The sequence below is a fragment of the Colobus angolensis genome, unplaced genomic scaffold (genome assembly GCF_000951035.1).
Source record: "Colobus angolensis palliatus isolate OR3802 unplaced genomic scaffold, Cang.pa_1.0 Scaffold124, whole genome shotgun sequence".
NCBI lineage: Eukaryota > Metazoa > Chordata > Mammalia > Primates > Cercopithecidae > Colobus > Colobus angolensis.
The window spans coordinates 4,324,276-4,392,999 of record NW_012113586.1 but is presented as its reverse complement, the minus strand read 5'-3'; the positions used below and the strand labels follow the sequence as shown (position 1 = coordinate 4,392,999).

The 68,724-nt window shown below is 43.3% G+C and overlaps 1 protein-coding gene across 1 annotated transcript; it reads left to right on the top strand.

Annotated features, from left to right (window-relative positions):
• Positions 1-11,175: 11,175 nt before the first annotated feature.
• Positions 11,176-34,313, top strand: MAB21L3 (mab-21-like 3 (C. elegans)). Its single transcript, XM_011933090.1, has 7 exons — positions 11,176-11,231; positions 11,791-12,050; positions 20,504-20,644; positions 23,663-23,954; positions 27,077-27,255; positions 27,751-27,945; positions 32,434-34,313. The coding sequence occupies exons 2-7, from the start codon at positions 12,003-12,005 to the stop codon at positions 32,665-32,667; spliced, it is 1,089 nt and encodes a 362-aa protein (XP_011788480.1). The 5' UTR covers positions 11,176-11,231; positions 11,791-12,002; the 3' UTR covers positions 32,668-34,313.
• The last annotated feature ends 34,411 nt before the right edge of the window (positions 34,314-68,724 follow it).

Here is a 68,724-nt window from a genome sequence, read left to right as displayed (position 1 = left end):
GCTTTGGACATTCTTCCAAGTTATCTGCCACATATATAACTCAATGACTTCTGTCCTAACTGACCCTTAAACACTGATTTAATTGGTTTGGGGTGGGGCCTAAGTACCTGTGGTTTTCAAAAGCTCCCCAGATGATTCTATGTGTAGCCAAAGTTGAGAACCACTAATCCAAATCATTCTTTTAAATAGTTGCACAATAGTTGCACAATATCACATTTTATTCAACTATTCCACCATTGATAGGCAACCCCTTTGTCTCTATTATTAAAAATGCTATAATAAATGTTGTATATGTATGTCCTTGTACATATATTTTAGAGCTTATTTGTATAATGGAAAAAATAATAGTACTTATCTCACTGGGTTGTCATGTAGATAAAATGAGTTAATAATTGTAAAATATTTGAAACAGTACCTGGCATATCAAATGTGCCTAATATATTTTAGCTATTATATGGCAAGTTTCATCATCATTACTTATATCTGATCATTTATTTCTTTGGGTAGGATTCCCAAGGGTAGGATTACTGAGAGAGAGAGAGAGAGAGAGATAATCTCAGTAATCCATAGTGTGAGGCAGGGATTTTATCTGACTTTCCTTCAAGAGTAAACACATATAATTTTGCTAAATATTGCCAGATTATTTTTGAACAAGGTAATAATGATTCACATTTATACCAGCTGTGTTTCAAAAGTACCATTTCCCCTACATCCTTACCAGCAGCAGAATTTTCTACTGTTGAATATTTGTCTGTCAGATAGGTGAGAAGTGATATTACTTCTTTAATTTGCATTTCCCATACCATAAGTGAAAATGAGCTGAACATTTTTCTTATTTTATTGGCCATTTTGAGGGGTGTGTATGTGTGTGTGTGAGAGAGAGAGATTCTCCTTTTTTTTTTTTCTTTTTTTAATCTTTGATGATTCTTTTTTAATATGCCTAGCAGGAAAGTCTCATAAATATGCAGTCATTGTTCATGACATTGACTAGTCCTTGTTTTCTCCTCATCCCCTACAATGTCAAATATACATATAAGCAGTCCAAAGCTGCTAATCTCCCTTGTTAGGGGCTTGTAATTTGGTACAGGTTTAATTCTATTAAGTCATTGATTGAAGGTAGGTACTCATCTCTCTTAGCAATCCCTAGGTTGATTAAAAAATATATATATATATATATATAGTTATAGTTATAGTTATACTTTAAGTTCTGGGTTACATGTGCAGAATGTGCGGGTTTATTACATAGGTATACACGTGTCATGGTGGTTTGCTGCACCCATCAACCCGTCACCTACATTAGGTATTTCTCCTAATGCTATCCCTCCCGTAGGCCCCCACCCCCTGCAGGCCCTGGTGTGTGATGTTCCCCTCCCTGTGTCCATGTGTTCTCATTGTTCGACTCCCCCTTATGAGTGAGAACATGCGGTGTTTGGTTTTCTGATCTTGTAATAGCTTGATGAAGCTGGAGATTCTCCTCTTATGATCTTTTGCCTATATTTTCTATGGGAGATTTACCCCTTTTTTCTCATTTGTGAGAACTCTTGATTGGTACATATAGTGACCCTTTTTCTTTATTTACATTACAAATATTTTATCCCAAAATATTAGTTATCTTTTGGTATCTCTTATTCACATAATTCATTGTAATGTTTATATTTTCAAACATATCTAACTTTTCTTGCATAGCCTCTGAATTTCTTGATTAAGAAGTTCATCCTAATCCCTAGATTATACATAAATTATCTTACAATTTATTTCAAGATTTAAAATTTTCAAATGTGTTTCACGTTAAAACTATATATAGTGTGAGGTAGATTTTAACTAACTTTGCGTCAAGATACAGGGCCAGTTTTTATAGCACTATCCTGTCTAGCTTGATGCTTTTGGAGAAATAATTTTTTAAAAAAGGTCATTAGGGCTAAAACTTTAGAGGTGTGGGAAAAATAATAGTGGGAGATGAGAGTTGAAAAGCAGGCAGGAATCAAGTCATGCAGGGTGATGGGAGCATAGAAAAGGACTTTGGAGCTTAACAATATAACTACATTTAAGAGACTTTCAGCAGGAGAATAACATGATCCAATATACATTTTAAGACCACTCTGATTCCAGTGTGAAAATGCTGCATAGACAGAAGTGAAGAAGTAGAGGGATACGTAGAAGGCATTACAATAGTCCAGAAAAGATATGATGATGACATTGCTTTTGAGACACAATGGCAGTGGTGGTCAAGAGGAATGGATAGATAGACCTAAGAGCTATTTTAGAGGTGGACAGGACTGAATGGAAGATTGAATGTGGGAAGTGAGACCTGAGAAGGACACAGAGATGACTTTAATTGGGGGAGGATGATGGTTTCTTGATCTTCATAAAACTTTAATTTGGGGAGAACGATGGTTTCTTGATCTTCATAAAACTGGAGGTAAAAGCAGACTTAGGGGAAAGAGGAAGAGTTTAGTATAAAAGAGATAAAAAGAATCATAAAGGAACATTGTGTAAAAGTCTATCGCAGTAAATTCGAAAGTTTATAGGAAATGGATAATTTCTGAGTCAAATATAAACTGACAACATTGATCCTAGAAGATATAGAAAACTTAAACATATCATTAGCCATGAGGATGTTCCAAAATAGTTGAGAGTTTTGATTTAAAAAAAAATAAAAAAAAACAAGCCAAAGTGCTTTAGCAGCTGAGTTGTATCTAATCTGTAAAGAAAAGACATTTGTTACATTATTTAAGCTATTCTGGATGATTGAAAAGCATAGAGTAATGGCAGCATTGTTTGTTTCCAGGCAGAAACCAAGAGGCAAAGAGCATGCTGGTCAGAAGCAGAGTTAAGTTATGGCACATTCATACTATAGACTATTATATACCTATTTGAAGAATGAATTCTATCTATAGCTGTAGACATGGCTGGCTGAAGGAGTGGGAATTTCCATGCTATATTTTTAGGACGTGAGAACAGAGAGAGTATATATATATAATCCTATTTTTATAAAACGAAACAACAAAATTGAAACCTAAATGAAATGTGGTGGTGTTGAATTTTGAATTTTCAACTTATCTTTTTATATGTTTGAGGATTAAAAACAAAAAACAAAAAAAACAGAGTCTCACTCTGTTGCCCAGGCTGGAGTGTAGTGGTGCCATCTCACTGCAACCTCCACCTCCCAGGTTCAAGTGATTCTCTTGCCTCAGCCTCCCGAGTAGCTGGGATTATAGGCGCCTGCCGCCACACCTGGATAATTTTTGCATTTTTTAGTAGAGACAGGGTTTCACCATGTTGGCCAGGCTAGTCTTGAACTCCTGACCTCAGCTGATCTGCCCACTTCAGCCTCCCAAAGTTCTGGGATTACAGGCGTGAGCCACCGTGCTGGGCCACTGTGAGTGGTTTTACTTGTTACTATAAGAGGTTTTTTTTTTTTTTTTATGATAAGAATAAAAAGCAATCCATGAGGCTTTAGCTATGTTGATTTTGAGAAATCTTCAAGATATTTAAATAGAAATCCTGAGTGGTGAAGATGCTGTAAGATCTGATGTTCAGAAAAGATGTGTGAACTAGAGTCATCCAAAGGAGTCACACCACCCAGGGCGTTTGAAGTCGTGGGAGTGGATGGCACCACGAGGTGGGATGTGTAGGTGAGTGAAGTTAAACTCAGGACCAAACCAGGAACTCCAGCAGAGAGATGTTCAGTGGAGGAGGAAGAGCCAATGAAAGAGACAGAGATGGAGCAACCAGATATGCCACGGGAAAATCAAGGTTTCTGGGACAATAGATGTTAAGTGGTAAAGGGCTAAAATGAACCTCACCTTGCTAGAAGTGGTCTCCATGGATGTCTCAGAAGGCTGTAAGAGAAATAAACACCCTCTGCCTTCATTCCTTTCCACCACCAGAGAAAATTAGCACTTTTCATAGCTTGTTTTTCAGACAGCATGAGGGCAGTTATTTATATGTACTATTAGCTCTCAGGCTTAAACATCATCAACTGGGAGTGGAAGAAACTGGAGAAACTGGAGCCAATCTATGGAGAAGCCAATGCCTTTGGATAAGACTTTCAGAAGAATTTTCTAGTAGAGACATTATTGAGGAACTGAATGGAGCAATTTGTTAGAGAGGCCTGTGTTTATTATAGATAGTACCCAGCATCCTTTACGGCAGTGATTCCTGTTAAAATGCAAGGAGAATGTACATGTCTCTTAGACATCTGTCTTGCTTTTCTCCCCTCGTTTCCCACTGCCATTAGCCTAGTTCAGTGCCTAATCTGCTCACCTCTAAACCAGTCCCCTCCCTGTGGTTCCTTAGGGTCTCAACCTAATGTTATGCAGGTTGAATACTGCACAAGGATGTCTGAGTGAGGGGCAAGTGGGGCTGAAATCTAACATGCTCTGCCTGCCAACCCATGGATGCTTGTGTAGGCCTGCTGCTTCCTGGAGAATTTTTCTAACAGGGGCGTGGCAAGCTCATGGAGCCTTGACCTTGCATGGCTAGGTTCGCCCAGAGGGGTTGCTTTCACTATTGGCACAGTGATGTTGAAGTGACTGATAGCAGCCCTGAGTCCCATGGCAACAATGAACTAGACACAATCTCTGCCCTCAAGATAGACAGGTTAGTAGAGATGGCTAATTCCATAGACGACTAGCTGCAAAGCAAATACTTTAAAGAATGATTGCTATCATATCAGTCTTTTTCAAAATGCTTCAAAGGCTCTCTGTTGCCTTCCTTAGCCTTGAATTCAGAACTTTGTATAATCTCTCCAAGCTAATGTGGCATCCTCTACTTTGACCCCTGTCCCTGAGCAAGACTCTATGTCTGTGCCCAGCTGTTATTTCTGGCTTAGGACACCCCTCCCACCCACTTCTCTGGGCAGTCACCTCCCCAGTGTGCCCTCAGCCTTCCTGCCCATGCCTTCCTGAAGCAATTATGGCTTGGGCCAGTTGGGACTCGACCCATCATTACAAGGCTGAGGACACCCAATCTTTATGCTTTGTCCTTGATTCTCTAATTTTACCTAAAGTAGGAACCTACGGAATCAATAGTATCATTGCATTTTTGGCACCCAGCACAGGACTTATACCAAGCAGGAGTGCAATGAATTTGTTTTTCTGGTCTGAAGATTCTATTAACATTTTCCAATGTACTTTCAAATATTTCTGTTAAATGCTTGCCCTTGAAATTGTGTAGCTACCTTGAAAAAATAGATGTGTAATGCAAAATGATTTATGAGTGTTCTATTACTGCCTCTGACCTACATATATTTTGGTTTCTTTTTTATTCATGTATTTTCTTCCTCAGCATGATACATCTTAATAAAGAAAGCCAAACACAGAAATACATACTTTACAGTCGTACTGATAATACTTTTTTGCTCTCAGACATTTATACATTGAGACTGGGTCTGTTTTCTAATTATGCAGATGAATGTTGACAAAACTGAAAAGCAAATAAAAAAGAAGCATCAAGAAACGAGTTCATTTTATTTTATTTTTAATGGCATTTGTAGCATTTATACGTTTTTCTGGTTATAAACATATAGCATATGCTCTTTGTAGAACATGTATTGAAACAAATTCACACACACACATAGCCATAATCCACCATTCAAAGGTAACAATTATTGATTTCTTTGTATTCCTCTCTGTATAAAGGATTTTCCTCTGAAACCTTTTATCGTTTTATGTTATTCATTTAGATCAATGGACCATTTTGAGTTAATCTTTATTAACTTCATATAATTCTGAGGTGTGAACTCTATATTAAGGTTTATTTCTTTTCCTGTGAATGACCAATTGTTCCAACACCACCAGCTGGAAAGGATAAGTTTCCTCCATTGAACTGTGTTTACACGTTGTCAAAGATCAATGGCTGTATTTGTATGAGTCTATTATTGTACTTTCTCTTCTGTTCCATTGATCTCTGGGTCTGTATCTTCGCTATGGGTCTTTTTAAATTAAAACACAGACATATTTGTCATGTGTCATAAGCAATAGAGGCCAGGAGGAGAAAACGGTCCCATATGTGCCCATGAACTGGCAACAATTGCTTCCTCCAACTAGCTAGTCCCTGCCACCTCCTAACTCAGACAACACAGAAACTGAGGTGAACAGCTCAATAAAGTTACCACTTAGATCCATCACATAACAAATTAATAAAACCAAATGTCTGCTTTTTTTTCTTTTTTTTCTTTTTTAAGAAGGAGTCTCCCTCTGTCACCCAGGCTGGAGTGCAGTGGCACGATCTCGGCTCATTGCAACCTCTGCCTCCTGGGTTCAAGCAATTCTCCCTGCCTCAGCCTCCCGAGTAGCTGGGATTACAGGTGCCCCCAACCATGCCCGGCTAATTTTTGTATTTTTAGTAGATACAGGATTTTTACCATGTTGGCCAGGCTGGTGTTGAACTCCTAATCTCAGATGATCTGCCTGCCTTGGCCTCCCGAAGTGCTGGGATTACAGGGATAAACCACTGCACCCAGTTTTGTCTTCTTTCTTAAAAGCTTTTCTCATTGTCAGTGTTTTTCTGGTGGTGTCAACTGAAAAATATGCCAGCCTCACATGGCTCAGGTCTGAGGGAAAGGAGTTGCACATAGACTTAAGGAAAAGTTTCAGATAAAAATACAAGTCTTTTTTTTTTTTTTTTTTTAAACCAGGAAGGAAAATGTGAAAATGGAAACACCTTTTACTATTTGATTTGAAAATAAAGTGTCATCCAAGCCATAGCAGAAGCTTCATTATATTGACAACTGGTCTCTGTTAAGACTAAGTTTCTGGGTTGCCCTCCAGCTTGTACCATTTGAATGAGGAAGAGCCAGAACGACATTCTAGTGTATAAAAATATAGATGGGTGGACATACGGAGAGATAGAAACAGATACAGTCTCCCTTCCCCCAGCCCAAACCGGGATTTTTTATTTATTTATTTTTTATTTTTTATTTTTTTAAATAGGGTCTCGCTCTGTCACCCAGGCTGAAGTGCAGTGGCATAATCTCAGCTCACTGCAACCTCTACCTCCTGGGTTCAAGCAATTCTCCTACCTCAGCCTCCTGAGTAGCTGGGATTACAGGCACATGCCACCGCACCCAGGGAATTTTTGCATTTTTAGTAGAAATGAGATTTCACCATGTTGGTCAGGCTGGCATTGAACTCCTGGCTTCGTGATCCACCCATCTTGGCCTCCCAAAGTGCTGGGATTACAGGCGTGAGCCACTGCACCCAGCCCAAACCAAGATCTTTTATGATGTACGCTTTTGTAACTGGAACAGGTCATCTTTGCTGCATAGAGAGCTGGAGTTGACAGCACTGGTTACTTCTCATTCTTTCTTGTTGACCACAAGGCTCTACAGTGGTAGAATTGTTGGTGTTAAATAAACTTTTATTTTCTTCCTTCAGTCTAATGTTGGGGAACTAGTCCTTTCTGTATGTATTGTGATAATAATTGCAGCTAAGAAATAATGTACTTTTAATGGAAATGGCCAGGTGGAGCCACCATGACTTTTACAAAGACCTGGTTTTTGCTTCTAAGTTCTACATGGCATGTTCTAATTATGGGGCAGTTTTTCAGCATTCCTGACACCTTTTGGCTGTGAATAGTGGCTTCCTTCAGGTACACAACATCTTATCCTGTTTTGCACTTTCCGAGTTGAAATCCGTCTTTCCAAGGAAAATTTCCGTATCCCTTTTCTACTTTTGTTGTGTTACCAAATGAACTAATGGGAGCTTACTCATTATTTAACTTTACTTTTCTCACTTTATCTTATGCCTGCAGATGGGAGATCGAATGGGATTAGACTGTAGAATAAGAAAATAGTTCACTGTCATTTAGTCATTAATTCATGCATGCATTCATTCATTTATTAAGCAGCTGCTATATGTCCAATACTGTTTCCAACAAGGTAAATCTTTTCCTTCAAGGAGCTTTTGGTACCACAGGAGCTAGATACAAGCAAAGTAGCAAAATGCAGTATGATAAGAGCTAAAGTAGGAGTTTAGTACTGGGAGGCCTAGGAGCATCATATAGAGTCCCCCACTCAGTCTTGAGAATCAGAGAAGGCCCTGGAGCAGGTGGCAGCTAAGACAAATCTTGGAGAAAAAATAGAAGTCCAGTGAAGGGGTGGAAGGTAAGAGGAGAGTCCAAGCCATGAGCATTGTTGGTGCAAGAGTTCAGAGAAGATGGTGAGGGAGGAGTCTTTCAGGGAACTGTTACTATTTTAGTATTGCAGGAGTGCAGAGTGCAGGGGGGAATCTTGTGCATAGTACAGTGTTGCTTTAAAAAGACAAACAAATTAAACAAATAACCCAAACAAGTTAGAATACCCCAGATAAGTTATGTACTCCTGCATCTACCACAGACCCCCATCCCTTTCCATTGTTCTACTCTATCCTGATTAATTTTATTACCCACCTGGCCTATATGGTCATTTGTGTTTGGGTTCCCTACCTCTGAACCCAGACCAAAGATCAAATTCAAACTATCTCAGTTACCATGTCAGATGTGAAAGGAAAGATCAGCTTTTTGATGGAGCTGTGAAGACCAACCCAGTGAACAATCCTACCCACCAGGTAAGATAAGGAGAATTACTCACATACATTGAAAGAAGGATCTTTCATATGGAACCAACCTAATTGTCCATCGACCAATGAATGGATAAAGAAAATGTGGTACATATACACCATGGAATACTACTCAGTCATGAAAATAATAAAATTATGTCTTTTGCAGCAATTTGGATGGAGCTGGAGGCCACTATTTTAAGTGAAGTTACTCAGGAATGGAAAAACCAAATTCCTTATATTCTCACTTACAGCTGAGAGCTAAGCTATGGGTATGCAAAGGGATACAAAGTGGTATCGTGGACTTTGGAGACTCAGAAGGGGGACCTGGGAGGGGAGGAAGAAATAAAAAACTACATATTGGGTACAATGTACACTACTTGGGTGATGAATGCACCAAAATCTCAGACTTTAGTACTATACAATTCATCTGCGTAACCAGAAACCACTTGTATGCGAAAAGCTATTAAAATAAAAATTTAAAAACAAACAACTGAACCAAACAACCCTAAAAAAAAGTATCTTTTTCCTCAGGGAGTGAAATGAAATATAAACACAAATATTTATTGAGGTCTTATCATGTGCCAAGTACTATGCTAAATTTTTTTATATCGGGCCTTTCTATTAAAGAAGATAATTTAAGCAGTCACAGATGCTTGTATATAATTAAATTTATAATCTGTAAGGTGATTCTACACACCTTAAAATATTATATTTTATTTACTGACATTCTAATAATGCCATTTTGCATAATGTTTAATGCAAACAGATAAACATTCAGTAACGCTTATTGAGGGTCAGTTGTGTGTTAGGTCCTGAGGCTTCTCTGGAGATACAGAACGGACTGGCCTTGCCTCAGGTTGTCCACTACTGTGGACTTCATCACATCGCAGATGGTTATCTCTGCCTGGTATTCTGCGTTGTCAGATTTAATCTGAGTCATCCCGGGATTACAGGAAATCTTTTAAAAAGTCAGAGTTTGTAACCCTGGCTACTTTAACAAATGTGCATGTGTAAGGTTGATTTGGATCAAGCTAACCTTCCTCCTTCTTGCAATTAAAATCTCAGACACTAAGTAAATCAGTAACCAACACTTATGCTGGTAAACCAGGGCTAGCATTATCTCCCCGGGACTTCTCAGATTGACAGCCTAGGGTTTTGAATACCTTGTTAACCTAACTTGTAATAAGTTCTTAGTCTTCACAATGGAAACTGAGCCAAAGCAGATTTACATTTCCGTACTTGCATTTGGTGTGAGTCATGAGAAAGGAGAATATTTATTTCCTGAGGAAGGAAGAGAACTTGAGCTAACTTTGAATTTCCTCAGTGGCCTAGCATACAAGTGCCTTAGGCTTACTGTAATTCAATCCCTTTTTGCGGATCCTATATCCAATTACCCAGATATATACATCTAAAAAAAGCTTGCCTTCATCAAACTGTCAGACAGGAGCTGTCAGAGAGTCTGTATTTGTAGGACTGCCCTGTATTTCAGAGCATTTGTCCATAAGGAACTATATCATGGAGTAGGGAACTGAGTTGTGCTCCCACAACACACCTATTCCCTGGATATGACATCCTGGTAAAATCGGACTGTGTAGCTTCCCCGAGAACGTGATTATTTCTTTTTCCCAATTGCTTAGTTGGCCCTGTTGGCTGCTTTCCCTGCTCACATCTGGCAATTGTCGCTGGATCTTAGGGCAAGAGAATATTCCAGTTATAACATTTTGATCAGCTGCAGTACTGCAGCAATCAACATAGGGCAGTCACAGGTACAAAAATGATGAAAGTTTGTGCATCTGATGACAGGTGTCTGGGGTAACCCTCAAACATTAGGAAAGACCCTACCAGAAGAGAGGGACTCACAAGTTAATGATTACAGTGAAAGCAGAAGTAACAACAAAAATGAGCACATGAGAGAAACAGTGGGACTTTGGTGATGTTGAAAATGAGGTGGAGAAAGAATTCTTGCCGTCTGTGAAGAACAAATAGTTTGGCACTACTATGATAAGAAAAGCCCAGGGAATAAGATTCTGAAAAATTTGGGAGCACTTAATATCAAAAGAAGGAAATTTAGAATTACATATAGAAGCAAATGGAAAATCAAGGCTGTTTTGAGAGGTGCTATCCGAGGGTCATTGGAGAGAATGTAGCTTTACAATATTTATATCAGGCTGTGCATTGGCAGGAGTTCTGTAGAAGGTGGACTGAAAGCTGGAGCTAATGACATGGGTGGGGCACAGAGCAGCTAGGGAGCTCTGATGTGGCTTTTGCTTGGGGCAGAGTATGGGAAGATATGTAAATGCTGGGGCTCCAGATAGTGGAGTGGCCCTTGTGGGCAGCACTTACAGGTGGGCTTGGAAACACTTGCCTTTGGAACATTGCTCAAAAGTGAGCAGTGCTCCCAGAAGGACTGCAATTTCTTTAGATTATCTGATAGCAGACTCTGTGATGTTTACCAGCTTCAAGGAGATCAGACCATTGTGAAATTTTTTTTTTTTTTTTTCTGTAGTAAAACTAGCCCCGGCCAGCCCAGCTGGGAATTTACTGCCTGAGCTGTTTTCCAACATAAGTTTTGCTGGCAAAACCAGACGTGAGTGTTCCCTCGACTCTCAAGGGATCTGTTTACACTGACTTTATTTTTACTGCCAGCTTTCCAGTTGGAAGAGGGAAATTACGTTGAAAGGTCAGCAGGTGAGCAGAAGGATTCCTGACCAGCCATTCCTGTGGGTGTGTGCCTGTGTGCACTCTGTGTACGTGTGTGTGCCTGTGTGTACGTGTGTGCCTGTGTGTACGTGTGTGCATGCTTTTCTAAATGCCAACCGTTGTGCTCTTCTCTGACTGACAAGACCTAATCACTTGTTTGTGGGCATAATGATGGGTACCAGGCTGGTTGTTGGGCAGTTTCCTATTTGTTTATTGTAAAGAAGGTAAATCAGTCTGTGGGATTTTCTGGATTGGAGAGCAAGGAGTGTTTACTGTCAACAGGATAAGGACGAGGAGGTATAAGATACTGAGTTCCGCGGTGCATCTAGTGTCAGGATAGGAGCATAAAAGGTGAGGAGAAACCAACTACAGGGTATTTCTGACTTGGGTGGAACTTTTAAGTACTTAGGTGGGAAATACAATTTGGAAAATTTCTCTCTGGTCAAAGAACCAGTCAGTGTAGCTAAATAAGGTATAATTAGGTTGGACTCAAATTCAATTTTATCAACTCTTCTTTCTAAATTCTTTTTTTTTAATTTCCCAAAAGATGACAGATGGATTTTCACAATTTGGAAATAAAAACATGAGTGAAGGGTTCGGAAGGCAAGTCTCTGGTCCATTACACACTTCCAGAAAAATTTAGTATCCAGAGACTCACATTACTGGGAGTGCTGTTTACTCACAAGTGTTGCACTCCATTGAGAAAAAAAACAAACAAACCAGGAAGTTGCTGTTCTACTCAGGACTGACCAAGAAGCCATGAAATCCCTTACTGTGGGAGGCTTAGAAGATTGCCTACTGAATAAGGTAAGGACAGACCGGGTCTCCCCCATGTACCTGCTCCCCATTCACACTGCTTCCAAACAAACCTTCATCACCGAATAAGGTAAGGACAGACCGGGTCTCTCCCATGTATCCCCTCACCATTCACACTGCTTCCAAACAAACCTTCATCCAGAAAGGATCTCAGGCTGTTTATAAAAGATACATAAATGCTCCTCAGAAAACAGACTGTCCCCCAAAACAATGTTGGGGGACTTAACATATCTCAGCCTTACTTCTCTTTGAGGGTCCAGTGTCCAGAGACTTACTGGGTATAGAATGGAGAGTTGGAATCTGGCAAACGGGGGAGAAACTCCAGCTCTGCCACTGACACTCGTGTGGTCATGAGTCACTTAACCTACCTGAGCCTTGGCCTTCTTCTCTGTAAAATGGGAATAATAATAGGAGCTTCATGGGGTCATGGAAAAAGAGCTAATGAAATTAAAACAAAGCTTTTTAAAAACTCTGAAACTACTAGGTTTTTAAATATTATTATATTTTTAGTACACATCAGTTAAGAACTTAATTTCTTCTAGATGGTCTAGATGGTCATGTCAAATGTTAGAACTTGAAGGAAACTTAAATATTATCTAGTTTAAGTCTTTTCATTTACAGATGAACTTACCAAGGCATGATGTTAATGTTAAAACCAAAATATTTAAATTGACTAAGAAGTAGGCACTGGTCTGCAGTTTTCAGGCCTTTACAAGTACAAAGGCGAAGATCGTTATCATAGTGATAAGTAAAGTATATTTCTTAGGCAAAACCATTAAGAGAGATAAATCAGGACAGCCTGGGATGATAAAAACTAGAGTAAAGAAAGTGATTTCCCATTATTCCTCCCTTTGAGGACTCTAAATGAAAGAGATATTGGCTGGCATTTTTTCCATGGGTCCTGTATTTTTTGTAAGAAAAAACTCCAAAATTTTTAGCGTGGTGTTCAAGTAACTTGAACTGCTCTATCTTTCTACCCTCTGCTCCCCCTGCATTTCCAATGGCAGAAATCCTAAACAGTGTTTGATATGTTGAATCCAGCTTGTGCTCATGTTTTGTTTGACCTGTAGATGATTTATAATGTTTTTCACAAACATTTCAAAATAGATTTTACATAGAAATCCAGATTTCTGTCTTTCCAGGGGAAAAAAAAAACAGAATATTTGGCTACTACAGGTCCCAATTTCTTGCCTGGAAACCATGTGCTGGGGCTGAGTGTTTGTTAGCCAGAGCATGTGCTGGCCAATTCTCAGGAGGCTGATCACTTCTGTATCTGACACTTGCTCCTGGCCCCCGCTGCCTCTGTCACATGTGTCGCCTACTCCATTCCTGTAGGTGGTTGAGTCTTCCATTTCTGCCCAACAAGAACTGGGCCCTGAGCAGGCCAAGGGCCCTAGCTCCTCCTCGCCACTTTTCTGGCTCATATTCATCCTTCAAACTCAGAGTCCACTTTCTCAAGAAAGAGTCCCTGACACCCCAGCACCAAATGATTTTGCTCACATATTCACTCCCGTTATAATTAGTATTACTGGCACCATTTATTTGATCATGAGTTTGTATATCAACTCCTGACACTTTTCTATTATCATCTTGGTTGGCAACTTACATGTCATATCATTTCATTCTTTATAAGTTTCTGGAGGGGAGAACAGTGTCTTGCATGCCTTTCTTGCCTTCGACATTCAGAGTATCTTGCACATATATGATCACAAATATCTTTAGAGTTCGTTAAAGATAAGGCAAGATTGGTGTGGAAGGCGACAGGTCAAGGCGCATACAGGATCTCATTTAATCTAATCAACAACTATGTGATGTACATATTGCCTCCGTTTTTACAGAGGAGAAAACAGAGGCTTGTGGAGATTAAATAACTTGTCCAAAGTTACACAGCTAAATTCAGAGGGCTCTGAAGTTTCAGCCTTGTCTTTTTTTAGTCCAAAGGCCGAATGTCCTCTGCTAAACTCCTCTATATCTCTGCAAACACATACTAAGCACCTGCTTTGTGCAAAATACTGTGCTACGGTTTGAGGGTAGACCAAGGCCTGAGATGTGGCCTGCTAAATGAGAGAGAAATTTTGGTTTTGGTCTCTAGGATAGCCCTGTCCCATCTGCAGATTTTGTACATAACCCCAAAGGAAGAAGGAGGGAATTTCACATGCAGTCAGGCAAGTGCTTAATATAATGCATAGTAGACCATAAGGGATGCAGTAGAGATTTCAACAGATTGCTGGAGGAGAACAGAGGTGCATTAGTTCTGATGGGAAAGGTGTCTTACAGGAAGAAGAGTGGAGACAAAGCCTTGGAGGAAGTGTAGGGTTATAATAAGTGGACAAGTATAGGAAAGGTCTTCTGGGCTAAGGGAACCCTATTCAAACATTCAAGGTGTGTTTCATTCCCAGTCACCTTTTTCTTTTGGGGAGACAGAACAGGGCAGTGGTTACAAATATGGGCTTTGGAAGGATATGTTCTGTAACTTACTAACTTTGGGAACCTAGGCAAATTATTTTAAATGTTTTGAACTTTGGTTTCCTCATCTATAAAATGGGGATAATCATAGCACACATCTTAAAGAATGATGGGTAGGCACGAATGAGCCTTCGACAGTAGGATTAGTCTAAAAAGGAAGGGTTATGATGATGGAAAGCCTATGGTCTCGTGTGTATCTATCACTGGATTTAACTTTCCCTTTCTTTACATTATTAGCCCCTGAAAGACAGAGATGGTGCCAGTTTTTGTTTTGTTGAAATTTTTCTAACTGATGATTGGATTTAATGAAATTCCGGAATTAGAAGTCTGACTTTTTGTTTTCTGGAAGGAAGTCCTCAGCCTTTTCTTCTCAGTAACACTCTTTGGGAATGACATACACATAGGCTGTGTGGTCATGGGTGTGACCAGGCCTGTGTAACATTCCTGGCATGCTACTTAGCACCACCACTCTGTCTCTCTCGCAAGGAAGTGTATCGGAATGCAAGTGAGTCAGAGTGATATTATAGGGGTTAACCTTGAATCCCCATAATTTATATTTGAAACAGTAAACTATTCACAAACTTGAGCTATTAATAGCAGCAAATGACTTGTGGGGCAACAATGAGCCTGATGCTGTGGTTAAGGAGGAGGAGGGGAAAGTGGCCCAGGATGGGACATGGACATGCGACAGCATGGAGACATGCCTGGGAAGACCGAGGCCCAAACGACATTTGTTTCCATGTTTTGCCATGAACTGAGTTTGGTGACAAGGTTGCCTCAAGGCTGCCTTGAGGCTGCAACTGGTATCTTGCTGGCTTCCTAAAATTTGAGAGGCAGTAAAGGAATTCCAGGGTTGGGCTTGCAACGGGTCTCTACTTGTGTTAGAGCCTCCTTCTTTAGATCACTGTACAGCTACCCCAAGCCCCACTGCCTGCTTTTCCACACCCTGAAATGAACTTCTTGCTGTATCTGTTTAGCGTGTGGCCAGAATAAGTGGAGAGAAAGTCTGGGGGTTCTGTGTTGTCACACCATGAGGGTGACAAGAGGTGTCTGGGACTAAGCCTAGAAACCCCCAGCACAAATCACTTCTGGGGCTACCAAATAGCACGGTGATGCTGTGTGGGTAAGAACTTATGCAGGAAGTGTAGCCAGAGATGTGGGAGGGATGGGGCTGCCCATTACCTGGAGAAAGAGGCTTCCACTCAGGTCCCACAGCAAGGGCATCACTGTCTGGCCCTTGCTGCATGACGCTTTGTGCTTGTTAGATGCCAGAATAGTTGCTGATGCCCAAATACACGGAGACTTAGGACTCCTTATTTCATGAGTCTTGACTTTAAATTGAAGGCATTTTTAGGTTCAGGAAGAGGATAAAGGGTAGGCAGTACTGCTGGTACATCAGTACTTAAGGGTGTGGCAAAGTGTGATGTGAAAGAAGTGTTGGAGAGCCTGTCTAGTTCTACCTCTAACTGCCAGCGTGATGTTAGGAAAGTCACCTTGTCACTCTGATCCTCCATAAAGTCACACCAGACAAGGCAATTTCTGGGGTCTCTTCCATTTCTAAGATCCTGAGTCTAAGTTGCAGCAGAAGTGATGCAGGAAGAAAATTAAAACTGGAATTTGTGATTCTGGGTCTCAAAAAGCATTCTCTTACTCTGACTTTCACCTTTGGCAATCAAAACGGGTCATAAGGGTGAGCTAATAACCTGTGTAACAAGTGAGAGATTATAGTTGTTTTCCAGGAGTGTGTGACCTTGTCCTGCTTGTGTGATCTTGTCCTGCTTGTGTCCTCATTTCACCATCAAATGAGGGCACAATTTGTAGAACAGATTTACGATGAGGTACTTTTTCCAATAGGCTGCTCTTCACATGTGTTATGTGCATACATACACACACATGTACATACATACACACATGCACACACACTGTTAAGCTTCTATTAGTTAAAAATGATTTGATGGTGAATCTTTCATTAGTTTATTAACTCAGGAAACAAAATACATATATATATATATATATATAGTCACTGCTATGTTACTAACATTCAAGTTCTATGGAATTACATCATTGGGGCTGGCAGATTCAGGACGCTAGTCTTGGTCTCCAACACATTCTGAGAACTTAACTGTTAGAGAATACTATTTCTCAACCACTCTGCCTGTAATGTTCTATCTAGTTAACCCTTGTATTACTTTTCCCCACTGTACCTACTCAGACTTCAGGTCCCTGAAGTTGCCTAATATTCCCTGTTCTACCACTAGCTTTATCTGTTCTTTATTCAGGCTGGAAAATATAGCCCACTACCAAAATCTTCTGTTGCTTTTATATCTTTCTCCAGCTTTTGCCCAGCAAACTCCAATCTCAGCACCTCAACTCTTACCTTTGGAGGGCTAAGAGATGGTGGAGAAGATCTCACAACTGAGCTTACTGATACCCTACAGCCTCAGGGACCCAGCCTCAGCCAAGTCTTGATACTGTCGAGTTATCTTTACGCATGTACATAAACAATCTCTCATTCCTTATAGCAGCTATTACAGCAGTCTGTCGCCTGAAATCTCTTGCCTTCCACTTCACTCTTAGCTCATTAACATCTCCACTCTATAAAGAACATAGACAGCAGACTGGAAATCTCTCTGATTTTCACTGCCCCCTGCCCTTTTATCTGTATCTGCATGCAACTTTTTCCCCTTCTTTCCCTCTGCTACACCAAGATGAATTCCTCACGCAGGTTTCTGGATGGTTTTGCTTACCAAATGGTAAATCCTTACCAAATGGTTTTGCTCTCTGCTACCTCTTCTTTCACCACTGACTCTTTTCTCTCAGCATTTAAACATGTTTAAGCCTGTGTGTCATTTTGTAAGGAAAAAACAAAACAAAACTGTTCCCATCCCTGTTGTTTTGGTTTTCCCCATAGTAAAAGTTCTTGGGGCTGGGCGCGGTGGCTCGCTTCTGTAATCCTAGCACTTTAGGAGGCCAAAGTGGGCAGATCACGAGGTCAGGAGATCGAGACCATCCTAGCTAACCTGGTGAAACCCCATCTCTACTAAAAATACAAAAATTAGCCAGGTGTGGTGGTGCGAGCCTGTAGTCCCAGCTACTCAGGAGGCTGAGGCAGGAGAATCACTTGAACGCAGGTGGCAGAGTTTGCAGTGAGCCAAGATCACGCCACTGCATTCCAGCCTGGTGACAGAGCAAGACTCCATCTTAAAAAAAAAAAAAAAAAAGTTCTTGGAGGGGTTGCTTACCTCTGTCTTCACTTGGTTGTCTTCCATTCACCCTTAATCCACATTTAATGCCCACCTCTCCCCCACCATTAATGCTAGTGCCCAGCGTTCCCCCAATGCAGCCGTCCTATTCTAGCTGTCAGACTCCATGGACATTTGGGAGTCTTAACTTACTCAGCCACTTACTGTTGACTTTGTTCTTGAAACTCTTCCTTTACTTTCGGGACCTCTCACTGTTTATTCTCCCACTTCACCACCTCCTCTAAGGCAATTGTGTTCTAAAAATATCACAGGAACAATTGCACAGGCATGAGGCGCACAAATTCTCTCTTTGTGCGCCTCATGCCTGGCTCAATACCTGCTGTTTTCTCTTTCTAGAACAACTTTCATGCCCCCTTTTTCCTAGCTAACTCCTAGTAAGCTTTCAAGATACAACTCCAACACACTGTGCCTCCAGGAAGGCCTCTCAACCTCCAAACTGGATGAAGTGTCCTTTTTCTATGTATTCATAGCATCTGTGCAAACCTCTACCTTGCAATAGATTGCAGTGATTTTAATTTCCAGGTTATTTGTCTTGCTTTGTCAAGTTATCTGTAAACCTCATGGCAACATGTGTGCACAGAGCCCAGCATAAAATGGATGCTCCACTCAAATTACTCAAGTGGAATTGAATCACAACACAGAGGGGAAGTCCTGTGCTGGAGAGGACCCTTAATTTTGGGCTTCTAAAACCTTTATTTTTGTCATTTGTTATTTTTCTCATAATAGCATCCCCACACTTATATTCTATACAATTTGTCTTCCTCACTACTGTGAATGCATGACCATGTCTATCTTGTGCATTGCTGTGTTCCAGCATGTGATGGTGCCTACCACAGAGGATGTGTTAAAAAAGTTCTTATTGATGAATTGACCCTATATGTGCTGTACAACATGTGTACCGGTAGGTGCACAGTCACATTCTTATTCCGTGAACATATGAAGTTCGCTTGCTGGTTGATGGGAAGTATGAGTGAGATCTCAGGTAACTGACCTGGTTGATGACCTAGTTTAGGAAAACAGGAATCTCTTTGACTTGGGCTTTTTCTTCTGGCTGTCGTGATCAGTTTATGGGTGTCTCAAAATGACTCTAGAATACGTAGAAAGAGCCGTTATACCAAATTTGGAGAGAATATAAAGATTCATGGATGGGTGTTAGATTGCGATGTATCAGATATTGCCTGAAATTGGCCCCTGGCTGAAGGAGCCTCTGAAGGAGAGTCTCGCTGTCATGACAGCAGCTTACAGGTGCCTCCTGAGCAAGATGACAAAGCGCCCCCTCCATTTCAGAAAAAACTGGCAGACTCTTCCATCTCTTACTTGGATTTTTCTGTGTCTCTCCTGGAGTTCACTAAAAGTTCCTTTGTGTTTCCCACAAACATCTGTTTCCCTAAACTTTAAGTATCTGATTAGTGTTCCGTTTTCTATGAGAATTTCCCAATTCTTCCTAACTCGCTGTGGTAACTTTCTGTCAGCAGAAACATGCCTTTTCTTAAGGGTCTAGAAGCAAAAGGCAAGGGTGAGTACAGAGGCAAAGAGAATCATCATTTGCTGATGACATCAATGGGAAGCAGGCTGCGAGGTGCTGATACATGTTAAGCAGTTTAATATTCACACTGTGGGCAGCAGGCATGACGATACCATGGTAGAGTCTCACCATGGTTCACAAAACCCTGTGTGATGATCTGACCCCTGCTTTCCTTTCGAAACATGCCTTTTCTTAAGGGTCTAGAAGCAAAAGGCAAGGGTGAGTACAGAGGCAAAGAGAATCATCATTTGCTGATGACATCAGTGGGAAGCAGGCTGCGAGGTGCTGATACATGTTAAGCAGTTTAATATTCACACTGTGGGCAGCAGGCATGACGATACCATGGTAGAGTCTCACCATGGTTCACAAAACCCTGTGTGATGATCTGACCCCTGCTTTCCTTTCCCAACTTACCTCCTATCACTTTCCTTTTGCCGGATCCAACCACAGTGGCCTCGCTGCTAGCCTTAGAGCATTGCCTACGTCAGAGGAGGAGCATGGAATCTGCTCTCCTAAGCTGTCTTCAGCCTCACTCAAATGTCACCTCTTTAGATAAGTATTTTTTTGTCCATTCTCCACCCTAACTAAAATAGCTACCCCTTTATTCTCTAGTCCCTTATCATATTTTATTTTTCTTCATGGGACTTATACCTGATATTATAACATATACACACACACAGACACATATACATACACACACACACACACACATATATATATATACAGGAATACATATATATATATACACATTTATATGTGTGTGTGTGTGTGTGTATATCAGGTATGATGCTATATATTATAATATTGATATATATTATAATTATATATTATGTATTTTATCTACATGTATTCCTATATTTTCAGCTAGAGGGCAAGTATCTACATTGTTCACTGTTGTCTTAATCACTGTTGTGTCCCCAGCACCTGGCCTGGCACCTGCTACATAGTAGGTCCTAGATAAATATCAAATGAATGCATCTGTTACAGAAAAGAACATTGAGGCACCAACAAATGTCTTCTCAGTGGAGTCAGACCTACGTCCATCTCCCCAGCGTCTTGGGAAGGCGGAATTTTTGAGCTGAACTCCCTCGGTCACCCCTCGCTGTACCTTTGTCTCCTCACTATCTTATGCCAGTGCCTTGGGGCCCACAGAGGAAATAACCACCTTTGCTGGTCCTTCTCACACCCAGGTGGACTTGAGGCGCCAGCAGATTTCCCAGGCTATGGAGGAGGTGCAGAAAGTCGTTCATCATTTGACCACAAACATCAGCAACCAAGACATTAGATTTCAAGCTGTGCCTTACTCTGACACATACAATGAAAATATTAAGGTAAGCAAGTCTCACTGTCTCTAAGTGCCACCAACAGAGCCAGGACACTTGGGCAGGTGAATCTCAGTGTGTGCCAGATGCTTGCCTCACTCAGAATACTCATAACGATTCTTGTTTTCACAGGTACTCTTAGTTTTTACTATTTACAGTCTCATGTTATACATGTCATTTCAGCCGGCGGCGTGGCTTATGCCTATAATCCCAGCACTTTGGGAGGCCGAGGCGGGAGGATTGCTTGAGGCCAAGAGTTTGAGACCAACCTGGGCAATGTAGTGAGACTCTGTCTCTTTAGAAAAAGAAGAAAAGATAGATGTTATTTCCTTTGAGCCCCCACATTCCTAGATGAGAAAAAGTAGGCTTAGAGAAGTCAAATGACTTGATCAAGTCATATCAGGCACTAAAGCCAGAACTCACACAGAAGCTTTTGGTTCCAAAGCACATTCTGCTGTCACAATCAAAGCTCAGTTAAATACACATTCATTTATTAAGCACCTACTTAATAGATTGGAGGTGTGGTGGAGGGAACTGAGGGCATCTATAAGAAGACCATTGAAAGTCATAGTCTGTGGGTTGCAGATGGGGAAGGAAGAAAGTAGAAGAGGTGCCACTGAGAAGCTGCAGGAGCAGGCTGGCAACCCCTCTGCCTGCTAAGGAATCCCACCCAGTGTAAGCCAATGGGTAACACCAGCATTCAAGCAGCATAGTAGTGAGGGCAGAGCTGAACACACAGAAACGACCTCACTTAAACCTGTAAACCACCTTGTGGAAAAGACACTCTGGTTATTTCAATTTTAGAGGTGACAGAAGTGAGATTCTGAATCATTCTGAATCTCCATCATTCTTTATCTTGATTTTTATTATGCCACATACCTCTTTCACTTTGTATTAAATTTGTATGTACTCATGGCCCATTTCTCACAACAGACTGCACATCCCTTGATTGTAAGGACCATGTTTACTGATTGTTTTGCTCCTAACACCCAGCATGGTGTGTGGCACATGGTAGACACTTAACATATGTGGAATGAATGAACAAATGAATGAGCAAAAGAATTAGTACCTGAGCAAAAGACCATTGCTGGCCCATTACATCTCAAGTTTGGTGGATGCAAGAACCACCCAAGAGATGCTGGGATTTGTGGATTTGAAACAGAGTCAGATTGTAGGAAATTAATCCCAGGGTGAAAAATATAAAACTAGATTGAATCCTGGAATGCTAGAGCATCACTTGCCCAACTCTCCCACCCCGGCCAATCTAACTTGGTCACGCATAGACCACTGACTGGAAATAGAGATATTACATTACTTTTCTTAGCACTACACCCAAGGAAATTTCCTTCCGTGGTCCTACTTAGAATTCATAGCTTAAAATATATCTTGCATTTATATATGTCATGTCTTACATATTAAGTTTCAAAAATAGCTACAGCATAGCATATAAAATTGCTTTTAACTTAGATCAAATTCAACAAGTTTTTTTTGTTTGTTTTTTAAAGATAGGGTCTCATTCTGTCACCCAGGCTGGAGTGCAGTGGTGAGATCATGGCTGACTGCAGCTTCAACCTCCCAGGCTTAAGTGATTTCCCACCTCAGTCACCTGAGCAGCTGGGACTACAGGTGCAAATGCCACCATGCCTGGCTAATTTTTATTTTTATTTTTATTTTTTTATTTTGTAGAGATGGATTTCGTCATATTTCCCAGGCTGCTCAACAAATATTTACTAAGCACCACTTACATGACTAACAACATGATAGTTCTGCTTTTGAATTCACATGAAAGTGAATTGAAATAATGTACAGATCTGAAATTCCAGGGACTTTGGATGTGTTTTTCCTCTTTTTAAATCCAGCTACTTTTCTGTGGGTACCAGAAGTCATGTGGATACATCATCTAAAACGTCAAACTATTGTTTTCTTAGAGTTAGGCAGAACCAGCTTGGGCTGATTAGGACATTCACCCCTCAATGGGTCAATGACTGGCCCTGGGCAAGAGTTAACCAAATTCCATGGTCAGAGCTTTCCGCGAGGAGGAGGCAGCTGACTCACAGCTGAAGGTGTGTGTGAAGTGGGACATGGTCAGAGTTCAGGCTCCTTTGGCTGCTCTGTTTACCCACTTGTTCTATCTCTTGGCTGCTGGTCTGCCTGCTTTCCCCCAGTCATTGCTTCACTGGTTCCTGGAGAAAGGGATTAGGTGGATTCTAATTGTTTGCTTTTTTTTCTTTAAACTTAGAATTATCTCAACAGCTCACATTGTCTCAACAAATAAGCTTTCATTTTGCCTTTGATTTTGGAAGGGTTAGTCATGAACACTGACCATGGGTCATCAGTACAGGCCCCCCCACCCCAAAAAAGGAGACATTTTACAAAATCTTTTAAACTCCCTTCCTGTTACTTCCCACCTTTTATTTGTGTCAAAACATTCACCATTCCATGTCATTCATTGTTGACTGAGTGCCAGCCCAGGGTAGAGAAATAATAACTGAACAAGCTGTCCAAAGACCTAAACTCGAATTCTGACTCTTCTGCTTACTGGCTGTGTGTCCCTGGGGAGATCTCCAAGCCCCTCTGCATCTTGGATTCCTCATCTGGAAAATGGCAACAAAGCTCACCTTACTGTGTGATTGTGAAGTTGAAATGGTCAAATGCATTAGAATTGCAGTGTCGCGTCTGCAAGGAACTCAATGCATACTCATTCTTCTTTCTCAAACTTTAGGCCTCCTCTGGAGTTCCTGGTCTAGCTCACTGTCTTTACTTGTATAGTCATGAGATAATAAACTCAGCGAGTTAATGTACTTGCCCAAAGTATTTACAGTGATTCAGTAGCAGAACAAAGAGGTAATCCACTTGTAACACCCAGGTCTATGTCTCTGTGTATCTGGTCACACTGCTGAGGGTGGAGTGGTTAAGAGAGCTGCCTGGCGAGACAGGTCGGCTCGTCTCGCCAGGCAGCTCTCAGGACTTCCGTTACCTCCTGAATCTGCGTATTCATGCTTGTTTTCAATCCTTTCCTGACCCTAGGTTTTGGCCCCCAGTCAGTTCCTTGTCACAGTCCCAATAAAAGGCCTGGCTGGGTACAGGGAGGCCAGGGAGCAGCGCTGGCGGTACTACACCCTGCAGGGCACCAGGCTGCCCTGCCCGTTGCGGGACCCTGAGGGTCTGCAGCAGTGGCTGGAGGTGGAACAGTTTATGAAGAGCCTGTGGCAGTGGCATGAGACAGACGTGAACATCGACGGAGACATTGTGCCCGCTAAGGTCCTCCTGGTGTTCCGGAAGCTGGTGGAAAACGCAATTAGAACCTGTCACCTCTCAGGTGAGCTGATCAGGAACAAGGGCAAGGGTAATTGCTGGCATTCCCCTTCCCTCTACAAAACCTCTGTTTGGGTGTTACCTGCAACTCACAGCCTACATGTGAGAAAATAGTAATATGCCCTTCACATTTGTTTAATCTTAATAAGATGAATCAGCTTTTTTCCCCTGCCATTGATGCACAGAAGGTTAGAATTCCTACTAACAAAATAGTGTTGTGGCTTTGAGAAAGTTACTGTGCTGGCATAGATATAAAATGCTGTGGATTATGCACCTTAACCAGGCTTAAAAACTTAAGCATATTTTTTTTAAAAGGAAATTATTCACAAACCCCAGGTCTTCTTTATTAGTACATTTTTATTGCAGCACCTCCATCTGACTGCAGTACCACAGTGTGCTGAGATTCCACATTTGGAAACCACTAACTTGAACCAAAACACAAAATCCAGGAGCCAAAAGAACTGACTAAATTTGACAACTCCAAAGTCTTAAGCTACTGTACAGCATATGCACACACACACACACACACACACACACACACACCCTTTTTGTTCACACAAAGTGAAAAGGTGAATTTCAAACTGGAAAGAAATGGCCAATTTTCTTAATTATATAATTAGGAAAATACAAATTTTCTTAATTTATAAACCAATAAGAAAAAAGATGAGCTGACCAATAGAAATAATTACCAAAAAAAAAAAAAAAAAAGGAATCACAGAAAAATAATACAAATGACTTGCAAAAATAAGAAAAGACATTCCATCTAATGTATATTTCAACATATATTAGAACATACCTCATGTTGGATACATTAAAATACCTAACAAGTTAAAAGAAATGAAAAGTTTGATCATGCTTAGTGTCGAGTGGGCATGGTGAAATGGGTATTTTCGTGTTGTTATTAGAAGTGGAAATTGGTGTCTCCTTTTTAAAGAGCAAGTTGTCTCTATTTTATTTTCATAATGTGCTCACTTGACAATTCAACAATTCCAGTTCTAGAAATATATTTCTACAAATACACAAAGAAATATGCACCAGGATATTCTCTGCTGTAGATTTTATAATAGTAAATAGAAGTAATCTAAATGGCTAACAAAGGAAAATTGGCTAACTTAAATTATGCTGTCTCTGCCTACTGGACTACTATGCAGCCTTACAAAAGAACAGGCATATGCCCATGCATACATACAGAGCTATGAAAAACGCATGGGCTAGATAGTTAAGTGAAAAACCAAACTGCCAAACAATATGAGATTCCATCTGTGTGAAAATAAAAGGATGTGTTCGTACATACATTTGTTTGTCTAGACATAATAGTTCTGAAAATTTTCATAATGGTAATAATTTATGTTTAATAGATTTTTTACTAAGTAGAATAAGTTTCATGGGTTATTTAATTTAATCCTCATAACCACACAATGCAGTAAGAATTCTTTTCCTACCTGTTTTAGGGATGAGGAAACAGACTTAGAGAGATTAAGTCACTTCTGAAGGTTGCACACCTCGTAAGCAGAGCCAGCTGCAGAGCAGGGTGGGGGCCAGTGGGCTGGCTGCAGCATCGACTCACCTCTTATGCTGTGTGACATTATTCATAGTGAAAGTGCAAAGCAGAGATTCAGACTGGGCAAGGTTGATGAGACGCTTTTGGTAAATAATGCTAAAGTGCCAGTTGTCATGTTCCTGTCTGGGCAGCTCTGATGATATGCAGGCAACAAGCCCTTTATCCCACCTTGGCCAGGGAATGTTTCCATTGAAAAGCCTAACACAATTAACGTGTTTCCATTTTCTTCTCTGTGCAAGGAAATGCAAAATAATAGATTCTGATCTATTTCAAAAATTGGGATGAGCAAATAAGGATGAATAGATCCTGATCTATTCAAGACTGCCTATCTTTATCTGCAATGAAGGCAAACAAACAAACAAAAACTGTATCTTTTGAAAGAAGAAAGAGCAAATTGGAAATGAGGAAATTATAGTATGTGAGCTGGAAAACTACTAGATGCATAGTTTTCTCTTATTCTCTTTTCCTGGTTGGAAAATGAGGCAATGGCGGCTTCTTTCAAATCACTCAATCCTCTGAAACAGTGGCTGTGACGTGCTTTGATGTATTTTGTGGTTACAGGGGTTTCTGATGATAGATGCCTCTGAGGCTCGGCTAGCTGAGTGGATGGTAAAAACAAATACCATCTAAGAGACTGAGGCCTAGATAAAAGACAGGTGAAGCCGAATTTCACCAAAGGCATATGAATAAATAAGGAGGCTCATACTGTCCCCAGCCAGTGTCAGAACATCTAGGTGAAGAAGGGAAAAAAAAAAAATGACATTAGCCTTCCCTATGTTTGCATTACTCTGAAAACCAACATTTAGATATTTGGGTGGAATGGGGAAGGATATAGAAAAATAGTTAGGTTTCATTTTACAGTAGCAAATACAGACAGTCCCCAACTTGCCATGGCTCAACATATGATTTTTTTTACTTTACAAGGGTGCAAAAGTGATACATGTTTAGTAGAACCCATACTTTGAGTACCCATACAACCATTCAATGAATTCCATGAGATATTCAACACTTTATTATAAAATAGGCTTTGTGTTAGATGATTTTGTCCAACTCTAAGTTAATGTAAGTGTTTTGAGCACATTGAAGGTAGGCTAGGCTAAGCTATGATGTTTGGTAGGTTCGGTGTATTAATACATTTTCAACTTACAATATTTTCAGTTTTATCGGGATGTGACCCCATCGTAAGTCAAGGAGCATACGTACTACACTTTTTCTTTTTATTCTATGGCTTTTACTTTCAGTTGAGCCTCTTGAAAATAATCTATTAATTTAAAAGAAAAGGTACCACAAAGGCCTTGGGATTGGGGGAGAAAGAAAAACCCACTAGCAATGAGACTTCTTAGTAATGCTCTGACGCTGGCTAGGTGACTAACCATCTGGCTTTGATGTCAAAACCTTGACCTGCTACAGGCATTGTGATCCTTGATGTGCTACAGACATTGTGAAATGTTGCCACACCAGTTGCAACGTGCTGATCAGAGCAACTGCTCACAAATTTCTTGTTTGAACGCTTGTAATGTGCGAGCCTTTCTCTTCTCCTTATCCATTTGGTCATTTCCTGTCAGGTAAGGTCAGCATGCTCGGAAACCGCTCTGCCGTTTGGATTGCTGTGGAAACATCTGCATGTCAGGTGGAACTGGAGCTGGCCCCCGCAGTGGAGATCCCCACCACCTGGTCCGAGAAAGCTCGGTGGCCTCGATGTCTGCAGCGCTGGCCTTCCCAAGAGAGAGTGGCGTGCATCAAGGTATCAGTGGGCGGGACCCAGCTCTCCAGAGCAGTGATGCCAACAGCTTAACCAGTCACAGCATTACTGACTGCCAAAGAGTTTCAAAGGAAAGTTGAGGTGTCACTAGATCAATAGTTCTCCAAGTGTGGGCCCTGCACCAGCGTCACCTGAGAACTTGTTAGAAATGCAGCTTCCCGGGCCCCCACTCTGGACCTGCTGAATGACACCCTTGAACAGGGCCCAGCAATATGTGTTTTAAGAAGCCCTCCGGGTGATGTGATTCTGATGCATGCTCAAGTTGGAGAACTGCTGCAGGAGAGGAAGTGGGTACCACCTTCTAACTGTCCACATCCAAAGTGGCTTGTGGTCTCCCTGACACCCCCTTTTCATCCCCACATAGGATGTGCTGTCTGCCTGGTGACAAGTTCCCCAGACCAGCGGACTGCTTCAGAAATGGCTTTCTACACCAGTGAGCATTGTTCTCATTTCCCAATGTCTTTCTCTTTCTTCCAGTCGTTTGGGTTTAACTTGTTGCCGTGTTCAAATTATCACTGGCAGCTGAGCTTCCTCCGTGCTGAGCAGGTGTTGCTAGAACAGCTGGATGAGGATGGGGGCTGCCGTAGGAAGTGTTTTCAGGTCATGAGGCAGCTGAAGGAGGACGTCTGGTGCCCAGGGAACAGGCCGGTCATCACATCCCACCATCTGCAGGTGAGTGTGCGGCAGGTGGGAGAAGGCCCAGGGGCAGCTTTGGGTAGATCATTATCCCTGTGGCCTCTTTAGGGCCTGGCCAGAGCCACTCAGTAGGGCTGGCGTGTGTGAAAAATGAGGCTCTAGTATCTGCATTTGCCGTCCAACAAATGCCTACTTATTATGGAAATATGTAAGCTAGCACCATATGGGAGTCCACAACACCCCTGTCCAGGGTAAAATTTCCTCCCTTCCTTCCCTTTTCCAATTCTCTTCTCTCCCACTTTTCCTCCCCTCTCACTTTTATTTTACCACCAAACCAACCTGAGTGCCCACTAGGTGCCAGAAACCCTGCTGAGGTTCAGAAATAAATTACAAAATGTGATTTGTGCCTCACACTTTGATGGCTTTATGTTTGTGCCAGTCTTAGAACCCACTGCTTCCTCACGCACACAGACCCACTAACACAGAGGGAACCAGGAAATGCAACACAGAGGTTACCACACACGTACTGCCACACGCCTCTTTCCAGGGTCCAAATCACCAGGCAAGGATTTTCCCTTGCTCTGCCAGCACCTGCCTCTCCTTGCCCTAAACCCAACAGTACACATCCATTGACGCCTTCACTCACTCATTCAGCAAGTGTCTATTGAGATTACTCTGGGCCAGAGGCCTGCCCCAGTACCTGCTGTGGGCTCAACCCCTGTCAGCACAAAGGTGAACAGACACAGATGTGATTCCTCACTCTGTCACTTCTGGTCTAGCATGGGAGATAGACATGGGTAAGGCAAGCCAGTGGGTGCATGTACAATCACACAGTGAAGAAGCACTGGAACGGGAGGAGCATGGCTCTGTGAAGGCTCAAAGCAGCAGAGCCTGACCTGGACTGGGCAGTTAGGGGGGCCTCCCTGGGAAGGGGGCCTTTGACCACCCTCCCGACTCCCTCTTTCTCAAATTGTGGACCACACAGAGTGAAGCGGACTCTCATGTAGCAGTTCTGTGCAGCCTGCTGGGGTAGGGAGGTAGGAGACTCTTGCAGGACACCCCAGCCAGCCTAGCTAGTGTGGGTCTAGGAGCTTCAGCCCTCCTCTCTGGCTCCAGAAAGGATGGACTGCCTTTCCACTCAGGTAAGCACAGGTCCCTGGGGCAGTCACCTATCTGTGAGGTGCCTTCCTCATATACCTGTTCCTTCTCTCATTCGATAGACAAAACTCTCTTCTTGCCCCATGTTACTCCATCTGCTCTAAAGTAACTTCTTGAAGGACAGATACCACATTGGTCTTGTCCAGCTAGCATGCTGACCTTGCTCAGCACTCTTGTTCACTGGGAGAAGGATGAATAACACCCCCAGTATCTCTCCCAATGCTTTGTACAAAGTAGCACATTAAATACTTGTAGAGCAAATGAATGAGTGGCTTCATATCTTGCTCAACTTTTCTCTTCTTTTTTGCACAAAATCACTAATCTTTGCTTCACCTTCTTATCTTTCTGATAACCTATCCATTTTGACTTGCGGAAGAATCTGTTAACATCTCATTCACGTGCACTGGGGCTTTTCTCTGGAGTTCCAATATTCTCAACGTGTCCCAAGCACACTCCCCTAAAAACACGCAGGCTGTTCTCCTGGATGGAGGGCATGTGCTTGCAGAAGATACTTTGATTTGTTCTGTGGATTTAGCTTCTCTTGCTTTCCTTTATACAGGCCACACTAGAAGAGGCAGAGCTGAGATGCAAACTCAAGTCCATCTCATATCAAAACCTCATAACCTTAACGATTGACTTCATTACCTCTCAATTAAGATGGATGGAAATACCATTCAGTGACATGAATATTTCAAGCATGATTGAATGGGGCCACCATGAATCTCCCAACCCATAGCTGCTTGCAAATCTGTACTCCCCACAAGGGCTGACTTCTATTCTGATAGTTCCTAAGTCACCTAGTGGATTTTAAGGCAACTCCTTAAGGATTCTGTTTCAGTCCTCCCTGACCCACCTGCATGGCACAATAGAATTGGGCATCCTCAAGGATGGGCATTTTTTTTTTAAGGGGGCTATTTCTGGAGTAAGATAAACAGAAAGTGCTAACTGCCTTTTTCTCTGGTCTTCCATCCTTAGTCCACAGACAGAATTATCTCCCATTTAGGCATACTCACCCTTGAAATGAATGTGGCTGGTGACAAACGTGGTGTTAGACACCATCCCAGATGATGACTTGAGTGTGCTGGATCCTTGCCAAGTCTTCATTCTGGGGAAAGTGGAAGAGGCTGGGTTGCAAAACAGCATTAGGAAGCTGTGGCACTCAGCCTCGCCTCACCTTAAGTCTGACACTCTCTTACACTGTCAAAAAGGCTCTGCCCCAAGACTGTTTCATATGAAGGAAAAGCTTATCTTTTATTGACTTATTTATTCCTAAAACCCACTCAAAGTACATTGGCTTGCTTATAATGAGCTTAACTGCCCCAGTTTGCTTAGGATGATAAAAGCTTAATTAACAAGAGGAATTAACATTTTTTTCTGGTATCTAGGTTATCTTCACTTGCATGAAATTATCTCTAACTCATTTATTCATAATCATATAATCTAAATACATAGTTGCTATGAATTTACAACTGCTCTAAAAAATAAAGACTGTATAAAAATACTCAATATCTAAACCATAACATGAATGGATAATTCATTAATTCACTTATTCAATAAATGTTTATTGACTTCCTCTCATGGGCTAGCCTCTGCTGGGTACTGGATAGCTTAATAGTGAATAAAAATAGGCATCATTCACTGTTCTCATAAAGTTTATAATCCAGTAGGGGAAATGATACAATCAATCACATAAATATAAAAACTACTACAGTTGTCGCTGCTTCGTATGAGAAGTACATGGCTAAGAGAGTGTGCAGTGGCTGTACTAGGGAAATTTGATCTGATGGACAAAGAAGGGAAAGAAGTTTGTCCTATGCAGCTGAAGCAGGAGGTGCAAAGGCCCTGTGGTAGAATGGAGCATGAAACAGCTGGTGTGGCTACATGAAGACAGCAAGGGAGGATACGGGTCAAGATGGGTCTGGAAAGGAAGGCAGGAACCAAACCTTATAAACCACACCATGTTAAGGATGATGTTTTTAGCTAACAAACAATGGGAAGAGCTTGAAGTATTTTAGATGAGAAGGGAAGTAGATGTATATTGGCAGCAGTTTGGATGGTGGCAAGAACAGGGATGGGCTGATGAGATGGCTACTGCAGAGGTCCAGTGAGATGTGGAGGCAGTGTGGAGGGAGATGGTAGAATAATACTCGAGGTGAAGGTAAATGGGTAGACTCGAGAAATACTCAGGCAAGAGGATTGCAGGACTTGACTGGGGGCGGTAAGGGAGAAGGATGACTCCTAGGTTTGCATGTTGCACAACTAGCTAGTTAAGCAACTCTGGAGGCAGATCAGGTTTGTGCAGGAAGAGCAGGGGTTCAGTTTGGACATGTTGGGACTGAGATAACTTTCAGATACTCAAGAGATACACGGTAAGGAGGTCAGAGGAGAAGTCTGGGCTGGAAACACAAATTTGCAAGTCATTGATTTGTAGTGAGAATTAGAGCTGCTGTTGTGGAGGGAACACAGAGCTGAGGAATGAATGTACAGTGAGAGGAGAAGAGGGCCTAGAACTGAGCCTCCAGAAACTCCACCTCTCAAAGGCAGGCCAAGGAGTAGAAGCCTGCCAAGGAGGCGCTGTAATGCTAGGAGAAAACCCAGAGAGTCGATTGCTTGGAAGTCAAGTGAAGGATGGCTCAGGAGGGAGGGTGTGGGCGAGAGAACCAGGTCCGCTGAAAGGTCAGGTAAGGTGCAGGCTGACAAAGGCCTGTTGGATTGAGAAACATGGAGATCACTGGGCCTTGAAGAGAGGAGCCTTTGAGGATTAATGAGAGAAGAATCCATCTTGGAGCGGACTGAGTTGAGAAACGGGAGGAGAGGAAATGACGACAAACAATAGAGCTGACTCTCTGGAGAAACCTGGATTTGCAGAGGGAAGAGTGAGGGCAGGAGGCAGATGTGGCGCTGGGGTGGCAGGAGAGCTTTCAACTTGTGAAAAGCAGTTGAGGAAGAGGGTAATCCATCATATACAGTTCCTGGAAGATGGCATCCAGGACCCTGTGGAGGGATCGCCCCACGGGCAGAAGAGGCAGAAGCAGGGAGGAAGAAAGGAGGGTGCTGCAGTAGGCAAGATCTGTCTGGTTTGGGAGGATGAGGGGTTCCATTTTCTCCATAAAGTAGGAGGCAAAGACATTGCCTGGAGTGGTGACCATTGGAAATGTTGGAGGAGATTCGGGAAGAGGTGCAGGAGACCAACTTGTAAACTGAAGGCCCACCTGAAGTTGGGGATTGTGAATTCATGGTAGATCCAGTCTGCCCAGGCAACTCTTTTCTCCCTCCTTCCAAGGCCACATAAACTCAATAATTGTTTCCCAGATATCCTCCTCCATTGCCTAAAACAATGTCTGACAGCACTTCTTCCTTCCACAGACTGTGCTCTTTTGGACCTGCGAGAAATATCCCCACTTTAAAGACTGGAAGGTCTTCAGCAAAGCGTTTCTGCGCCTGGTGAGGAAATTGCACAAGTGCGTGAGCCAGCACTTCCTGAAACACTATTTCGTCCGGAACAGCAACCTCTTTCAGTGCACCAACCCCATCGAAATGGACGCTGTGGCCCAAAAACTGGCCACCTTCCTGAAGAACCCCCAGATCAGCCCGCCCTGATGGCTGCCCCAGCCTGGGAGGCTCTTGGACATTTTATTCTGGCTTAACCTTGTTCTTTGGATGGTTCCTCAGTCAGGTGCCAGGATCCTGCCTAGGAGAAAGGCCATGAATGGCAGCAGAAATTACATCAAACCAGTAACACTTCAGCAGGGAGGGAGGAAACTGTGCCCCAGGCTGTCTGGCCCAGGCCTCCCTGGAGCCCAGCAAGCATTTCCACCCTAGCTACCTCTCCTGGAGACGGCTCTCATCAGGCTTCCTCAGGCACAGATTTAGAACTGGTGACAGTTCTGAACTTAGTTTCCCTTGTTCAGGCTCTGATTGTCTCACAGTGAAAATGGAGACAGAACCCCTGGAAGACATAAGCCTGCTGGCCAATACTGTGCCCAGCCCACCGATCATGGGTGCATTCTCCTGTCATTTTTAAAATGGGAATGTTAACGTGCCTACCTCTGAGCAGGGCTGTGTGCCTATGAGACTGTGCTGGCACCTTTTCAAGGGGAGGACACTGGATCAACACAAAGTGTTCCTGTTGGTTGAGCAGCTGGTGTTTGCATCCTGGATCGGTACCCACAGCACTGATGCAAAATTGCACCTGTTGAGTTAGCAAGCCTATGCTTCCTTGCTGCCTTCCAGCTTCCTTAGCATGTGGGTCAGTGGCTCCTGAGGTTCTGTCTGCTTCCCTGGTATTCTCTAAGCAGGGAGGGGAATGGTTTTGATGACAAGTTTAAGTCAAAGATGAAAGTACAGCTGTTGGCCTGATCCCAACCGTAGCCCTCTCTTCGCTTCCCAGGCCATGGGCCATGGATGGAAGTTCCTTATATATTTATGTAAATAACCTAGTACTATGATCTGCGTGGAGTGACCTTAGGTGTCTGTCACCACTCATTGTGTTCCTTTGCTCACTTCATTCACTCACTCACTCATTGACAAATAATGCTCATTAGGCACTGGGAACACAGCAAAGAGCAAAGTGGATGAGGACCTCCCCCTGGGGATGCCACCTAATGGTGGAGACAAGAAATGAACAACGGATAAACATGCACAGTTATTACAGATGGAAGCAAATGCTCCGAAGGAAATAAACAGAATGTTGAAGTAGAGTCCACAGAAAGGTCCCTAAAGGATGAAAATGCAAATAGCTGAAGGAGAAGGAAAAGTGACCAAAGGCAGGCCTGGTGGGGCTGGCATGAGTCAGAGCACCTGGCCTTGTAAAGCCAGGAAGGAATCAGTATTTTATTCTAAGATCAAAGGTGTGACATTTGGCTTCTCCAGAAGCAGAGGAGTATCATGATCTGATTGCATTTTAAACAATTGTTCTGGTAACTGCATGAAGAAGGTCTGGGGACTCACACATGAGCCAGGAGCTCTGTAGCCACCCATTTGGAATTTCACAGAGGCACACAAGGCAGCCTATTCTGTGTGGCACAACTGATCAGGAATTCTAGGAGTTCTCGGTGAGATCAATGGTTTTTTTCTGGCGTTTACGTAATGCTTCTCAACTCAAGGGGCTCCTTTATTACTTTGGAATGTTTTTGCCCACATATCTATACCAAAGATAAATTTCTAAAACATGAGCTACTGGTTTTGTTTTGATGAAAATTCACATTTGAAAATAAAAATGATTATTTTTCAAAAGTACTGCAACCAAATGGTGGGATCCCTAGGCTATCGCATAACAAATAGTGATTTTTAAAATATTGAAAACAAGTATTTCCAAACCAACAATGAGTTTACAATTTTTGAAAACATAAAGGCCTGGTGCAGTGGCTCATGCCTGTAATCCCAGCTCTGTGGGAGGCTGAGACAGGAGGGTCACTTGAGACCAGGAATTCAAGACCAGCCTGGGCAACATAGCCAGACACTGACACCCCATCTCTACAAAAAATTTAAAAATAAGCCAGATGTGGTGCTCAGGAGGCTGAGATGAGAGGATAGAGACCAGGAGTTTGAGGCTGCAGTGAGCTTTGATCGTACCACTGCACTCCAGCCTGGGTGACGGAGTCACCGGGAGGGAGACCCTGTCTCTAAAAAAATAAAAAATAAAAAAAGAGCATATGAAATGATGAACAAACTAGCATTTTGTTAAATCACCAAAACTTGTATTTTAATTCTCATATTCTTGTACCTTAAGAAACATCATCTTTGAAAAGGTGGCAAATGTAATAAGTTTTTAAATTCAACCTTGGCCGGGCAGGGTGGCTGACGCCTGTAATCCCAGCACTTTGGGAGGCCTAAGTGGGCGGATCCTTTGAGGCCAGGAGTTCGAGACCAGCCTGGCCAACATGGTGAAATCCCGTCTCTACTAAAAATGCAAAAATTAGACAGGCATGGTGGTGTGCACCTGTAATCCCAGCTACTTGGGAGGCTGTGGCAAGAGAATCGCTTGTACCCGGGAGGCAGAGCTTGTAGTGCACTCCAGCAGCACGGGAGACAGAGCGAGACTCTGTCTCAAAAAAAAAAAGCAAAACCAAAACAAAACAAAAAACCATCTTAAGCAACTTTTAAAACGGCTACACACTCACAGAATGCTAAAAAGTGAAAATTGACTATAACATTGGTTCAATATGTGTGTATGTGTGTGGAGAGGGAGGAACTGACGTGCGTCACACTTTGATTCCAGTAGATTCTTTCCGTCTTTCCCAGGAGATTTGTGGGTTTTGGAGGAAGTGGGGCTACCTGCAGCTTCCTGCGTATTCCCAATTCTTGCCAGAAGAGGGCAGCAAGGGACCACATATGACAGGAGCCAGGTCCCACCTATTCTTGTCCTCGGTGCCCAGCAGGTGTCACCCTTCTCAGTCCATAACTTAACACCTGGTCCCTCCAGAGCAGGGATCAGTGGATTTCAGCTCATGCTAAGTTGTTGACCTTTCCTGCCCTTTTAACCGAGATTTACATCTTTCTCCTTAAAGCCCAGATTTTAAAAGGGAGCCTATGAGAGGACCGTCCATCCTGGCTCCTGGGGCATTCAGCTCCATTCTGTTTCCTGGGACAGATTGCACAACTCAGAAAATCCTGAGAATATTATTTCTTTATTCTGTTCTATTTTTTTTTTTTAATTCTTCAAAAGACCTTTCCATCCGTCTTCACTCTTCCAGGCCCAAAACTAGATGTGTGGAGGAATGGTTGGTGTTCAGTCACCGCAGTTGACCTGCCTGCGTCTGCATCCCAGTTCTGATGCTGAGGAGCTGCAAGCTGTTTGACCTTTCTGTGTCTCTAGATCCTTCTCTCCAAAATGGGCATTGTGATGGCCAGAATTGTGTCCCCCGCAATTCATAAGTTCAAGCTCCAACCCCCAGCACCTCAGAATGTGACTGTATTTGAAGAGGTGATTAAGTTAAAATGAGGACTTTAGCTGATTCAGTCTGATGGGTGTCCTTAAAGGAGAGGAGATTTAGCACACAGGGAAATGCCAGGGATGTGCACGCGCAGAGGGCAGCCACCCACAGACTAAGGAGAAAGGCCTCAGGAGAAACCAACCTGCCCACACCTGCTCTTGGATCACAAGCCTCCAGTACTGGCAGAAAATACATTTCTGTTATTTAAGTCACTGAGTCTGTGGGATTTTGTTATTTTCCTATGGCCCTAGGAAACTGTTACAGACATCATGAAAGACTATATACCTCATAGTGTTAATGAGAGCAACGAATGGAATGATGGATGCAAAAGGCTCTTAGTTGAGTACCTGGCATGGGATAACTGCTGAACACACGTTTTCCTTTCAGATGTCTACCACCTCATACCATTTGCCCATCTCTGCCATTCCTGGGAACTATACCAGCCCATAGATAAATTCTTTGTAAAGAAAATATAAACCATCACAGGGGAAAGATGAGAAAATTTCACTGCAAATTCTGTAAGCCCATTCTCCCTTTTGTCCCTCTTGCTAAAATATAGAAGGTACCTCCCTGAAGGGCCAATTTCTCCACATGTGACAGCTTGGATGCCTCCCAGCTCTTCAGTCTTTCCATTTATTTCCTGTAGTTTCCTCCACATCCTCCCGCAATGGCTGCCTCACTCTCTTCTCCCCTTTACTGTCCAGCTTCCTGAGTTACTATATGTGTGTCTCCACCTACTCGCCTCATTCACTCTTTTTTTAAAAAACTGTGAAATATATTTATACATGTGAGAAACTAACCTATTTAAAGAATAATAACAAAGCAGGCTGAGCGCGGTGGCTCACATTTGTAATCCCAGCACTCTGGGAGGCTGAGGTGGGGGGGGGGGGGGCATGAGGCCAGGAGTGTGAGACCAGCCTGTTCAACATGGCAAAGCCCCATCTCTACCAAAAATACAAAAAATTAGCCGAGCGTGGTGGTGCACTCCTGTAGTCCCAGCTATTCGGGGAGGCTGAGGTGGGAGAATAGCTTGAACCTGGGAGGCAGAGGTTGCAGTGAGCCGAGATTGTGCCACTCCAGCCTGGGCAATAGAGTGAGACCCTGCCTCAAAATAGTAATAATAATAATAATAATAATAACACCAATATGCCGTACCTCGTTGAAAAATAGCACATTGTCAGTATATAGAATTCTCCTTGCTTCCCCTTCCTTCCCGTAGCCTCCTCCCTCCCAGACATACGTAATCATAGGTGTCCCAAATTTTATGTTAATCATTCTCATGCTTTTCTTTATAGTTCTACTTCCTACCATATTTCATTGAACTTAAGCTCCCAGCATTGTAAGATGCATTATTATTTCAACTCTAAGAAAGAGACTTACAAAATGAATGGTTTGGTTACAAAATTTTGGTTACAAAATGAATCTCAATTTTGAAAAGTGTTTGAAATGTCGAAAAAAGAGACATGTCTTAGCATCAACAAAATATGATCTGCATGCATCCCAAATTGTGTTTTTAGTTTTGACTGTTTCATTTATCTAAAGGCTTTACATACAGGAAATCATACTATATAAAGTCTTCTGTGATTGTTTCTCATGGCCACAGAGAAACAATCTTTTGAGATTGTTTTTTATGCTTTTGAGACTCCCATGTGTCTTCATGTAGCAGTCGTTTATTCCTTTTCACTGATAAATAATATTCCACTGTGGGAATCTGCTGCTACACTTTATATATTATTGTTACTGTAATTGGACATTTGCATTGTTTCTAGTTTTTGTGATTAGAATGATGTTTTTATGCTCATTCTTATACATCTTCAGATGCACACAAGTCTTTTAAGGGTATACACCTAAGAATAAAATGTAGGTTTGCAGAATACATAAATGTTTAAATTTATTAAATATTGTCAAAATATTTCCAAAGTGATTACACCAATCTAAATTCTCCATTTTAATATGGGTGGATTTTCAGCTACTTTCTCCATTATAACGGAGCACATTTTGCACCTTGTTTAAGGAATCCTTCTCTCTTTTCAGGTCACGGGAGTGCTCCTATATTGTTCTCTAGAATTTTATAGCTATGGCTTTTAGGAGATATAACTGTTCCTTATTTCTCCTATTCTATTCCAATAATATTGGGGTAATCTCTTTGCTGGAAAGTTTGGTATAACGCTTGTAAAGAACCGGCTGGACCTTCAGTTTTATTTGCCAGGAGATACTTTAGTATTAATCTTTTCTGGGGGGTGGGGAGGCAGAGTCTCACTCTGTCACCCAGGCTGGAGTGCAGTGGCGTGATCTTGGCTCACTGCAATCTCTGCCTCCCGGGTTCAAGCAATTCTCCTGCCTCAGCCTCCTGAGTAGCTGGGATTACAGGTGCACGCCACCAAGACTGGCTAGTTTTTGTATTTTTAGTGAGATGAGGGTTCACCGTGTTGGTCAGGCTGGTCTTGAACTCCTGAGCTTGCGATTCACCCACCTGTAATTACCCTCTCATGCCTGTAATCCCAACACTTTGGGAGGCTGAGGTGGGAGGATCACTTGACTCAGGAGTTGGAGACCAGCCTAGGCAACATAGTGTGACCTCATCTCTGTATTAACAAAATACATAAATAATTAAATAAAATTTAAAAAGAGAAATTCTTACCCTTCTCTTCTAAGTATAGAAATTTTTAAATGCCCTTTTAGTGCGATTCCACAGGTTTTATATAATGTATTTTTTATTGTCTTAAGTTCTACTTATTTTCTAGTTTCTACACTGATTTTAAGAAAATAGTTTCCAAACCTGTTGGGTTTCCTAGTTATATTTCTGTTATTGATTTCTCATTAAATTGCATTGTAATAACAAAAAGTGATCTGAATGACCCCAATCCCTTGATATTAATTGAGGCCAGCTTTTTAGCTTAGCACTTCATTGCTCTATGTACATACAAAGAAGATATACAAGTTTAGATGTAATGTCTAATACATGTCAGTTAGATCATGCAGTGCTCAAATTTTCTATATTTTATAGATTTTTTGGGGGACTGTATTTCCTAACATTTACTGAGAGAGTTGTTTTAAAATGTCTCATTATGATAATGGACTTTTCAATTTTTGTTTACAGTTTTGTCAAACTTGTGTTTAATGTACATTGAGATTATATTATTAGGGATATATGGTTTAGAATTTTTATAAAGTTGAAGCTTTTTCGCTATAAAGTGACCTTTTAAGCTCTTGTAAACATTTTGCCTAAATATTGATTTTTGTCAGTTATTAATACAATAATATCACTTTATTTTGGCTGGTAGCTTCCTGGTACATATTTTTCCGTCCTTTAACTTTCTGTTTGTATATTTATGTTGTTGATAACCGCATTCTTTATAAATGGCTGATTTTTTAACAATTCCATCTGATGGTTGAGGTCTTTTGACTCTATGTTTAGTCCTTTTATATTTATTCTAATTGACAATACATATGGATTCATTTTTATTCTCTTATTATTTACTTTCTATTTGACCTATTTCATAAATCCTCTGCCCCCCACTTTTCACCTTTTTAATATTAAGAGGTTTGTTTCTTCTTTTTAAATTTGTTTTTCTTCTTATTGGCTTGGAAATTCCATACTCTACCTCTGTCCTTTTAATGGTTACCAAGACTGTTTACACATACAGATTAAATTGTGTAGATTAAAGTCTAAAACTAATCAATACCTTCATTTTCCTTTATGACAAGGACTTGAAGACTTTGGCTGCTATCACTCTCCCTACCACATTGTCTGCTGTTGTCATCTGGATTTTGATTCTAGCCTATTTGCCACACCCCTACACACATACACATAAATAAAATAGATATTTTTATTACATTATTTTATATTTCTTATTTTATGCACATATTAGCCACTATGTTTACTCGCTATTCTTTCTTGCATCTTGGATTTTCTATTAGGGATCATTTTCCTTCTGCCTGGAGTAGATGCTCTAGCATTTTCTATAGTGAGAGTATATAAGAGTAAACAATTTTTATTTGTTTGAAACTGTTCTTATTCACCTTTATTCTTGAAAGGTAATTTCAATTTTATGTTGAAAAACAAATTTTTTCAGCATATTACAATTTTTTTTTCACTGTCTTCTATTATTGCTTTTTACAAGTTAGTCATTAGACTATTTGTTGTTTCTTTGTAGAGTACCTGCGTTATTCTATCTAGGCTCTTTTAATACTCTTTCTCTCTCTGTCTCTGTATCTCTTTCTCTTTTTCTTTGGATTTATTAGGCCTCCTGAATCTGGGGAACTATTTCCAGTAATTCTGTATTTCCAGCCCTTAACTTTAAAGATTGTCTCTTCCCCATTCTCTCAGTATTCCATTGTAGAAGGAAACTCAATTTACATGTATAACACATTTTATCATTCTACCCTCTCTTTTACCTTCTTTTTTTAGAACTGGCATCTTTTTTTTTATCTCTCAGATCTGCATTCCCAATACTTTCTTTGGATATAGCTTCCAATTGACTAATTCTCTCTTCAGCTGCATCTAATCTATTGTTTAATCTGTCCACTGAATGTTAAATTTCTAATGTTTTGGTTCTCATTTTTAGGAAGTCTGTTTGGTTATTTCTTAAACCTGCCAATTTGTTCTTTAAGGTCTCATGTTCCTGCTTATGTTTGTAAGATTCTCTTTTGTTTAAATATAATATACATAATTGTTCTACAATCCATATCTGAAAATTCTGTTTATTTTCCTTAAAACTTTATCAGTAGGAATTTGTTTGACATTTGGTTTGAAGTTGAGGTATCTAAAAGGATTTGCTTTTAATTCTGCTACTTACCCAAGAGCATACCAACTCGAGACCATTTAAATTAAACTTGATGTTTGTGGTTTTTGAGGCCAATAGGTAGGTAAATCCAGATAGAAAACATTTGAGACTATCTTGTGGTTAAAAATCCTTAGGGAATGTATCCCCCCTCTTTCCAGTGCTAAGGTCAAGGTAAGCAAGATGCGTTCTTTATGGCAGGTTTATTCCTCATTCACCCTTATTCTGAAGGCATGGGCATTTGGGCCAAATTTAGGCAGGGGTATCTTAGTCGATTCCCTACCCTTTGCAGGTCATAGACATTCTCATCTGTTCCCTAGACTAGTACTGCTGACCATGAAATGTTCCAGATTTCTAGGATCAGCAAACCCATCAGGGCAAAACCTAGTTTTGCTCTCTGCTCATCTAGGGTTCTTAGTTTTATTTCATTTTTGGAGTCCGTGGATTTCTTTCTTCCTGATATTTTTCCTTCTACCTCAGAGACATATTTGTAAAGGTTTTAGAGTCCATATATTTAACAGCATTTTAGCTCTTTCGGTTGGGAGGTCATCCAGAGTGCCTAATCTGCTATACTGCCGAGTACACAGAAAATTTCATTCAAACAAAACTTCAAGCCAGCTAGAAACTTCATTCAAACATAAACTCTTCCCACCTTATATGCAAAATCAAGTGCTACTTCTTGCTCCTAATTTTATACAACTTCTTAGAAGCATTCAGCAGTCAACCCCTCCTCCTTGCATCCCTGTTTTCTCGGTCCTTGTGACACCACTCCCTGCTTCTCCTTCAGCTCCCTCTGAGTCTCTTTTGATTCCTTCTCTGCCCTCCCCTAAATCTTATCATCCTCCTGTAAGGGCTTGGTCCTGGGCTCTCTTCTTTTCAGACTCTACTCACTCAGCCTAGCAATTTTAGCTACTCCCGTGGTTTCCAGTACTATCCACACTCCAAGGATGCTCACATGTACAGCTCCAGTCTGGCCTTCCTGTGCACTGCAGGTGGTTCCTATGAAACGCCACCACCTGATGCTTCACAAGCAGTTCCAACAAAACGAGGTGACCCCCAAGGGTGAGTACCCCTCACTTTGCTCAGATAGAATCATGTAGTTAATAAAGTTCCTCAGGCTGATACTCTACAGGCTATCAGTAGCTTTAAAGGCAACATTTCTATCTTTTCCCCCTAATTGTACAAAGGAAGCTCTTCTATTAGAATACCTGAGTACAACTTTCTCCACTGCCCACCACCTCCAAAGAGTGAAGACAGAAAGGAGAGAAATAGACTGGCTAAATGTGGGGTGGGAATAAAATGAAAACTAAAAACCATTTCTTAATGTCTTTTTTACATAAAATATAAAATATGATGGTAAACATAGCCTAAAGAGATTTTTTTTCACCCACTCCTTAAAGCAGACCTCCTTAAAGAAATTGTTTTAAAAGGTCAAATATGATAAGTGGGTCTATGATATTTTTGTAACCCGAAAAAGGCCAGGGACATGAGTCTATGAGAGTCTATGTGAGGAGGTGGAGAGAATGTATAGACTCTGTGATGTGCTACTCAGGTCCCTCTGGATGGAATGAAAGGCTTATTTCCCAGTGTGATATCAGTGTCATTCTTCTTGGAGGATGACTTCACTGAAGAAAACTGCCTCAGCCAAAATTACTTCCCTTCTAGGGGCAGCGAGACCCAAAGATTGATTAACGTGGGTGTGTAAAGGCCCAGGCCCCTCACCCCAACTCAGGACAACTCTGAAGGCCTGTTCTTAGCTGTAGAGCTTCCTCAGGATTGGCCGAGGCCTGCGTTGGGCTTGCATCAGAGCTCAGTTATTTCCTCAGCTCAGCCCTGCTTCCTTCCTCTGCCTTCACAGGTTGCTGTTGAGGGCGCTCCCTACTAAACATTCTGCTACGCATCTTTATCACCAAGCTGCCTTCCAGGGATTTCAACTTATGGCACCATGACAGACAGTCTATAGGCATCCCTTTAAAATCCAGCTCTGCTCTTTAGAGTGTGGCGATCTTGGGCAAGTCTCTTCATTTCTCAAAATGCTTTTCCTCATCTGGATATCCTGCAGGATTGCAAGTGTTGGTTCCCCCATCTAGAGTCAGACAACCCAGGATTGGAATTCCAGTTCTGCCACTTACTAGCCAATAACTCACTAAATTTGGCAAGACCTCAACATCCTCGTCTGTAGAACAGGTAGAGATTATGTCTTTTATCTCATTGAATCCCCACTGTGTAGCACACAACAGACAACCAACAACCCTTCAGGAGATAAACAGATGAAACTTCCAGCCAGCTGCACACCAAGGGCCAACAATTTTGTTTTAAGCATTTACTGAAACAAATATCCCCAATTGCTTTAGAGCTTAATGCATCTTGACATGGTGTCTGATATCCCAGGGATTCTTTTGCCCCCACGTTCATTTGGAATTTGGGCCTTCCTTCAGTTTTTCAGGTCATGTTACTCATCTGCTCGCAATCCTCCAATCACTTCCTGCCTCATTCATACTACAGTCCAAAGGCCCTGGATGACCTGGAGCCCCGATCTCTCCACACCCATCTTCTCCTTTCCCCGTTTCTCACACACATCCCTGGTCACATTGGCTTTCTCACTCTTCTCAGAATACCCCAAATATGGCCCTACCTCAAGACTTTTGTGCTTGCTGCTCCCTCCCTCTGGAGACCTTCCCTGAGTTTCCCACGTAAAATAGTATCCCTGGCTCCATCCCCACCCCCACCTCAGTCTTGATAAGCTCTACCCCATCCTCTGCTTTATTCTTCTCCATAGCACTCAGCACCACCTGGACTTCCAGCTGTCCAGTTACCATCTATCTCCCACCACAGTGAAGGCTCCATGAGAAGGGGCTTTATCTGCATTTTCAGGGTTGTGTCTTTAGAGCCGAGGACAGAGCCTGGCACATTAGTAAGTACACAATTAATATGTGTTGAATAAAAATGTTTGCAATACTTCTTCAAAGCTTCGTTTTAGATCTTCAAGTTCTTGGACTTTTCATTTATTAGTTCTTTAAGGCAATAGAATCACAAAATTTTCTATCTTAAAGATACAGTAAAACTGTTTAAACTTTTAAAAAAAAATGTAGAGTGGATATGATGAGGTCCATACAGACTGAATGACTATATTGGGCTTTAGAGAGTTAGTGATGACTCCCAGGCCAGCTCTCTTTCCACTAAACCACAAACTGAGGTAGTTTGTAATTGAAAGTCTAAAATAGTTTTCCTTTCAGAAGCCCTTGAATCTTCTAAAATGCAAACATAGGAAGTGTAGGAAATGAAGTTTAACTCAAACTGTGGCCAGTCACACATTTCGGGTCGTCCTTCCCCGCCTGTGTCCTCTGTCCTGACTGGCTCGCCTCACCCTCCTCCCATGCTGTCTCCCTCATGGCTGTCAGGACATCAGCCTCCGTGGGACCCCTTACGGGAAACACAGGCTTGTTTCGTCTCTTATCCTCACCCTCAAAGAGAATTGAAACAGTTCCATCATTTCTATCCTCTGAATTCAGAATATATTGGTAGATTTGAAAGAACACAGAAAAATTAGAAAAAAAATAGCTCTAATCACCACAGAAGAGATGCTGGTTATCAGCTGGGCCAACCCCTTCATTTTACAGATGCGAAGGCAGAGGTCCAAAGAGAGGAGGGAAAACGATTTGCTCAAAGCAAATGCATTATGTCCCAGGCTGAACTCTTTATTTTCCCTCTCAAAGCTCCCATCGCCTCAGTAAACAGTGTCACTGCAGCCACATGCTTCAGCCAGAGACCCAAGAGTTAGCCTTGAGGCCACCACCCACCACGTTCAAGCCACCAGCACATAAGTTGGCTCTCCTTTCTCAATGTAGTCCAGGTAGGCCTCCTCATACCCTGCAGGTCAGCCCACCCCAGGCCAGGTCATGCCTCTCTCTTCCAGACTGCTGCAGACCTACTCTTGCCACCTCACCCCACCCCAGTCCTCCCCACACAAGAGCGACGGTGGCCCCTGCAACCTGCAAACCCAATCATGCTTATTTTCCCTGCTCTCATCCTCCCAATAGCTTCTCATCACTCTTCAAAAAAAATGTGAAACTCCCCACCAAGGCCCACAAGGACTATGTGATCTGACTTGGGCCATTCTCTCTTTCCTTGCCATCTACCACACTCCTTCACCCTGTTCCAACCATACCACACTGGCTTCCTTGCTTTGCTTCAAACACCCAAGCTCCGTCCTGCCCAGGGCCTGTTTCCCGCTTTGCTCAGAAACCCATGCCCCATATGCTGACATGTCCCAACTCTCCCCGACCAGCCTAACACAGCTAGCCCCTCAGCACTCTGCCCTGCACCATACTTCACTCTCCCCATAGTGGTTTGCAGGTTCCCCTATTACAATATAAACTCTATGCAGGGAAAGAGCTTGTCTTGTTCACTGTTGTATTATATCTCCTGCACTTGGAACAATGCTCAGTGGGAAAGAGCTCAATGAATAGTTGTTAAATAGATAATTACATGAAGGAATGGATGAATAAATGATTTTTTTCCATAACATGTATCTGCTTTGTGGCAGGGCTTGGATTTGAACCCAGGTCTTCTAGTTCTCAGGCCAGGCTCTTTCCTCTACAAAATAACATTTTGAGAGTTTGAAGAATCTCACATCTTTAGTTTTAGGGACAGAAAAATTGCCTGTGGCTCCAGAAGCCTGTTTTCCCAGAAGGGCCTGGCTCTCCTCACTGTGCAGAACACAGCTTGATGCAGCAGAGCTTGAGAATGCACACTCATGCTGCAGAGGGGCCAGCCTGGCAGCTCATCACGGCAGCCGCTGACAACTGTGGGCACTGGTGCATACTTTGTAGCAGGTGTTTGCTGGACATGCCTAGCTTAACTGAGCTCCAACGTGCAACATGTAGACTGTGTGAGCAACACACACACACACACACACACACACACTGCATTTAAACAAAGCACATCAGAAAAGAGTTCAGGCTTTCACCCTCCCTTCCTGCCAAGCACGGAGACAAACAGTAGTGGTCTTGGTTCTCTTTGTCTCTGAGTCTAGACCATTCATTTCCTCTCATTCAACCAGCTTTATTTTTGGCGGTGTAACTTGCTTTCGTGAGCATGTATCTTATGTTCTCAGACTTTGTAACCTATGAATCTCCTGTGAGGACCGACCTACGAATGCTCAGAATACAAAGGCCGCAGTGAGCAGTGCTCTCTGTGAGAGAGAATGTTACTGCAAATGAAAAATTCACCTTCACCACCTGAGCAGGATTCTTGCTTCTAATGCAAAATGTAACCTCTCTCCATAGGAGGGATAGAGGGATATTAGGTTGAGCACTCCACACACTGGGGTGCTTACTACAGAGTACCCCAAAGTGTGGTTTAGGTCTGAGCAAGGAAGGCTGCAACGGTGTAGGGACAGGCACAGTCTGGGTCCTTTGGTGGCCGGGTGTACAAAGGAAGCAGAGCCTGGGCTCCTGTCGTCTCCTGCTGTCACAGCCCCTCCATGGGGGCCCCGGCCCCTCTCTCCTGCTCTCTCCTGCCTCTTTCCAGGATATTCTCCTTTGCCCCACGGTGAGATGTGAGGGGCGTCAAGAAGACTCTCTGTCATTGACTCTCTCTGTCCAGGGGCTGCCATATGTGACTTGTGCTGTCTGTGACCAGGACGCGGGCTCTTGAAGGAGCAGGGAGGAGCAAGAGAGAGAGGAGCGGACGCCCCGGCTCGCGTGGGGCTGAGGCTGGAGGGGAAGACGCACAGGGACTAGGGTCTAACAAGGAGGCCGCCTTGCGCGCCGTGGCTCGCAAGCGGCAGGGGGCGCCCGCGGCTCCTCGCGGCGCCGAGCGGGGAAGGGCTGGGGAAATTCCTCCCGCTGAAGGCAGAGCCCGCCCCAGAGAGCAGACTGGGACACTGCGGTTCCCGAGATCCGCAGCCCCGCCGCCTCCGCCCACGCCAGCCCTCGGGAGGCGGAGGACGCGCTGACGGCGGCCTCCACACGCGCTCTGCAGCCTGGGGGTAACCCTCAGCCCACCCTGTGCCCAGCGAGGGGGCTCTGATCCACAGGCTCCGCCCAGCTCCTTGGGTCCTCTTTTCAGTGGGCCTCTTTTATTGCCTAGGACTGGGGGTCGGGACGGGGGGTGGACAGCTACCCCGGTATAGATACTGGCTCATCTGGACATATCTGTGCTGCTGCAGGGCGCCCAGCCTCCTTCCCTGCAAGATAAAGGGGCTGTGGAAGACAGAAGAATGATGCTGTGTGTTCTTATGGACTTCTTTTCCTTAGACTAATGCCCACGGGGAAAGGAAAGGAAAGGGAAGGGAAGGGGAAGTTAAGCGCTCCATCACCCCCAGGCCAGGCGTCATGGTAGGAAGGTCATAAAGAGGGTGGATGGGTCAGAATGCTCCAGGAAAGGAAAGGACAGGACACCAGATTTGCAGATACTGCCTATGTGCCTGGCACATATTTTGGGGGCTTTGCGTTTTATCTCATTTAATCCCCACGGCACTCCTTTGGAGGAGGGAGGCAGCATAAACCCATTTTGCCAATGAACACTTGGAGGCTTACAGAGAAAAAGAACTTGCCCAAGGTCATGGGCTGGAGTGGACAGATCCATATTCTTTATGCATTTGTCATAATGAATTCCTTACAGTGCAGGTGACAGGAGAGACATGAAGGCACAGCCTACCAGGACCAGAAGTCCAGGAGGAAGACTCAGTCTTTCCCATGGGCCCTACAACCCAATGAGCCCCGCAGGAACCAAGAGAGAGGGAGTTGAGCAGAGAGGGACCCAGAGGCACCCTCTGTGGGTGCTGTTCCCTGACCTTGACATAGAAGACATTCTCCAACATGGACATGGGTCAAGGTCCTTCCCTGAAGGTGGAATGTGTGGAGCTCGTAGTGTGCCGGATGGTAGAGAAAGGTGTTCTTAAAATTGCCCTGGGCTAACATTTTCCAGTTGTACCTTTGAACTCTCTAAAAAATCCTAAAAAAAGTCACTTTCACAAAAGTTAATCATTCACTCCGCAGGCTGGATGACCTTTGCTATGTAGTTGGGGTTTTGTTTGCTTTTCTTAAAAGTCCTGTAGTTTGTAATTGGACACATGTCCTTTAGGTGAAAAAGAAAATAATTTAAGGTCCAGTAAAAGCCTTGCTTTTCTTCCTGCCCTCCATCTCCCAGGAGTTTAGAAACATTTTCTCAGTGAGAGGCTATAAATTGAAGACTGAAAACAGATTAATCTTCCATAGCTATGGCCTTCATGGAGTGCTATATACAGGAGACCCCAGAAGACAAAAACATACCAAAAACAAAAAACCAATAAAATCCAAGCCATCAGCCACCCTGCACCTGATTCCTTAGACCCCTGCTCTCATCTGGGTGGCAGCTAAGTTTACCAACAGAGACAATTCTGGAAATTTCATTGGTACAGTACTCTAACCAGCTTTGCCCTTTGAGAGATGGATCCTGGAAATTTCATTGGTATAGTACTCTAACCAGCTTTGCCCCTAGAGAGATGGACTTTGAAAATTTCATTGGTACAGTACTCTAACCAGCTTTACCCTTTGAGAGATGGATCCTGGAAATTGCATTGGTATAGTACTCTAACCAGCTTTGCCCTTAGAGAGATGGACTTTGGAAATTTCATTGGTACAGTACTCTAACCAGCTTTGCCCTTTGAGAGATGGACTTTGGAAATTCCATTGGTACAGGACTCTAACCAGCTTTGCCCTTAGAGAGATGGATTTTGGAAATTTCTTTGGTACAGTACTCTAACCAGCTTTGCCCTTAGAGAGATGAAAGTGAGGAGCTTTTCTATTTCAATATTTCAATCACCTAAAAGTTAATTGACCTCCTATAATAATTTGGGAGGTCAAATTGGCTATGTAAACTGGACAAGCCATCCAACTTCTTTAGGCCTCAGATTCCCCTTCTGTGCAGAGGCTGGGGAGTGAACTCCAAGTTCTCTTCAAAGGCTAATGCTCTGCAGCCTGTAATCCTGTGGGTTGCCTTAACAGGCTTCCCAGCTCTGTTTCATTAACTATTTTTGGCTCAGTGATTAGAAGGCCTTGTTGGGCCACACTCCTTACCTCTGACATTCTGACAACTGGCTGGACATTTTCACTAGGCATCCCACTGGGCACTCAAACTCAAGATGCACAAACCAAACACACCTCTCCTTTCCTCTCCTCCTCTCAGCCTAACTCTGACTTCCCTTTCTCTTCTCCAGGTATCTGAGCTGGGAACATCAACATCATCTTTAATGTCTCGCTATCCAACAGCTTCCACATTCAGTGAGTTCCCGAGACCTGAATATCCGGCTGTGAAGAGCCCTCTTCTTCATAGTCCTGCAACTTCTGTCTAGTTAAGGCCCTTGTCCCCCTCACATGGGCTCTTGCCACCACACCCAGCATGCGCACCAACCTCCCCTCCTTTCTCTCCCAATTCTAACACAAAGTGTCACTACCAGATCATCACACTCACCCACAGCTCCAGCCAGCCTCTCCCTTCTACAGAAACTTAAATGGTTTTCTTTTGCCAGCTGAGCAAACAATTGCCATTTGGGACCTCCATGATATAGCCTCAACCTAACTTCCCTCCTGCACCCACTCCTTACACTTCAGCCAAACTCAGTGTCCTTCACACACAGGCCAGCTTTTCTCGTCTGTCTCCATACTCTTCACATTCTGTCTGGAATGTGCATAGCTCCCATGCCTGCCTGTAAAAACTCTACCTCTTCATTAAGGCCCAGTTCAAATGATACTTTCACCTTGAAACTTCCCAGGAGATCCCACTAAGGATCAATTTCTCATTTATTTATTTAGCCAACAAATATTTATTGAGCACCAACTATGTGCCAGGTTCTGTTCCAGGCCCTGAGAATTCAATGGCAAATAGGAGGGATGCGTTCCTGCTCACAGGGAGCTTGCTGTTGGTGGGTGACAGAACAAAAAAAACCAAACAAACAAATAAAGGGTAGATCCCAGTAAGGGCGATGGAGGCACTCTTGGAGTGGTTGGCCTTTATTATAGTCTACTTGTAACATGCCTTTTTGCAATCAAATACTACCTTGTACACTCTCTGAGGGAAGAATCTGAGTCTCATTTATCTTTGTGACTTCCACAGTGCCTGACATCACCCCATCCATGTAATACCCCTTCAGAGTGCATTTGTGGAAGGAAGAGAAGAACAAAGGAAGGAAGGGATGGAGGAGGGAGGGAAGCAAGAAAGAAAGAGAAGGATTTGAAAAACATTTCAACAAATACTCCAGGTCAGCAGTGGAGCACTTATTAGTATCTTATCAAATTAAAAAACAAAAGGAAATTCTCCTTTTGCATTTGTCAAAGGTTGTCAACTTTGCAATCCCTAGAGGTGGCTTTCAGTATAAGAGCCTCGCTCGAGATAGGAAAGGCAACATGGGGCAGGGGTAGGGCAGTGCATGGATCTGGGCTTTAGTCCCTGCCCTGCCACATCATGGTTGCCAAGCAATCAATCAAAGCTTGATTCACAAGTTCCTGAATCTCTCTGAGTCTTAGTGTCCTCATCTGTAAAATGGGGATCATAAAACCTCTCTCACAGACTTGGAAAACTAAATGACAAATTCAGCACACCAAAATAATAAAATTAATTCAGGAGTATCCTAGGTATTTATACTGGCTTTGTTTGGAGGACTCGAAAGTAGGCTATCTGCCTCCAAAAGCAGAAATCCTTTGGATGTAGGAATATTTAAAAATATTATTTTTAAATCTCTTGTTCTGGATTCTTAAGGGAGAAAGAACCCTGGGCTCTCAAGATAACCTCAGGCTGCCTGAGAAGCAACTGGGTCCTTTCTTGCTCTCCCCTAAAACATGTCCTCCCAGAGTTGCCCTCCTTCCAACCAGTAGAATTTGTTGCTTCAGGCACAGGAGTCATACAATTGCCTTCCCTAAAAAACACGCTCTACTGCCTCCTGCTCCCAGAAAATATGGCATAAGATGAAGTCATCTATTGCCCTTGGCTATGTTTTGCTAGTGCCAGTGTGTGAAATGTGGCTACCCATATGTGGCTTACTCCCCAAACACAGATTGCAAAGACCCTGCAAAGGTCTCCCTTAGCCCACTGCCCTATTCCAATACTGTCTCAGACTCAACTTTACATCTTCTGTGCCTTCTAGAATTCATTCATCTCTGTACTCCCTATGTCAGATTTCCATGGAGTTAGAATGGTAGCAAATGATTTAGCCTCCAGATGTTTCATCCAGAATTAAGCCTCTAGAAACACATCATCACTCCAACATGATGTGCTTTCAATAGAGTAAGGACTATGCTGGTGACCACTAGGAAATAAATTCACCCCTTGCTTGTCCAAAGTGTGTCCGGATAGGCTCCAGAGTTTTGGCAAAAGTTCCTTGCAGCATCTTGAGCTGTTATTCCATTTTAAAATTAAGTCCCCTGAAAATGGCTCTTGGCAATCAAAATCTGCTTCTCTGACGAAGACAGCATATACGCAGTTTCTTGGACAGATAACCCTCTGGATATTTGATGAGCGTTTACTGAATTAAAGAAGGGGGAGTTACTCAAATAAAAGCAATCTTTCATCAGCACATTCCTCCTCGAGTGTTCCTGGAATATCACCCGTCATCCCTCATGCCTCCTGACCATCTCAATTAACCAGAACCCCAGTGGGTATGTTTCCCAGTTTCTCGGTTTCTCTTCCTTCCTTAACACACACATGATTTTTGTTTTAATCGGTAGGATTGAGAGGAGTAGGGGGTCTCTGAGATAAACACTTCTTTTTTTTTTTTGAGACGGAGTCTCGCTCTGTCGCCCAGGCTGCAGTGCAGTGGTGCGATCTCCACTCACTGTAAGCTCCGCCTCCCGGGTTCACGCCATTCTCCTGCCTCCGCCTCCCGAGTAGCTGGGACTACAGGCGCCCGCCACCGCACCCGGCTAATTTTTGTGTTTTCAGTAGAGCAGGGTTAGGGTTTCACCATGTTAGCCAGGGTGGTCTCGATCTCCCGACCTCGTGATCCGCCCGTCTCGGCCTCCCAAAGTGCTGGGATTACAGGCGTGAGCCACTGCGCCCGGCCAGATAAACACTTCTTTAAACCTCTCCTGTGGTGCTGGTATCAGACAAATGTTTTAATGAAGTTGCAGGGAATTGGAGAGAATAGAATGGAATACTCTGGCAACTTTCATTCTTGCCTGAGAGTCCCCTTGCCCCTCCACTCCCACCTTTCACCACTTACTTCAAACATGGTAGAATAGCTCACACTCGTGGTAAGAGAGATAATCACAAAAGGAAAAGAAACATCTGGAAAGCAGGTATCGAAGGAGTGGCAAAGCCTTCTCTGGTGTGGGTGAACTGAACTCTCGATTTTATGAGGGTTAACTGGAGCTGGAGCTGAGAGCTGTGAGTTCCTGCTCCCACTGGAAACCTTTTCCAGTGAGGCCTGGAGCTGCTGTCCTTGGGTGAAATTGCTCATGGGCTCGCTTTCTATTTGGGAGACTCAGAATTTCACTCTGTCACCATCTGGGGGCTTAAGGGCAGAGTCAGGGGAGGGTCAGTGGGAACCTCTGCTGGCAGAGGGCTTCCATTGAGGGCCCGGTCCTGTGGCATGGTTCTGCTCGTTGGTACATATGAAGCCATCTCAATTCTCTAAGGCAGTTTTCCCATCTGTAAAAATGGGATCAATAATACACTTCATATGGTTGTGGTTGAGTCAACTATGTGAAATGTATTTGAAAGCACATTGTATTGAAAGTGTAGTACAAATGCTAGTTACTGTCATCGTAGAGATGACACATATAAAAACACATAATTTTTTTGAACTTTATATTAAAAATTAACAGACAGTAAAACTGATTGGTTTGTATGTGAACAGTTTTATGAAATGTAATACATGTATAGATTTGCATAACCATCACCACAATAAAAACAGAAGAGTTTTGTTGACCCATTCATTCATTGAATAACACTCATTCATGGTGTATTATTATTTCATATATTATTGTTATATATAGTTTATATTGCTGGATTCAATTTGCTGTGTGTGTGTGCGTGTAACAACATTCAATATGAGACCCACCCTCTTAACAAATTTTAAGTATATAATACAGTATTGTTAACTATAGGCACAATGTTGTATACCAGAGCTCTAGAATTTACTCATCCCGTATAGTTAAAACTGTATACTCATTGAATAGCAACTTCTATTTCCCTTGAGGGATATCGTTTTAAAGTTTTCTTTCCTTGTACTGTCTTTGTCTGGTGTCAGGGTAATGCTGGTTTCATAAAACAAGCTGAGAAATATTCCTTTCTTTTTTCTGGGAAGATCACTGTTATTTCTTGTTGAAATCTTTGCCAGAATTCATCAGTGAGACCATCTGAACCTAGAGATTTCTTTTTCAAGGGATTTTTAACTATGAATTCAATGTCTTTAATAATTATGAAACTATTTATATTATCTATTTCATGAAAGCTAGATTCTGGTAGATTGAAATTTCCAAGAACTTGGTGCATTTTTATCTAACTTGCAGGATTTGTGTGTGTATAATTTTTTGTAATACTCATTATTATTTGTTTTTAAGTGTCTGTAGGATCTATAGCAATACCCCTTCTTCCATTTCTGCTACTGGTAATTTGTATCTTCTTTTTAAAATAGATGTTTACCAATTGTATTAAACATTTTCAGTTTTATTGATTTTCTCTATGTTTTTCTATTTTTAATTTCATTGATATATACATTTATTTTGTTATTTCTTTCCTTTTGTGTGCTTTGAATTGAATTTGCTCTTAATTGAATTTGATCTAGTTTTGTAAGATGGAAGCTAAAATGATTGATTAAACACCTTTCTTTTTTCTAATATAATCACCTATTCCTATAAATTTCCCTCTAAGAGCTGCTTTAGGTATATCCCATAAATTTTAATATGTTATATTTTCATTTACATTCAGTTTAAAATATTTTCTAGTTTCCCTCAAGATTTTCACTCTGATCAAAAAATAATTTAATAATAATGTTTTGTCTCAAAATGTTTTATGATTTCCCCACATGTGCTTTTAAAACCGTTAAACCTAGGAAAGTTGCAGAAATCTAATGAAGCCATTATTTTACAAACTAAGTAATTTGTTGAGCACATTCTGTGTGCAAACCCCTGGGCCAAGTGCTGTTTAGGGTGTAAGGCTGCAAGAATTTTGTTCCAGCCTTTGAGGAGCTGGAAGTCCAGGAGGGAAACCAAGATATCCATATAAACAAGAGGTGTGTATGGTGGTGGGTGACACATGCTGCTGTGTGGTTCATGGCGCAGAGCAGCTCTGTAAGAGGGGACTCTTCCAGCAGAGGTGCTCAAGGTCAAGGGTGTGAGGTAGGACTTTAGAATAGGTAGTATTTACATAATGAAGGTTTTAGGGGAGGGCCATTTCTAGTTAGTGGCAGCTTTGTCTGAAAGTGGCAGTAGCTCCTGCCCTTTGGGCACTTTTCCCTCCCAGTGCCCAGGCAAGCCTGCTGCTGCTTGGCACACTTGGCTTGCTGAATTACACACATCTTGGGAGTGAATTAATCAGACTCACTAGACTGAACTTTCCCAAAAGTGAAAGCAGCTCTTAAAGCCTTTAGAGAAACAGGTATTTTTGACTGCTTTCTGGACCAGCAGAGGTGACGCTGGGAATGGGGGACAAAAATAAAGCTAATATTGAAAGAGTATTCTACTTCCCACACATCCTGCAATTTCAGAGATAGAGTTTGTCCTTCTGCCTTGTCAGGAACAGAGCTAAGAAACAAGGATGCAAGATAATAAAGCAACTCATTGACCAAACCTGGAGCATGCTGCCATTTTGTGAAAGTAAATAAAATTAGCTTTAGAATATTGGCCTCTCTGGCCTCCAGAAGCAGGAGGAATATTGGGGTCACTGAGGCCAAAGGAGAGTGGAGTGGCAAGGGGAGGAAGAGGAGGTATTTGCTTAATCTCTGAAGGCACTGGCTCATTGCACAAGGGAACAGAGTGGGAAATAAGAGACAAAAATAGCTCGCATCCCGTTGATACACATGACAGATCAACCAACAAGAAAGAATTCTGAGGAAAGTAAGAATTGACAAGCCAGAAGTCCTTGTAACCAAGTCTTTTTCACCTTTCCTGATGTTTTTGGTCATATTTTACCTTCTTCATATTTTTCTTCAAAAATTGACTTGCAGGATTTGTTTTCAGCACCTGGGAAGAACCGACTAAAAGCAATGCTTCTGACATTTTTGAAACTTACATTTTTGTCATTTTTTTTTGCGCTTGCATAATTTGATTTTTACTGAAGGATGATTTGTGTATATGTTGGTGACTTAACAAGAAAAAATACTTTTTAAGTCTTCTAGGAAATATTTAATTTATAGAACACTAGAACTAGATTTAACTTTATAGAAAAGAAGATTTTTTTAATGGTTACTTTCTCATTAAATTTTCTTGGACAAGTTACTTGAACTCTCAAAATCTCAGTTGCTGTTGTTTTTTTTAATCTGGAAATCAGAAATAATAATAGCTACCTCAAGGGGTTGCCATGACATGGGAAAGATAGCAATTTAAGAGTGTTAGCTGCAACTGGGCAAATGTAGATCCCTTGATATAGATATGGCCTGCATGAATAAATCAACAACAGAATAAATTAACCTAATGCTTTATGAAATCTTATCATGGAATTTCCAAACAATGCTATGAAATCAGAAATAATCTTGGTACCTTAGTGTCTGGCCCCAAAATGAAAGGTCGATATGACCTGTTTTCTCATGCAAGTAACTAATCTGTTCTGAAGAGGAATAATTCTAAAGCAGAAGGAAGTTTTGTGAAGAAACAGATTGTGATTCATGTAAAAATAAGACTTCCTAAGGGATTTTATATTTTATGGTGCTTTATAGCTCACAAGAGACTTTAACCTGCCTCATGTCTTTTGGATTACCAAAATCACCCCCAGAAAAAAGCTGGAAAGGGGTCAATCACCTTGGTTTTACAAAAGAGGAAATAAAGGCTTCAAAAGAGGAAAGAACTCATCCACAGGCCAGGTGTGGTGGCTTATACCTGTAATCCCAGCACTTTAGAAGGCTGAGGTGGGCGGACGCAAGGTGAGGTGCTTCAGTTCAGAAGTTTGGGACCAGCCTGGGCAACATGGTGAAAACCTGTCCTTACCAAAAATACAAAAAATTAGCTAGGTGTGGTGGTGTGCACCTGTGGTCCCAACTACTCAGGAGACTGAGGTGGGAGGATTGCTTGAGTCTGGGAGGCAAAGGTTGCAGTGAACCAAGATCATGCCGATGCATTCCAACTTCACGGACAATAAAGGCTAGAAGTAGCCTCAGTCTTCTATGTCCAGCTCTAACTAAGGTCCCTTTAGTTTAGGAACTATAGTTAAAGCTATTCCAAAGTATGATTGAACCGTTTTCTACTTATGGGTATATTTTTCTGTTTTCCTACGTATAAAGTGGCTACAAGCACTTGAGTAAGGGTTTAGATAAATGTTTGATTAGTTTTTATGATGAGAGTATATACAGTTTCACCAAAGTTCTTGAAGTACTCATGTGTGAATAAACTCCCAATGTATAATGGAGTTGAACTGAAGGAGAAAGAGATAGTCAAGTGGTCTATTCTGCAGGGTTGCTCTGAGTTATTGCATATCATGCTGCTATGATCTGAATGTTGGTTTCTCCCTTCAAATTAACATGTTGGGACTCAACACCCAACATAATAGTATTCAGAGGTGGGAAGTGATGACGCATGGGGGCTCCCACCCTTATAAATGGGATTGCGTCCTTATAAAAGAAGTGAAGCTGTTGTGCCTCTTCCACCGTGTGAGGACACAGTAACCACGCACCATCTCTGAGGGCCTTCACCACATACTGAATCTGCTGGTGTCTTGATCTTGGACGTTCCAGCCTCCAGAACTGTGAGCAATAAATTTCTATTGTTATAAACTACCCAGTCAATATTATTTTGTTATAGTGAGCCAAATGAACTAAGATAATGATAACCAAGCCTTTCCATTGCATCATTCCTGCTCTTTTGTTGCGCATTTTCAATGAAGCCTGCAGACATGCAGCTTTGTGCCTTTCAACATTCAGCATGGGACAGGACATTCAGGTGACTCTGGCCTACCCAAGGCTGATTTTGATCCATTTTAAGGGATCTCTATTTCAGTTCCAAGCCCTCAGGTGCTCTTCCAGTTCCTCCCCTTCTGGCAACCCTACTTAGGCAACCCTACTGAGACCTCAGAAAACACAATAAGCTACAGCAGGTCTTGAGGCACTCTACTTTTCTGCCAATCCTCAGCAGCACTGGTGGGCAAGATTCAGGGACATGGAGGCCTCTGTGTGTTGGGCACTGTGCCAGGGACTCAGGGAAGAACCTAAGAGGGTCCTTGCCTTGAAAGCCCAGGGCTTCTTTTTATCCTTGCTGCCTAAACTATTGGATCTGTGAAGGAATTGGTTCTCTAATGTCTTTTCTTTCAGTGAATTCCCAAAGCAGTTTATTGCTACCAGAAAGTACAAAAGGAAATCAGCAAACAGCCTGCCCGTGCTCCTCAGTGAGTACCTATGGCAGTTTTGGGGGACTGTGCTGCACACTGCTACTTGTGCTTCCTTGGAGCACAACATCCCTGGTTCCTGGGCAGTACGCATTGCTAGCCTCCACCCCCAGCCATTGTGATGGCGAAAAAAGACACCCATCTCCATACCCTTCATTTTGAGAATCACTGAATTAGTTTGACTAGGAATTGTTTTGTTTAGAAACATCTTACCCAATGACAGTGGAGTCAGCAAACTACTAACTGCAAGCAGAATTTGGCCCAGAGCTGGTTTTTTATGACTCTCAAGCTAAGACTGTTTTTTTGTTGTTGCTTTAAAAAAAAAAAAAAAAAAAAACACTTTTCAAGAGTTGGAAGAGTAGGAGGAGGAGAAGGAGAAGAAAGGAGAAGAGTTTGCATGTGGTCTGCAAGGTCTAAAATATTCTCTGGTTCCTTATAGAAAAAGTTCCCAACTCAACAAACAATGACCAAGTGCCAACCTAACTACCACATACTGGTGATAGTGTGATGGATAAGAAATCATTGTGGTCGTTAGGAAACCATAGTCATGTGTGGAGAAAATAAATGCCCTGTAATAGCACGTGCAATGTGTGCAGTGATTGGGTTATACATATGTTGCCATTGAAGCACAAAAGAGGGGCACCTAATTCAGCCTTGGGGACTTAGGGCATGCAGATCAGGGAGGCCTTCCAAGAGGAGGTGGCAAGTCAAATGAATCTGGAAACAGAAGTAGGTATTAGGCAGGAGAAAGGTGCAGTGAAGCTGAGGGAGGATGGTGAGGTGAAAAAGACAGTGGAGGGAGGTGGAGAGAGGTGCAAAGCTGTAGTAGAATACATGATAGGGCACGTCAAGAATGGAGGCCAGGGAGGAAACAGAGGCTAATGCCACCACCAGATGCTTGGACTTTACCCATTTTCAAATGCTGGCCCCACCATTTAGTAGCTGTGTGGCCTTAAACAAAGTATTTGACCTTTCTGTGCCTCGATTTCCTTATTTGTCACATGTGGCTAGGGGTCTGTCTCACAGAGATGCCGAGAACATTAAATGAACTATATGTACAATGAATACAGAGCTGTGCCAGTCCATAACTGGCCTCAGCAAATGCTGGTTACTGTTGCTGTCAGTGCTCTTATTATGTTACAAGCAACAGGAAGGCATTAAAAAGCTGTGAGCACCTACTATGTTCCTGACTCTCCACTGGCACCAGGAATATGGTGGTCTTACTTGTTTTATGACATCTGTGTCAGGCCTAGAGCTTGCAGGAATAGAGATAAAAAGTGTTCTGACTATGGAGTTCCCTGGTGCCAACTGCCACCGTGTTCAGGAGGTAGTAATGGTCCATCTGCTCTTCTGCTGAAGCTGCTTAGGAGTCAGCCTTAGAGCAGACATTTGCATCTGAAAGCTCAGGAAGGCAGGAGCTCCAGCATAAGGGCATGAAGGACTCCTTAACTCAGGAACCACATGCTTCTTGCTTTCTCCTAAAAGGAAAATATCAAACATGGCTTAACAGTGGAGAAAAGTATCACGTTGTCTTTGCACTAGCTTCAAACTTCATCCTGGGCAGCATTTTTTTTTTTTTTTTTTGGTGCCTTAATGACCCTATCAAGTCATCAACTCTCTGAAATGTCTTAGGGCCCATGCAGTCCTTAAGTGGGTCTCTGCTTCTTCACATAAAGGAAAAAATATCTCTTCCTGAACATGAAGTCCAATCCCACAGCAGAAGTCACCCTGGAAACGGAGTCCATAGTGCAGTGAGGGCTTGGGTAGGACAGAAGAGGAATCACTTCCCGCTCTTTCCTGTGGGTTCTCCCTCTGGTTGCTCTGCCCCAGCTCCAGCGACTGCCTCAGACACAGACAGAACCTGCAAGAGGCAGGAGAGTAAGCAGCAGTTTGGAGCAGACAGGTCTGTGAAACCCCGCTACCCATTTCTCCTGTTGACAGTGCAATGAGCAGAGAGCCTTCTGCCCCTCCAAGGCTTCTGAGTTGGCAGTGGCCCCCAGGGTGGGCGACCTGTCTGTGTGGACTGAGGATGCAGCACTTCACTGAGTGTGGCAGCTCCCGTTACACCCTTGGCTCAGGTTCTGCCTTCTCCACCGCAAAGCAGCCTGGTGCAGACAGCTGGCAGCCTCGGCCACACAGCCTGGGGCCCCTGTGAGTTGGGCACTGAATATGCAATCTCTAAGTGCTCTGGGCTTCTTTTTGCTCAGGACATCATTATATTTGATATTATTATATAATAATGCGAAAATGTTCCCGCCTGCTGTGGCTTTCTGGCTGAGTACACTGTGCTCTGTGAGGAAATATGGTTACAGGAATTATGCCCTTATTTACTGTCCCTCCAGAATATCAAAGCTGACGGCACAGAGACACAGGCCTGTGGTCATTTCCACATCATTTTCCTGTTCCCTACTTCTCTGTCCATCATCACTTACTCTGCCTCCAGTCCCTAGGCCTCAGGCCCCTCACTGTCCACCCACTTCCTCCGAGGGCAGTTTTCTCATTTAATTCTTACTTAGTCCTAGGAGTTAGGTATATTATTGTTTTCATTTTACAACTGAGGAACCTGAGGCCCAGTTAAGTAATTTGCCCAGGGTCACACAGCTAGTAAGTGGCAGGGTACAGATTTAAGCCCAGGCAGTCTGGCTCCCTAATTTGTGTTTCTAATCCTGGCTATTCAGCCTTCAGGTTTGGTGCTTTTTGTATGTGGTTCTAGGGACAGAACAAACTGTGGACACCATGAGACTTGGCATCCAGAGGTGGGGACACTCTAGAGACAAGGAGCACTGTGAATCTGCCTAGCCACCCAACTGTGTGAGATGAGCCCCTGTGGAAGCTTCAGGCTGTGCAAAGGGGACAAAGAATCCTCTCCCCTTGGGGCATTTCCAGAGCTTCTTGGATAATCCCATGGTCTGGGTACGGTTTGGGTGTCTGAAATCCCTACGGGAAGCCCAACACTTCCAGAGCGACTCCTGGGATTCTCAGAGCTTCCCAGAACCAGCTTTGATTTGAACAGCTAAGCTATGGCTGACCAGCTGCAGAACACCCTGGTTGCAGGCCAGCTCTCTGGGCACGGCCAGCAATGGGCCATGGGGACCTCCCCAGGAACACGCACTCCACAAGTGCTGGAGTCTGTCACTGAGCATCTCTGGGTATGAGCCTGTGTGTGGGTGTAAATGGACAAATGTGCATCTCCCCACGGCGAACCTCACTGTGTCATCATGTTGTGTCTTCACTTTTGTCCACTAGCATGTGTGTGTGGGAGGGGACTCATGTCTAGATATGGGTATATACTGATATGAGCATACGACATGTCAAAGTTCGTGCGAAAGGGGATAGGCTGGGGTATGTAGCTATGTAGCCTTGTGTGTGCATATGGATACACCCTCCTAGTGGTTCTTCACCCAGTTTGTGGCTTACAGCTGCCTTAGCATTTTCCTCTTTTGCTGCCCCAGGATCCCTGGCATGTTCCAACGTAACATGGACCCTGCCTTGCAGAGACCGGCAGTTTGGTGCACTGTCGGCCTGCCTTTGTTCCTGCAGAGTACAGCTCCTGTCTGCTTTCCCTTGCCTCCCATTGGTTTCTGTTCACCTCTCTGGCACCACCCCAAGCCTTGCTGACGTCCCCCTGGCCACATTGGAAGGGAGCTGGCAACTATTAGGTTCGGAGGCAGTTTTTCAGCCAATGAAAGGGCAGTGCCCAGAAGTCCCTGGAGCTATGGCAGGCCTGGATCCATGAGTTTCTGCAACCCACATCACCATTTCCTTCTGAGCCAAGCCTCTGCCTCCACCCTAGGTGGGCACAGCTGGTGGTTGAGGGCTCTCCCTGTCTAGTCGTTCTGTCTTAGATTGGTTCCCAGTTGAAAGCAGCATCACTCTCTGACATGCCGACAGCCTCTCCTCTAGGTTTCTGGGGATTTCACTCATAGCTTCCACGTTGCCCTGCAAAACTGGGAAAACTGGGAACTACAGTGGCCATTAAAACTTGTGAGTGTTTGGGGTTTAATGGAGAATATTCTAAGCTGCTGGTGGGCTCTTAGGAGAGGAATGGCACATTCAAAGAGGCAGATTTGGGAGATGTTTCTGCAGCCTGGCAGGGAGAAGCAGCTCTTGGCACCAGCTCTTAGAGGCCTGGTGCAATGCCACTCCCTCTGCAGCAGCACTGCTGCTGAGGCCTCAGGCTCCCCATCCTCAGCAACCCCTGCTCAGGTCTCCCCAGTTTGTGACTGGCCCTCAATGCTGCTCTTTGGCCAGTAGGGCTGAGGCAGGGTGCCTCAAGGTGGGGACTTTCTTATGATGAGGAAAATGATCAGAAAGTTCCATGACCTTGGACAAATTGCTTAAGCCTTCCGTGCCTCAGTTTTTCAAACTGCAAAATGGGAATAGTAACAGTATGTACCTCACAGGGTCATAGTGAGAATTGAGTTACTCTATGTAAAGCACTTGGAACAATATCTGGCTTGTAAGCACTCAACAATTGTTTGCTACGATGAGACTATCCCACTGGTCAAGCTAGCCTTTTCCCTGGGTCTGCTGGATGGAGGAAGAAGGGAGGGACAATGCCCTTCCATTCCAGGAAAGGATTCCCACTGACCTAGCATTACAGAGTACATGCAGGCTGCCTGGTGAACCCAGCCCTGAGCTGCCTTCCTGTCAAGGCAGGTGAGGACATCCTGCCTCTCCCTGCTTTAATATCGCTGACGTCTTTTCTTAAAGGTCAGCAGAGTGGAGAGACCCCTCTAGAATTGGTCTCTTGTGATAAGGCCAGAAGACCTAGGCTCTAAAAATAAACCTTAATAAGATTTTAAGTAAACACTTTCTGTACAACAATTCAGATCACGATTCCTTTCCTCTCCTAGAGCAATGTGACCTATAGCGAAGCCCATTCCCGCCGAGTTGAAAATGTCAAAGGCTTCCAGAGTGCGAGGTGAACTCAGATAAGACTCGCTCTGCCTCTGGCCTGCCTTGCAGCCTTCGTGTATGAGCCCCGGTCTCACCCCAGGGTGCACCAGGCGCTCCTGTCTATCCCACCCCCGCAGCTCACTGGGCTCGGTGAACGCCTGAGCCCTGCTGCAGTGTGTCCGCACTACAGACAGGCAGGAGAGGGAAAGGCGTCTGCTGTCACATTCTGGGTTTGCCCCAGCGTGCTGCTCTCAGAGGTGGTGTCTGGGTACCACCGAGTCTATCTGCGGGTGGGGGCAGCCTGGATAGCCCGGTGCGGCGCAGGGCGGTGCTCAGGGCTGTGGGTGAAGGGCGTAGGCTCGGGGTCTCCCAGCCAGGATACACAAGGCAGGCTGGGGAGCCAGGGCCAGTCAGGGCACGCCGCTGAGATGTCTTTCCTGCTCCTTCTCCCCGGAAAGCAAAAGGCCAGAGGGGTGCTGGGATCGCTGTCCGCAGCACCAGCCTTCTCCTGGGACGTGTTCAGAAAGGAGGCTGCAGTGGGCGGGGAGAGAAGAAGGAAGAGAAGGTGGGCAGAAAGGGGGCAAGATGAAGCGGGAAGGAGGAGGGAAAGGAGGAGCTAAGGGGGAGGAGGGGAAGGGGGCGACGAAGGCCGCGCTACCCGTCGCCCGCTGTGCGGCGGTGGGTCGGGGCCCACTGCCCCTCGCTGGGACACCTGGAGAGAGGGTGCAGTAGCAGCGGGCCGAGCCGTCTGCAGGGATGGGGTGGGAGGAAAAGAAATGAAGACACAGAGGAGCAGAACAGAGGCGGGAGCACCCCGCCAGGGAACCGGGAAGGGGCGAGGAGAGCAGCTGCCGCGCCCCGCCGGGTTTTAACAACGCCCGGGGTGGGGGAAGGGCTCGCACTTGCCCCCAAGCCCGTGCGGAGATGGCTCGGCAGCGCCTCCTGCCGGCCGCCCGGAGGTTCCACGGTCGCGCCAGTCCAGGTCCCTGCCGCGCAGGCCCGAGGGCACTACCCGCCAGCTGAATTGCCTTCCACGCAGTAGTATTTTCTCCTCGCTTTCAACTGAATGGTGGAATTGGTTTCACTATTTCCTTCCTGGAGCTGTGGTTGAGGCCGACTGTCCCAGCTAGAATGAAATATTATTGCTGTACTCTCGCCTCTGTCTCTGGTTTGGGATTGGACGATTTCAGAAAAGATGCGTTCTCTCATAATTAATGTAGGTGGCTGTCACTGCGGTCACAGTTGGCCCCAGGCAAAAGAGCATAGACTGAGACATTGAGGTGAGAGAAAGGAAGTAATAAACACAGCTTAGATGGACCACAAATGAAACCTTGTTGAACCTACTGCTGAGTAGTGGAGCCAGCGGGGCACTGCACCGTCCCCACTCCACTACTCCACCAACCCTCTACCAAATGCTTTATACATGTTGCCTCACTTAATCCCCAGAGTCACCCCGTATATCAGCTAGTATTAGCCCCGTTTTACGGATGAGAAGACTACAGTTTCAAGAGGTTAAGTCACTTGCTCACGGTCACACTGCCAGTAATAAGAAGAGCTCACATTTGAACCCAGATCTGACTTGGCAGTGTTTTCCTGTATCCCAGGGAGCCGTTCCTCACACACCGCCCCTCTTGATCCCTTCTCTTGGAGGCCCAGCTTTCCCGGTTTTCTCCGCACCCTCTTTCCCCTACCTCATCCCTAGCCCAGCCTCAGGCACCCATTTGCGCTCTCTAGCTCCACTTCTGCATTGTAATATGTTCTATGAGGAGGATCTGGAACTAGTTCACACCGAAGTTTCAGTGACTGATAGCAGCTTAAAGGACCTCCCACCCCCACAAACAGTTGCCTTTAAAGTAGAATCTAAGCCTCCAGTTAGAAGAAGTTCTTAAGGACATTGATTCAAGCAAGGGCCAGGAAAGTGGAGCAGCACTGTGGGTGCAGCAAACCTTATAGGTGCTCCCCAAACCCATAAGCAAGTCCCACTCATTCTGTAAGTGTTAGCAAATGAGTCTGGGGAGGAGGTGTGATGGGCCCTTAGTCGAGAACCTACTGTGTGCCTGGTACATGCTCCCACACACTTCACAAATACTACCCCCTTTATTCCTCAGAACTATCCACGAGCTGGTTGCAACTTTTCCCTATTTCACAGAGGAGGAAACCAGGGCCTGCTTAGAGATTCAATAACTTGCCCGAGGAAATGGTGCCAGTAAGTGCCTAAATTGATATTCAAACACATTCTTTCAATCAGTTATTCAGTAAGCATTTTTCTTTTTAATTTTTCTTCTCAATTTTTCTTTTAGAGATGGCGTTTTGCTCTGCTTCCTAGGCTGGAATGCAGTGGCACAATGATAGCTCATGGTATCCTTGACTTCCTGGGCTCAAACGATCCTCCTGCCTCAGCTTCCTGATTAGCTGGGACTACAGGCATGTGCCACCAGGCCCACCTAATTTTTTTTTTTCTGGCGTTGGGGTCTTGCTATGCTACCCAGGCTGGTCTGGAACTCCCAGTCTCAAGCACTTCTCCAACCTCGGCATCCCAAATTGCTAGGATTGCAGGTGTGAGCCACCGTGCCTGATCAAGCATATTTTTCAATCTTTAAGTACTATTTGGCTATCTGCAGCCATGGAGATGAGATATAATTCTTCTCTCCCTCACTGCTTATGTTCTCAAGGGGGCAAATGGACATGTCAACAAATCACCATAGTGAGGTGTTGTAGGCTAGATGTTGTTTGGAGTACTATGGGTGAGCCATAAACACTAAATACACAGTTCTTCCTAAGGACAGGAGGTAAGGGAACTATGGAACCAGGCCTGTCCCATTCCCTCCAGAAGTACTGTGGTGTTGGGGCAGGGACCACAGTGGCTTCAGATGGGACCTCTTAAAAAGTCCCTTGACTCACCTCCTCTGGATCATCTGGCTTCACTGTGGCATCTGGAGATTATTAGATCATTATAAAGTGCTTGCATTTCTTGGTATATTTGGCTCACTGCAACCTCTGCCGCCTGGGTTCAAATGATTCTCCTGTCTCCAGAGTGAAACAGGTTGGGGTCACTTGGTGGTTTCATGTATAGGAATCATAATTTTTCTTTGCTTTTCCGTTTCAACAGAGGATGATTTTAAAATATACTTGACTTGAAGAATAAGGATGAAAAATAAAATGTGGGCGCCTGCGGTAAAAATGGAAAATAGATGAAACTCAAAGTATTTTCAAGGTGTCTTTTTCTCTCTGTTTCTATTTTGCAGGTTTTAAAAGCAGAATTAAAGTGTAAAGTGGAGGGAAATTTCTCTGATGCAGCATTTACATAAGAAACACATTCAGAAAAAGAGGCTGTGATTCTGAACGTGTCCTTATTATACTGCACTAAAAATCTCCCTTGGGATGAGGGAGGTTTAAATTAGTTGCAGAGAGAAGGAAATAAAATCCTCTTTTTCAAAATGCAAATCTCTCCCAAACTAAAAATTCTACCTTAGGAAATGGTCACACTGTGTTCATGAGCAGACAAAGCCCTCATTGTGTAAGGACCCCACCTTCTCAAGCCTTCAGCACAATTCACCGGCTTCTCCTACATCTGCTCCACAAGTCCCAACATAGAACTTGGTGCCACATCATAGACCTCAGTACAATTCACAAGGAGGTTCTTGTTTTTAGTTGTTGTACATTTTGCTGTGGTAATGTATCCACAGGCCATTTAGTTGACTTGAGAAATCAAAGTTAATGGGAATAGCACAGAATGGCATGCACCTCCACAAGCCCATATTATGTATGTGTGTATTTGCTTATATTTTCTCTAACGTCTATCAATATGTGCATGCTAAACTGCATAGAATTTCACAGACAAGTATAATGCCATTAACATCATGTGCTAGTTAGCTATTGCTACATAGCAAACAACCTCAAACTTAGTGGCTTAAACAGCAACCTTTTTTAATTTTATTTATTTATTTATTTATTTTTGAGATGGAATTTTGCTCTGTTGTCAGGCTGGAGTGCAGCAGTGCGATCCCAGCTCACTGCAACCTCTGCCTCCTGTGTTCAAGTGATTCTCCTGTCTCAGCCCCCCAAGTAGCTGGGATTACAGGCATGCACCACCACGTCCAGCTAATTTTTGTTTTCTTAGTAGAGACAGGGTTTCGCCATGTTGGCCAGGATGGTCTTGATCCGCCCACCTTGACCTCCCAAAGTGCTGGGATTACAGGCGTGAGCCACTGTGCCCATCCAAACACAACCATTTTATTATGTATCATGATTTTCTAGATCAGGAATTAGGGCAGGGATGGGCTGGGTGATTCTCCTGCTCCAGACACAGGTTGGGGTCACTTGGTGGTATTCAGCTAGTGGTGAGGCAGGTCTGGAGGACCCAAAACTATTTGACTCACACATCTGGCACATTGGCTGGGATGGCTGTAAGACTGGAGTCCATGGGTCCCTCTCTCCATGTAGACTCAAGGCCTCTCCACAGAGTCTCTCACATATCAATTTACTGTGCCCACAGCTGGCACATTGTCACTTCTTCTGCAGTTATTATTGGTCAAAGCAAGTCGCAGTGTAGTCCAGAATCATGGGGAGGGGAAATAAACCCCACATCTCTAGGGGACACTGATCAAATAGTTTGTGACCACCTCTAATCCACAACACCCAGTATCAATAAAGTTTATGTTTAGATTTATTTTTCTACGGATAAGAATGGGTTGGAGAGAATAGAAGAATCTGAGATCTGGAAGAGGCCTTGAAGATCATCCAGTTCACATTCTAATTTTACAGAAAAGGTAATTGGAGGCCTAGAGAGATCTAATAACGTGGATCACAAAGCCACCAATTGCAAAGGCAGATCTCAAACTCAAGTGTTCTGATCCCAGATTCAATATATACTTACTTCCTAAGTGCCTACATAGGTTCACAGCCCAGCACTTACACCAGAACAAAAAATGCAAACTTGAGTATAATGTGGTTCTTGGTGTCCAAGAGTTTATAATCAAGTAGCAGGGAAGAGTCAAGAAATAACCTTAATGAATTGCATGTAACATGCCATGGAATTCTATGGACAGATAAGCTTAATGGCTAGGGAGTTTAGCAAGGGATTTCTGGAAGACCTGGAGTTTGATATTGGCCTTTAAGGATGGGTGAAACTTTTGACTGATGATACTATAGCAGGGAGACATTTCAGCCACAGCACATCATGAGGGTAGGCAGAGTGACTGGCTAGCCAGGGAAATGTGTATTGGCAACCTGGGATGTGTGTAGGGTGGCAGAGAGCAAGAAACCTAGGCCCCAATGTCAGGGAGAGGAGCCAGGACTTTGTTCTGTACTATTTGTTCTCTCAGACTTGCAGCCCCAGAGCCCCAGGGTGCACATTGTTCAGATACCTGTTCACATTCTACAACCAGCCTGTGGTGATTTACTGAGATGCTTTAGAGTTAAATCAACTTCATGAGTGAGATTGGCTTTCTGCTGTAGCCCAGCTGTCCTCAAGGCTGACTACACATAACAATCTCCATGGATGCTTTTAGAGTCTCTGAGGTGGGACCTATGTCCTATTTTTGTTTGTTTCTAACTTCCAGGTGATTTTAATGTGATGGAATAGTTGGTCTCAAAATTCTAGTGCATATCAGAATCATTCATAGGGCTTATCAAAATACAGATTACTGGGTCCCACTCCCACAGTTTCTGGTTTAGAAATTCTGTGGAAGGTCCCAAGAATTCACATTTCTAACAAGTTCTCTGGTGATGCCTATGCTGCTAGTCCTTGGACCACACTTTGAGAAGCAATGCTTGCACTACTGAGCTAATCAGTTAAGTATCTAAATCTACCTCTTTGGCAATTCCATCATTGCAAAGAGAAATGAAGTTGCAGACCATATAGTACTAACCCCTGTTACTCAAAGAGAGGTCCCTGGACCAGCATCATTGGCATCAACTTGTTAGACCCACAGAATCCCAGGCTGCCCCTTAGACCTACTTCATGAGCATCTGCTTTTAAAAACGATTGCCCAGGCAATTTGAGGGCACAGTTCAGTTTGAGAAGCACTGCTCTTGAGTGTGTTTAGTTCTTTCTGGACACATCCTGAGTCTTGATAGTATCCCCACATTCTCCAGATGAGCAGAGGTCCCCAGGCATAGCAGCAGCTCTAGTGATTTAGCTGAGACACTCACTGAGAGGTCTGTAATACATACACTCATTCACACTGCCCTGTTCAAAACTAAATGACCCCAATTGGTTCTTAGTGTCTTGACTAAGGGGATTTTTCCTCCTCTCTTCAATATGGAGAATTAATGACTCACTCAGTTAAGCTTTATCTACTGACTTGGAATTTGCCTGCTTTTCATGTGGCTTGTTCCAAACTAGCTACACCTTGTATCAGTTATATCATTGATGGTTCACCATGGTAATATCATAAAAGTCTTTCTAATTGTTTCCAAAGTGCAAGACCCTTCACACTGCCCTGTTCAAAACTAAATGACCCCAATTGGTTCTTAGTGTCTTGACTAAGGGGATTTTTCCTCCTCTCTTCAATATGGAGAATTAA

Coding starts and splice junctions, on each gene's coding strand:
- MAB21L3 (XM_011933090.1), top strand. CDS start 12,003: ATGAAATCCCTTACTGTGGGAGGCTTAGAAGATTGCCTACTGAATAAG. Junction 12,051..20,503: donor AAGATTGCCTACTGAATAAG/GTAAGGACAGAC, acceptor TCTCACACCCAG/GTGGACTTGAGGCGCCAGCA. Junction 27,946..32,433: donor TCACATCCCACCATCTGCAG/GTGAGTGTGCGG, acceptor TTCCTTCCACAG/ACTGTGCTCTTTTGGACCTG.